General features: G+C 36.8%; 3 pseudogenes; all 3 read right to left on the reverse strand.

The window, feature by feature from the left end:
• Positions 1–11085: 11085 nt before the first annotated feature.
• LOC149151487 (polyadenylate-binding protein-interacting protein 7-like) lies at positions 11086–38708 on the reverse strand (annotated as a pseudogene).
• A 20080-nt stretch (positions 38709–58788) lies between these two features.
• LOC149151488 (tobamovirus multiplication protein 3 pseudogene) lies at positions 58789–59413 on the reverse strand (annotated as a pseudogene).
• Positions 59414–63415: 4002 nt separating this feature from the next.
• LOC149151489 (uncharacterized protein At4g18257 pseudogene) lies at positions 63416–64017 on the reverse strand (annotated as a pseudogene).
• Between the last annotated feature and the right edge of the window lie 8072 nt (positions 64018–72089).

Here is a 72089-nt window from a genome sequence, read left to right on the forward strand (position 1 = left end):
AACAAAGAAAGATTTTAACATCTACATTGTTTGACTAACTAATATGGGGAAGAAACAATGAAGGAAACTTCAACCTCAAAGAAGCCAAAAATTTTTCCATTGGGCTTGACTTTCCAAACCCTGATAAGATATGGAAGAACTTATGGCAGAACTCACACTGGATGAAAATCAAACTGTTCATGTGGTTGGTGCAACATAAAAAGATTCTGACTTGGGATAATCTTCGGAAAAGAGGTTTTGTTGTTCCATCTAGATGCCAGTTATGTGGCCTACAAGAAGAAACGATGGATCACCTACTCAACCTCTGCCCATTCACCTCTAACTTGTGGAATTGGGTAGCCTCAATCTTCAGGCAAACTGACAGGGACGCATCCAACATTACTGGCACTTTAAAGAATTGGCGGAAGATTTCTCAGAAAATGAAATAGTCAACAAAGCCTGAACTATGATTCCAGGTTTTTTGATCTGGGATGTCTGGAAAGAACGCAACAACAAGATTTTCAAGAACATAATTGGCTCAACGCAGAGCATCATAGCTCAAATTATAAGACAACTCAAAGAAACTGTAAGTACCTGTCTAAAGAAACCCCCCGAAAACCCTCCTCTAAACCAGGATGCACATATACTTCTACATTTGGGTCTCCAGCTGCTGATCCCCCAAGGCATAAGCAAGATCGCAAGCCATACAACAGCGGGTAAGGAATTCTGGCAACCTCCTCCACATGGTTTTTTGAAATTTAATATAGATGGAGCCTCTAAAGGAAACCCTGGAGTGGCTGGTTATGGCGGAGTCATAAGAGATGAGAAGGGAGACATACAAGTCATCTTTCATAGTCATTTGGGGAATGCCACTAATAATATGGCAGAACTCATGGCCTTAGAGCAATGCCTAGAAATCTTGATTAAGTTAGATTTACACAATGCTATTGTAGAAGCAGACTCTGAATTGATAATTAATTCGGTTAAGAAGATATGCAATGGTACAACGCCAGAAAAAGTGTCAAAACAATGGTAGTTATTGCAAGTCTATCAACGTATACAATCCCACCTGAGAACCCTGAGAACACTCCAATTTGTTCACATATGCAGAACAACCAACAAGTTAGCGGATCGCTTGGCGAATGAAGGAGTGCTTTGTTCAAGAAGTAATAGAAGATATACTTGGGCGTCGACACCCTTAGGGAAACTGCACGAGGATTGTCACAGATAGGCAATCATAGACAGGGAGTATTCTTAAAGTAAGTAAATTCAACAGTCAGGAGACTGATGGAAACAGTAGAAAATGGACCAAGCGCAAGGGGTAAACAACGGCTGGTTGGCAGGCTGTTGACCATAGATTGCCTTAAACTCCACCATCTTATGGATTTTGGGCGGAAAACCACATGGAGGTTAAAATTTCAATTGGACCCGAAAAACAATAGTGTGGTGATCAATGATACTCATGGGTCTGAAAGATAAAATAAAGCGTGGGCAAGTTACCGACCCGAAATTAGCTTTGGATTGTCGGATCTCCGAGGGTGGGATCGCACAATGATCGGAGTAAAAATATGATCGAAGGTAAATCCACAACCCGACCCGAAAAAATTATAAAGCAGCAGTCTTGTTTCTCTTCGGGTCCATAAGATAAATTAATGAGTGGGAGAGTTTATGGCCCGAAATTAGCTATTGATTGTCGGATCATCAAGGGTAGGATCGCACGGTGATCGGGGTGATAAAATGATCGATGGTTAATCCCCAAGCGGACCCGAAAAATATATAGAGCGATGGTTTAGTTTCTTATTAGGTTCGTAAGTTAAATTAAAGAGTGGGCAAGTTGATGATCCGAAATTAACTTTTGACTGTCGGATCTCCGAGGGTAGGATCGCATGGTTTTCGGGTGGTGAAGAAAACCAAAGGTTAAGGTTTGTTTTTAAGACACAGGGCCTTCGGTTATGTGGGTCCTCGACATCAAGAGCTTACAGGTTCCTTGATGAGCGAGACTTATTACTTTTAGAGGACCCAAGAGAACCTCTGAACCTTCTAATCTCTATTTCGAGTTCAGATAGACGGGGCAGATTCTATGTACTCCCTTTTGGATGGAATGTTTTGACAACAGTCTTGTTGTAGTTTTGTTGAGTCAACCCAGCTATCTGTCGAGTGTTCATAGAGCTGGTGTTGCTGTTGTACAATATGTATTTTTTCTTGACTAATGGAAGGCTCCACTCTTACTTGATTAAAAAAAAGAAAAGTGAAAATATAAAGAATATTTTACTTTTAATTAATTTATCTTTCCTTACATTGAGATATTTTATTTATTAAAATACTTTTTTGTTATTAATATTCTTTTAGATACATATGTCAATTCCATATCAAGTTCTAAAAAAATTATACTTCTCCCTTATACTAAGTTGTAATATTAATAATATGTTGAAATTTATCAAATATCTATGAAATAACAAAGTCACACTTATATTTCACAGAGGTATGTATACGTTAAACACACACACACACAAATTACATTCAACCATTACTCTATAATATAGAACTTTTGAGATCTAACTTATTCCTAATTTACGAGGAGAGGTTGAAAGAATTTCTCAACCCTGACCAACAACTCACAAACCAACTTATTAGATATAGTATCACACAAATTACATTCAACCATTACGCTATAATATAGAATTTTTGAGATCTAACTTATTCCTAATTTACGAGGAGAGGTTGAGAGAATTTCTCAACCCTCACTAACAACTCACAAACCAACTTCTTAGATATAGTATGTAAGCATTAACTCTAAATCCCCCCCTTAATGCTTACATTACATAAACTTATTGAAACCACCCATAAACAACAAAATACATAATCATTATTTAAATTGTTTACAACTTCCAGATCAGTATGGGCTCCATCAAGTTGCCTCATAACCCTCAGAAAGTTGTAGTCAAAAAGCTGGATTCCCAAGTTCCATTCTCAAACTCCCGAATCACGGATCTCCCAAAATAAATTACTGAACAACGTCCCAAGCTGTCCAAAGCTGTTGCATAACCTCATGAGAATACCACTCCCACGTCTTCAACAAATGAGGGATCCTTCCCTATATCCACAACTGCCAAACTATTTGGACAACCATCCATATTGAGCCTTTTTCACCGAACTGTAGCTACTCTAAAAGAGTTTGAGGGATTCAATTTCTTCATTGAATTCATCACCTGAACTCAATGAATAGTCACTTGTGGCTATGTTTGTTGATTCTTTTACCTTCCCTTTTAACATATCGTTGGCACGGTCTTTACAATTCCACGTTGTATGCCCAATTTTCATGTGGCAGTAGCATTTAAGTTGAGTTTTATTTGCATTTTTCTTTCTCATCCTTTTCTTTGAAAATAATAAGTTTTCTATTAGAGAATTTCCTTATGTATCCTCTAGTTTTAGCCTATTTTCCTCTGCCAAAAGTGTTGCAATTGTCTCATCTAATGTATGTGAAGACATTTGACTTAAGGTGAAGACAACATTGCTAAAACTTGAAGGTAAACTATTTAATAAGATGGATTTTGCGTCTTCATCTTCTACCTTGGCACCAACTTCAACTAACTTTCTTATAAGAGACATTAAATTATTTACATGACTGGACATAAATGTCTCTTCATTCATTTTTAGTTTAAATAACTACAATTTTATGGAAAATTTTGCATTTGTAGCTTTTGCACCGAACAATTGAATCAAGTGTTCCCATATTTCTTTAGATGGTTTAGTGAGATCTACATGATGTAATTGTGAATCTAAAAGAGCAAGTCCGATAATGGACTTAGCTTTGTCATCTCTACTTTTCCATTCAAGTAACTGTTTGGCATCTATAGGTGCCACTTTTGTACCCTTCACTATGCCCCACAAATTTTTCTTCATTAATTGCATCTATACTTTTACTTTCCATGAGGGGAAGTTTAGGCCACTAATTTTTTCTAACTCCATGAATTCCATAAACACAAGAGAGATTCAAAACAAGAAATTCCTTTTTAAAAATTGAAGTTTCCTATCTAAGAATAAAAATATTGTATTTCCTTTATGTAGACAAAGTAGCTTAAGTAACCATAACTTTAATTTGTGTAGGCAACAAACAAAACTATAGGTTTCACACACTCAATCCACAATCGGCATAAAAAATTTTGGGCTTAAGTTCTTCACACAACAAAAATACCAAACAAAATTACAACTTACCACACCTCCCAAGGTACAATAAATTTGCACTTTAACACAAAGCATGAAAGCCTCCTTCTTCTTGTCTGTGACTAATTGATTACAACTTGGAGCCCTCTCACATGCCCAAACCAATAACACCAGAACGAAGGCGAAAGCTACCTTTAACAATAAAAAAAAATGCAAAGTCACAATCCTCCGTGCAATTTTAGGAGTACAAGGATGGGCCGTCACTTGATTTCCGTCGACATTAGATCCCTCTATTCCTTCGCATGATTCTGAAGTAAAATTCCCAATCGACAAAGGATTATTTCCAGATTGAGATGCAAGTTATAAAATGAGGAATTTTCATCGTCTATAATTTCATAAATGTCTGAATCCAAGTCCTAACCATAAGCTTCTAGGATTTGGATACTTAATGCCCGATCATAGAAACCAATAACTAGCATTTGCACCAGATGCTGCAAAGGAAACACCGTAAGTCGGTAGTACATATGGAAGATGAGCATCAATGAAAAAAAAATGTGATATGTTATGTGATCTAACTATAGCCAAATTTGAAAGAAATAAATCTTAATGTTAAATGCAATATAATCAAACAATCTACTGATAATAGAGGCATGTGCAACTTTCTTCCCAATTTCTCAATCCAAGAGCTTATTTTCATTAAAAATTGCATCCCAGATTGGACCGTTGTCTTTTGTTGCCTCAGCTAGACTGAACTCTTCACCCTCATATGGTAATGTTTCCAAATATTTCTTTTGTGCGAGACTTGGTGGAGTCTGTACACTGAACCCTTCAGCCTCATATGGTAATGATTCCAATTAAAAATTGTGTGAGAGACTTGGTGGAGTCCACCCTCATATGGTAATGGTTCCAAATATTTTTTTTGTGCGAGACTTGGTGGAGTCTGTACACTGAACCCTTCAGCCTCATATGGTAATAGTTCCAAATAAAAATTTTGTGTGAGAGACTTGGTGGAGTCTGTGGACCCCTTGCAACAGGGTAACCCATGCAATTGGCCCTGGCATTCAACCCCTCTCGTGAGATTTGAACCTAAGACCTTATGGAAACTAAGCCCCACAAATCAACTAGTCTACACCTTATGGGCGAGGTTACGACAATCTGCATTACAAAAATTGGTAATTTGTATGTCATGAATGGAAGTTTAAATAAATCCCAACAACATAGTTTTTAAAATTTTAATTAAAATAAAGTAATGGACTACCCTATATATGCTAGCTACAGGAAAATTATTTGCATATGGTAAGAAATATATATACCTTTTTATGTCAACAAACATTCTGAACAACTCAAGAGTTCCAAGACTAGCCATCAATTACATGCCTCTATTCCTCATAAATCTAGTTTGGTATACCAAATCACAAGGGGAAAGATATTCTCTAAATTTCTTCCCGTTTGATTGTACTTTAAAATCCCCAATTTGCATCAAGTATTTGGAATGGGTGTTTTCATTTATATCATGCGGTGGCTCTTTATGAATTTGGTTTTCTGGTTTGGATGGCTACGTAATATTGTTTATTCATAGGGTGAAATAAGTGAATTGGTAACGGGTTCTGCTAGTTTTCCTGATTTAGGAATAACCTACATAGGCAATGCATCAATTTTTATCACAAACTTCTTAAGAGGAAGGCTTGATCTGGAGTTAGGTGCCAGAGATGTTCTGGCCACTATGACAGGTCCCAAGCTCAACGATATAGAGGGGTTTGGGCTCACCACATGTAGGGAAGGAGAAATTAAAAAAACTTATGTTGTGATGCTATCAACCCATACACCCAATTCTTCTATTAAGCAATTTATGAAGTAAATGTTCAATGCCTATCATGTGGAATCTGTCCTGCTAAAATGCATCCCTTTCAGATTAGTCCTTGCAAAGAAATGTGGATGCCTGGACCTCTGCAGGTGCATTGTATTCTTCACAACGATAGAGGTCACAAACGTTCTTGCTCTTAGGATGCCCAAAACCCTAAAATGACTGCCTAATTCTGAGTGCCTACTGCCATGTTTGAACGGCATGGAAAAATGCTACTATGACTACAACCAGGAAGTGGACCTGTTGCTTGTGGAGGAGCCAGAGGAGAGATTGCCTGAGGACATGATACATGTGGAATTCCATGTTGCTGTAGTTTGTGAAACTCTGAATCATATTCTTTGGAGATCCATGTAGGACCGAATTTGCATCTGCATTCCAATGCATTGTTTTGATGACTGGACAAAGGTACTCACTAGATCTTTGAAACCTAAAGATAAAGAAGAGAGAGGAGTCACAGTGATGGCGGTCGATGCCCTAGAAAATTACATGGCTCAGAGTGGAGGAGCAATCTTCGTCTCCGATTCTCTTCCTGCCCACACACTGGGCACTGGCAAATATGCTGGAAATTGACCTCGGATCCAAGACCACAAAAAATTGATAAAATAAAGAAAATATCATGAAAGTGTTGAAAATGGAAATCCAAGATTAGTAAGGTTGAGAATCCCAAAGATAAATTTCATCTAGATGTACCACATGTGTGGCATCATCTACCACAACACAAAACACCCCGGCCTTAAAAGAAGAATTCATCTTCGTCACTTTGTTCGTGGTCTCATTCAGTGGCAACCATTTTCACTCTCCCAATAACATACAAAGCCTTTATCACATTCAGTGGTTTCGCAACCCATGGCGGCGATGTAAGACTAGTTTAAGGCCTTGCTCCTGTACAAAGATTCTAAAGTCCCATTGCTCCTATAAGACTAGTTTAAGACCTTTCATGCTCACTCGCCTCTATTTGATTGGCTTTAAAAAAGGAAGAACTGCTGAAGTTTGTGAAAAGGAAGACACTACATACAAATAAAAATAAAAATTATACGACATTCCTTTATATTATCGAATATTTGTTTCAAATTCCTTGACAGAGATTACATAAATAGAAAGAAAATCATGCCATTTGCTTTATAAGAAAAGCATTCTGGTTTTTCCTATTTTCTTTGGAATGCACAAAGGACACCTAATTATAGCAAAATATAATAGGATCTCATTCTAAATTCTAGTTTAAGCACTATAATTTGTTTTCCACCCCCCTTTGAGGTATATTCCACTTAGGCTTATGTATTAATTTGCCAACTATTCTTTCTACTTGTTCCCGTACTAAGATTCTAAAGTCCCATTGCTCCTATAAGACTAGTTTAAGACCTTTCATGCTCACTCGCCTCTCTTTGATTGGCTTTAGAAAGGGAACAACTGCTGAAGTTTGTGAAAAGGAAGACATTACATACAAATAAAAATAAAAATTATACGACATTCCTTTATATTATCGAATATTTCCCTAACAAAGATTACATAAATAGAAAGAAAATCATGCCATTTGCTTTATAAGAAAAGCATTCTGGTTTTTCCTATTTTCTTTGGAATGCACAAAGGACACCTAATTATAGCAGAATATAATAGGATCTCATTCTAACTTCTAGTTTAAGCACTATAATTTGTTTTCCACCCCCTTTGAGGTATATTCCACTTAGGCTTATGTATTAATTTTCCAACTATTCTTTCTACTTGGTTATTGCCAAGCTGCAAATGTGCAATAGAAATAGTATGAGAACAAGACAAAATCTTTGTTATTGTGTTTTATATTTAGAGAATCAGTCCTTTAATTTTTAACATGTTTAGTAAGTTTTGCAGTTTAAAAGCACATCACCTTCAAGGAGCGAGTAAATGGGCACCAACAAATGTGCAATAGAAATAGTATGAGAACAAGACGAAATTATTGTGTTCTATATTTAGAGAATCAGTCCTTTAATTTTTAACATGTTCAGTAAGTATTGCAGTTTAAAAGCACATCACCTTAAAGGAGCGAGTAAATGCGCACCATTTCCCACTTGTTAATACCATCTACAGGAAAAATATCCATCTTCACCACTAGTTACTGTTTAAAAAAAAATTAACTAAGTCGAGTGACATGCAAGGGCATCGTTTGATCCACTCATTATTCCCTCGACACCTTTCACATTAAATATCACCATTTTCAAAATGGATGTGTTCTTGTGGGATATAATAAGGGGCATACAATTATGGCCCAAAATACTCAAAAGCATTATTGTAATTCATTAGTCTCTCAGAAATTACCATTGGAGCCTTAACTCCATTCATGCAAATATTTCCTCTTCTAGATGTTTCTTCTTTGGGTAAAAAGGAATAGTAAAACATGTTTGTAACTACCTTCCCCGCAACTGATTGCAATTTATTATAATGCTAAAAATATCATCATGATTCATAGGAGATGGTTCACACAACTTAAATCCTTATTAAAAATTAAGAATATCAAACATATTAAGTAATAATGTGGATCGAGAAGAGCAGATAGCAACAACTGCTGAAGTTTGTGAAAAGGAAGACATTACATACAAATAAAAATTTATACAACATTCCTTTATTATAATGCTAAAAAGATCATCATGATTCATAGGAGATGGTTCGCACAACTTAAATCCTTATTAAAGATTAAGAATATCAAACATATTAAGTAATAATGTGGATCCAGAAGAGCAGATAGCAACAACTGCTGAAGTTTGTGAAAAGGAAGACATTACATACAAATAAAAATTTATACAACATTCCTTTATATTATCGAATATTTGTTTCAAATTTCCTGAGAGATTACATAAATAAAAAGAAAATCATGCCATTTGCTTTATAAGAAAAGCATTCTGGTTTTTCCTATTTTCTTTGGAATGCGCAAAGGACACCTAATTATAGCAAAATATAATAGGATCTCATTCTAACTTCTAGTTTAAGCACTATAATTTGTTTTCCACCCCACTTTGAGGTATATTCCACTTAGGCTTATGTATTAATTTGCCAACTATTCTTTCTACTTGGTTGTTGCCAAGCTACAAATGTGCAATAGAAATAGTGTGAGAACAAGAAGAAATCTTTGTTATTGTGTTTCATATTTAGAGAATCAGTCCTTTAATTTAATTTTTAACATGTTCAGTAAGTATTGCAGTTTATAAGCACATCACCTTCGAGGAGCGAGTAAATGGGCACCATATCCCACTGTTCATGTTGGCTTTTGCTTGTTAATACCAGTTCATCTACCGGAAAAATATCCATCTACACCACTAGTTATTGTTTACAAAAAAATTAACTAAGTCGAGTGACATGCAAGGGCATAGTTTGATCAACTCATTATTCCCTCGACACCTTTCACATTAAATATCACCATTTTCAAAATCGATGTGTTCTTATGGGATATAATAAGGGGCATACAATTATGGCCCAAATACTCAAAAGCATTATTGTAATTCATTAGTCTCTTAGAAATTACCATTGGACCCTTAACTTCATTCATGCAAATATTTCCTCTTCTAGATGTTTCTTCTTTGGGTAAAAAGGAATGGTAAAACATGTTTGTAACTACCTTCCCCACAACTGATTGCAATTTATTAAAATGCTAAAAAGATCATCATGATTCATAGGAGATGGTTTGCATAGCTTAAATCCTTATTAAAGATTAAGAATATCAAACTAAAAATTTCCCAAAAAAAATGCTAGTGTTTCAGAATCCCGTGTTTCAGAATCTCATACAACAAATGTGAGCCGTAATAATGTGGATCCAGAAGAGCAAATAGCTTGAGTTGAATTGCTTAAATTAGACAATCCAGCGGCTGCGCCCACTACCGCTTGATTTGGTGAAAAATAAAAAACCCTTGACAATTTTTGTACCTTCCGTCTGCACTTTCACATGTATTGGTGAACAATGTACTGAGCGGGAGGATGATTCCTGTATAGAAATTCATCCAGATGAGCAAAATCCATCAATTTTGAATGGAACTTTGAATTTATGAGATCAGTATGTACAATACTATTGACAAATCATGGTGGGAGAGGCAGAGCAGGGAATCATTGGTGACTCTCATGGGAGTCAGCCGGCAACACTTTGAACTTAGAATTTATGAGATCAGTATTGTACATACCATTGACAAATCATGGCTAGAGACAGCGCAGGGAATCGCTGGTGACTCCCACTGGAGGCAGCGGGCAGCCAAGAACGCCGAGCAAAAGCCACACAAGCAGACCACTTGTGGTGTTCAACCTCTTTGGGCCAATTGTTATGCTTCCTTTCAATTAAGCACTTTCAAGACAAAACAAAATTGACCTCACATTCAGCTCCCCGGCAACCATGCGATAAATTTTCCAATATAGCCCTGGAATAACTAACATAAAAGAATCCTCTCTCCTACCTTACTTCTGGACATATTACACCATATCTATTTGCAAATGCAAAATGCACTAGACTTCTGCACATAAAGAATACATTTGTCTTTTTTGTCTAAGAACAATGCAAATCAAATTCTCTGTTTTCTAAAAATGCAGGTAATAGGGACGATTTTAGCTCAGATCATTCACATCACCCATTTGACAATCTCAATGTGTTAAATAAAACAAATCTAATGAAATCCCATTCGACAATCCCAATGTGTAAAATAAAAAGAATCTAATGAAATAGTGCGCCTGTGTCTTACCTCTAGTCCAAGAGTTTGAAGCAAGCTCCCAATTGATATACGAAAGCAGACCCGATCTTCCCCAACGTGGAACAAAATTAAGAAGATACCAGACACCTTAAAACTACGCAAATGCCAACAAGTAAATTGGGCATATTATCGAATCAACCCTAAAACAATTCCAGCTTAGAAAGGATCAGTCCGAGTGAAATTCTAGAGCCAAAATCAAGCCCAGGCAACCCTAAGGGTTTATAAATACATAAATGTTCCGCTAACGGTCCCCTGTTTCCTTTTCCTGTCGAAATCTTACCATCAAAATAATAGTGTTCCGCAAAATCACTCAAATTTACGCGAGCTACAGAGAAATAAGAACATTTGACGAGACCAGGTCTCGCACAGCTTAAATCCTTACTAAAGGTGGAGTCCGTAATTCATGTCAAGAGCTCCGTATATTGGCTGGAAAATCTGTATAAAGATCCTGTGAAAGGTTGGAGCAATATAGCCAGCAATAACCTATTGTACGTTGCACACCGTCAAAGTAATTTTAATCAGTTTTGTGTTGGCCTGGATTTTAACTAGTTTTTTACATTGAGAATGAGTTTGACAACTAATTTTAAATTTAGAAAGCAGAAAAAGATTACGAATTCACGCCAGAAAAAAGAAAAATCACTACTCAATAAATAAGAGGTGAGTCTAAATAACCCATCAAAATCAATAAAAATAAATTTAAAATAAATAACAACCAGAGAGAATATCAGGCTCGTAGTCACAGTAACTGTGAAGGATGTTGTTGTTATTTTAAAACTCCCACATTGTTTTTGAAAGCCTGGAATGGGCCGATCTCCTGGTATATGGTTCAGTAAGCCATGCCTGTACCTGTCTTTGAGCAGAATTTATGCCAGAACCATCAAACACATAGGTCGGCACATCTTGAAGCAATGCCTTTTGCGGCGCTGATTTGGCAATATGCTGACATTAATAATTACTGACAAATCGTCTCTAAGGTGTTGATAGAGGTTATCGAAACTTACCTTCCATTCTTGTATTTTCTTTGAGAGTCTCACCGGCTTGCACACCAGACATTCGAGATACCGTTGCCGTCCCACGGATGGATGAAGTAGGCTCTGCGCTTCTGTAAGGGATCTTTGCAGCTCTTCCAAAACATCCTTCACAGTCTGCGGGCGAACTCTCTGTTGGTCCTGGAAGATGGTGCTGATATCCTGTACAAGTCTATCCATATGCTTCAAATCAGCTTGTAGAATCTCACGGTTTTCCTCTTTCTGAATAACATCTTTCATAAGTTGAATCACTGGATCGAAGACGACATTGCTGATTGTGGTGCTTGTCAGGCGGAAAGAGTCGATTGTGCGGACACAACCAACCTCCCTAGGAGCCTAAGACTCTCTAGTGACAAACAAGACAAACAAGAGCAATCCTTCTCTAAACATGCATTTACTATATGGGAAATCAAGTGTTTAGATCCTACCTGTAATCCAACGCTGTTGTAGCAGTCCAGCTCCGCTGATCCGGATGAGCTCCTCCTTCACTTTGAAACCTGCATACACTAACAATCAAACGATTAAATAGCACTTGATAATCTCATAGAATAAAACATATTTAACACATAGACCAAGGAGTACATGAAACAACTCATAAATAACAAGTTATTGAGAAGAATGGACTCATTTGCATTAATAGGTAACAAAAGGAAAAAATACAACCTGAGCCTTGGTGTTGTGCAAGTCCCTCCCAGGGTCCATCAAGAGTTTTCCTTTACTTTGACAAAGCTCACCCACTTCCAAATAGAACAAGCAAAGATGGCAATCTCTCCTCACAAGCTTCTAAATGGGAGTCCTAATTCCTGCAACATTTACCCTTAGAAATGTATAGCTTCCAACCTCCTCTCCTTCTGGCCCAATGCCTGTATTTATAGTGCTCAAGAGGAAGTTAATCAGGTCCACCATCAATGGGATAATCCCCTCTTTGGATGGGATAGCTCCCTTATTGATGGGATAAGTTCCTCTTTGGTAGGAGTGCATGAACCATCTGGAGGCGCTCAATACACGTCGAACAACCTTCTAGAATGCTCTAGAAATGACCGCAAGTAACTTTTTAAAGATGAAACTTGCGCATTTTAACCTTTCCAGGGGGACGCACCTGCCCCTTTACATACAGAGCGTCCAAAGACGCAAATTTGGTGAACATTGGGTGCGTCCTCGCAGGTAAGGTTGAGAGAACCTGCGTCCCCAGAGATAAATACATTTATAAAGACTTTCTCTCTTTTTTGGAGTTTGACATGGAGAGCAGAGGCATAAGACTTGCCTAAGAGGGTAGCATGACTGTTGATTGAGCCATACTAACGGTAAATAGTCATGGTGACATTTTTTAGTGTAACAGATTGCCCCCTAAAGTGCGAAGCCTGTAATAGATTAGGGTTTTGTATTATCTAGGAAGGGTGAAGCGCTTTATCATTTCAAGGATTATCTCGTGGAGAGCCTGGTCAGAACCTGCAATTTTCAACACAAAATACATGTATAAGATTATATCATCACTGAGGTAGGCATTCCCATACTCAGATCAAAACTTTAACTAACAGACTAACTACTCTGATACAGGAATGATCTTGCAGTACATCATAATCATAGACTTTTGTAGACACAGTATTGGCGCAGCCATCTGTTTATGATTAGTCTACTTAGATAATGAATACAAAACTCCTCGTAGCCTGGATGGTGGAAACTAGATCCAGGGTCTTCGTTTCTACTTCCCGAATTGGTACGATTCTAGCCATGCGAATAAATGAGTTGATGTCGAACATGGTAGAAACCACTTGATTACCAGTCGATGATGAAAACTGTTAACAAGCGTGAGAGAGACCACTAGTAATGTCAATGGTTCTCAAAGTACCCAGTACAATCCATGAGATGTGAACGAATGAGTTGATGTCGAACATTTCACGGAATCCTTCGATCGAAAGTCAATGATGTAAACTGACGTCAAAGGCGAGAAACCTGCCATTGATGCATGCAGACTTCAAGGCACTGACGATTTCTAAGTCATCTCTCTAGATAATGTGCTGATGTCGATAGAAAGCGACCCGTTGCAGGCAAGCCCACAACACGAAATCATTGTTCAAGTTGAAGAAATGTTGCTGTAAGGACTGACTCAGGGATGGTCAAATGGATGACAAGTATTTTGCAGATGAAAGTTTTGCTTGCAGACCTCTTGAACACATAACGACACAACAGATGGCTTGGTGATAAATGACTCAAAGTTAATCCCTGGAACCCGGTTGAAGACTTTCAAAGTGGTTTGATCAACTGTGAGGTAAAAGATTTCCCAACCCAGGTGAATGAAAAGTGTCGTGTTCAAGAGTGGTAATAAAGTTTCTTCTGAGACAAAAGGTAACAAATAGGCTCATTCTTCTCTCTTTTCCCCCACCATTTCTGGCAAGTACCTCTTTATTTTTAACAAGCTTGAGGAGAATAACATATGCTTGATTATAAGCTCATCCTTCGGATGAGTCCAACCTAGTTTTGATTCGAACCCTAGGAAGGAGTGGTTCGTTCCTGTTTGTAATTGAACAGGTCCTTTACTGTAAAATGTTTTAACGAGCCCAGTATAGGAGAAACTCGGCGTTTTTCAATTTTAGAGAGTCTGAAAAACTTAAGAAGACTCCAAGTTGAACTTTTTCGTAGATTTGTGTCCCTCAAGTCCGAAAAAGTATAAAATAATACCTGGGGGAACCGCTTGATCTTGCGATCAAGGAGTACTTTCATAATTAGTGCCACTGACCTGAAAAGTAAAAAGCGATCAAGGACACGTCGTTTTATTTCCGTATCGAGTTTGAAACAACAAAAACCCGGCAATATTTTCCTGATTTTACGGTCAGAAAAGAGCTATAAGGGGACCGTCTTTTAATTCCGTTTTAACGAGTGTAAAAGAAACGCTCGGCAATCTTTTCATTTTTTAGGAGTCAGAAAAGGGCTTAAAAGATGATTATGATATTTTGGTTCATGAAAAATGACAATTTTCCCTCTAAATCCCTTTGTCCTGCACAAAAACGACACATTACTCATACCTGTTTAAGATAGGCAAAAATACATCGAAAAACATCCTTCCATGGTGAAAAATGAACAAATTCATCCAAAAAACCTATAAAAAGACTTTTTACCATGTCATTTTTACCATTTTACTGTTGAGGTTGAAAAAAGGGTTTTTGGCAAGAAACTTCCCGTGGTCGCTGCGGAAAATCCGACCGTCAGAATCGAACGCCGTCTCTTCCAGGTATTTTTCAACATCCTCCTCTTCAATTTCATCCGATTAAAATTGTTTTTTAGGTTTTAGTTTTGATTTTTGGGGGGTTTTAGGTTTCAAAGTGCGCTCTGCGGTGGACGCAGGTGCCCTTCAGGTGACCTGCGTCCCCCGACTTTTTCCTGTACAGAAAAAAGGTCGGGGGACGCAGCCCACCTTTAGGCCAGCTGCGTCCCGACGCCCTGTGTTCTAAACGCGGGGTGCGTCCCCCGTGAAAGGCGGAATTTGAAACCCCAAACTCCACCATCAACCATTTAAATTTCCCCAAATCAATTCTAATCATTGTTTCTTGGTGTGTAGGGCACTCACCATGTTGGATTGGAGAGAAAGAGAGCACGAAGACGTTGATTTAGCTGCAATTGAACATCAACCTTCCATTGATGCCCTAAAAGCATGCGGGTTATATAAATACTGGGCCATACCTGGCATGAGGGCTCAGGTGAGATTCTTGGAATGGCTGGTTGAGAGATGGAACGTTCAAGAGCAATGCTTTTACATAGGAGGGCACCAGCTCGAGATAGAGCCCTCTGATGTATACTTTCTCACTGGCTTGCCAAATAGAGGCGAGCAACTCAATCTAGCCGGGACTAGGCCGGGTGGCCAATCCCTTGCTAGTCTCCGGGCAGATTGGTGCACACCCAATGCACACCATGCGAAAGGCATAGAAATCAAACACATCTCTCTGCGTGAACTCAAAGTTATAGCTTTCACGGTTACCAGAATTTGCGGCGCAGCCGCTTTACATATTGCCTCTGGGTCCCAAATGCGAATGGCGATTGACTGTTACCAAGGCACCATTTTCAACTGGTGTGATGCTGTGTCGGCTAACATGAAGAGCCAACTGACTAGGGCAAAGAACGGACGACTGAAGACCTTTGGATATGGGCCTCTAGTCGTGAGCTTTGCCTTAGAGAGAGTTCCGATGCTGATCCCTCAGCAACTCACTGTTGATATCTTGGGTCCTCGGGAGCCAAAGCTAGTACGATGGGTTACGGTGATGGCCCGGCATCCTGACGAGGGCGCGACGATTGTTCGATTCCCTGATAGTTATTTTCATTGGTTAGAGGACCAGGTTTTTTCGATCTAGGACTTTCCGTATGCCGGAGTAGATTTTCGAGGTGATCCGGACATGGTTCTTCCACAGGGAGAACAATGAGATGACAGAGGTACTCTGTTTTTCACAAGTTTTCAAATTATGTATTTTTTTTTTTTTTTTTTTATATATATCGTCTCAAAACTGACAGTAAAAATTTTCAAAATGCAGATGTTGGACCACAGCGCCCAGCCAACCTCCGGCCTTTTGAGAGGAGACATCCAGTTGCACCGGTACCGGCCCCACAGGACGCGGCTGCAGAGTCACTAGCTGAGTTGGAGCAGGATCTAGAGCATCTGACGGCGGATATGCCTGAGACTACCATAGATGATATTCCTATCAGACTTCAGCGCTATGTAGTCGCAGTCCCTGGACCGTTTAGGAGATTTTTGTGTAAGGTAGCCCGTGCAGTGGTGTCGTATAGGGAGCACCACCAGTGATTGGCTAGTCACTTTGTAGACACATGTGACATTTTTGACTTTTTTGTACTTTATCATTTTGCCGATCATAAGGTGTTTTTCAACCTATGATCGAAGACGATGTATATTTTTTGACACACTCCTATCTATATATATATCACTATTACCGGCTTATCTTGTTTAACATATGTGATGAAATGTTTTTAAATTTACTTGCATGATTATCGTAAATGTCTGTCCAACATTCGAGAAGCAATTGCATCTGCTAATGTATTTAAAGACCTTGGAATATGCTGATAATCAATGTAATCAAATTCACGTTCCAAGAGACGCACTCTCAAAAACAACCTTAATAACACAGGATTTCTAATGGCATAAACTCTATTAAGCTGTAATACAACAAGTTCAGAATCTAACCTCACTATCAAACGTCGAATTCCAAATGAAATAGATTCGGATAATAATTCAACCACTGCACTGTATTCTGCAATGTTGTTCGTTGTTTGACCAAGGCTTACCCCATGCATAGAAACTAACTCGTCAGAGGGTGAATAGATAACCCACGCTGCGGAAGAGATATTCCGTGTACTACGACAAGCACCATCAGCAAATCCAATGTATGTTTGGAGAGGCGTCGACATCTGCAATATCAAGAGTAAAACCAAGATAAGCCAGAATAACGACGAAAAAGACACTCTCTAAGCTAAGCACACTAACTAACTAACAAACATACTAGCTAGAAAGAAAACCTAAGCTAACTAAAAATTCTCCATACCCACCATTTAAGCATAATACCTCTTTAGGTAAAGTCCATTTTTGGGTTTACCCAAAGAGTCCCCATCAAAATCTACCAGCTCATAAGCCCCTTTTGCTAGCTTTCGCTTTACAATGTAGGGTCCATGCCACATAGGAACGAATTTTCCAGCACCTAGCTTATCGTTAGCTTGATCATATAATAGCACTAGGTCTCCCTCCGAAAAACTTCGAGGGGTCACATTTCTATCATACTGAGCTTTCATTCGCTTCGCGTGAGTCTCGATTGCCAATGCAGCATCACGTCGAGTCTCATCTAATTTAGCTAAGTACAATAAACGTTTCTCCTCTTCGGAAGTAGCTGGAAGTAATTCGACAGCCATTTGAAGTGATGGGATTTCGCATTCAATGGGTAACACAGCTTCCAAGCCATAAACTAGCTGGAAAGGAGTGAACCCAGTTGAAGTTTTCACTGAGGTTCGGTATGCCCATAGCGCTGAAAATAACATGTTGTGCCAATTCGACCGATGAATACCAATGGTTCGTCGGATCATGATAACTAGAACTTTGTTGATAGACTCAACCAAACCGTTGGCTTGCGGATAATAAGGAGTAGAGCTATCGTGGCGCAAACCAAGCTGGCTTGTAAGCTCAGTCATCATGATGTTTCGAAAATGGCTCCCATGGTCAGTAATGATTGCTTGTGGGACACCAAACCTAGTTATAATATGATTGAATACGAAAATTGCAGCTGTTTTGCCGCTTGCGTCGAATGTAGGCATCGCCTCGGCCCATTTAGTGAAATAATCAACCGCGAGGATGATATACGCATGCCCCCCGGCCGAGTGAGGGTTACAAGTAATAAAGTCGATACCCCATTTGGCGAATGGACCAACGACAATTATAGGGTGGAGAGGAGCAGGTGGTGCGCGCATCTTGCGATCAAACACTTGACAGTTGTGGCACTTCCGGACTGCAATGATACAATCTTTAAACATAGACGGCCAGAAATAGCCAGCGCGCAACACCTTCTGAGCTGTGGCATACCCAGACATATGACCGCCACATGCTCCAGAGTGACAATCATTCAAAACCCTCTCAGCCTCTTCGTGAGTTAAACAACGTCGAAAAACTAAGTCTGCCCCCCGGCGATAAAGTGTATCTCCAATAATTTTGTATTGCTGGGATTGAAACCGAATTTTTCGACGTTCAGCCTTTGAAGCTTCAGACCGAAAGCTTTGGGTTTGGAGATAGATGATTATATCTCCGTACCACGGATCTAAAGTACTGATAAGAAACAAATATTTGTCCGCAATGGACTCCTCTGCCACAGTCTCTGTGTCAGCACGAGGGAAATCACACATCAATTCCGCAAAAACCAAAGATTTCTTAGACTTGGACTTCTTGAATTCCAAGTCGAACTCTTGCAGGATAACGATCCATTTAGAGTACTTGCCCCCTAGCAATTGTTTTGTCAAAATATAAATCATAGGGTTGCAATCCGAAATAACTGTAGTTTTACGGAGAAGAATGTAGTGACGAAAACGCTGGACAGCTTGAACGGCTGCCAGGGCCAATTTCTCCACATGCGAATATTTTAGCTCAGTGGGATTTAAGGTCCTACTAAGATAATATATTACATGTTCCGCTCCGAATTCATCTTCTTGAACTAACACCATTCCAATGGTGGAATGCGAAGCTGCGAGGTATAAGAAGTAGTCCTGGTTGTAGTTGGGAGGATGCAACAACGGTGCATGGGTCAACGCGTGTTTAAGTGCATCAAAAGATTGTTGGGCAATCTCGTCCCAAAAGAATTGAGCGTTCTGTTTCAACAACCGTGTAAAACCTTTAGTGACCTCGGCGTAGTTTGGGATGAATCGGCGCAAAAAGTTCGCTTTCCCTTGCAAACTTTGGAGTTGGCGCAAACTCGAAGGAGGAGGCAATTTGATGATAGCTTCGACCTTCGAGGGATCGACGCGAATGCCGGCTTTTGAAACAACAAATCCCAGCAATCGACCTGTTTCTATACAGAAAACACACTTGTGGGGATTTAACCGAATTCGATAATGCCTACACCTCATAAAGATTGCTCGTAAGTGGACAAGGTGATCAGCTCGACGTAAAGAATGAGCAGGCAAATCATCGAGATACGGTTGCACAATGTGCTTGATGTCATGAAATGCGTAAGACATCGCCCGTTGAAAAGTGGCCCCGGCATTCTTAAGCCCAAAAGGTAATTTGCAATAAGCAAATGTCCCCCATGGACAAATGAATGCCATTTTTGGTTGGTCGGCAGGTAGAATATTGATTTGATTATAGCCCGAAAAACCATCCATAAAGGAAAACATTTCACTTCCGGCACAATCATCAATAATTTGATCGATATAAGGCGTAGGATAGTTGTCTTTTGGACAAGCTCGATTTATATCCCTATAGTCGATACAGATTCTTATTGTTCCTTGTTTCTTGTTGACCGGAACAATATTCGATACCCAATCCGTTAACGGGATCGGATAAATGAAACCTGCTTTCAACAGCTTTTTGACTTCTGCTTTAATCGCAGCCGCTTTTCGAGGGTGAATCTGACGCAACCGTTGCCGGACGGGTTTAGCATCCGGGTAGGTTTTTATTTCATGAACAACAATGGCAGGATCGATTCCCGGCATTTCCTCGTAAGACCAGGCAAACACATCGCGGAATTCTCGGAATAGGGCCTTGTAAGTTTGGATTTCATCTTCTGTACATGCGGCACCTATATGAATGTTCTCCTCAATTCCGGGCTTCACTGAAATATCAATGGGAATAGTACGAGAAATATTCCCTAAATTCAACTCTGAATCAGAATGTTTCGTTGGATCCTGAGCGTCTTTGACATATTCAGCGGTAAAGATGGATGAAAAATCATTTTCAAAAGCATCATCCTTAGGTAAAAACGAAGATCTATGATGGAGATCTTCCCATGGTAGATCGTCTACACTTAGGATTTCGCGAAGTTGCTCGTCAGATGACACGACTTCGGGAAACTCTATCCGTTCTAAGGTTGAGGTGAAAAGTGATTCTTCACTGACCACATTCATTTGGTCGCTTTCGGTTGAACGCGAGTCGGTAAAAGACATGACGGCTTCATAAGCAATTTCATATGGACTCAAAGGCATAGCATCACTGAATGAGTCTATCTCAGATTCAGATGGGACAATCCAAGGATCATCATAAATAATGTTTTCTGATGTAATCATATGAATTGTTGCAAATGAAGGATCTACGCTGAGTGGAGGGAGAGGAAAAGTTCCCAGTAAACCGGAATCTTTAACTAAACCTACACCAACGTCCCTATAAGGGATTGTCGTCTTACCGACATGCTGGATACTCTCTGAAGAGGCTGGGTCGGATGAAAAGTATGTCAGCTGATCAATAGTCATGATCTTACCATTATGTGGAAACTTAATTACTCTGAAGACCGATGAAACGACCGCTGTCATAGCATATGACCAACTTCGACCCAAAAGAAGGTTGTAGTCTAGAGGGGCATCAACCACTTCCACATCCAGACTAACGGTTTTACCTTCTACCCCTATAGGCAATTCCTGTAGAATACCAAACGGATGGAACCCACGGCCATCAAAGGCCTTAAGGATGGTGGGGGATTGGTTCAACGAAGGAGAACCAAGAGATCTCCAACATTGAATCGACATAATACACGTAGAAGCTCCCTCATCAATCACAGTCCGATGAATAGGCCTGTTTTTGACTATCACTGGAATTTGGAAAGCCATTTGATGGGGGAGACGCAGTGTACTATTTTCTAGATCGAAGATTATTAGATTCGGGTCCTGAACATCAACAGCTCCGATAGCCGACAAAAGTAATTTTCGTTGTGCTGGGCATGATTGCAGCACTTCTAACGCCGACATTGCTGAGGGTGAAACAGCTAAATCCTCAACAATGTTGTAATTCTAGGCTGCTCTCGCATGTGGATTGAAAGCAGACCTTCGAAGTACACCCTTGGCGGGCGGTTTAATTACTAAGTCTGGGTTAGGTTTTTCGATCTGTAGTGGATCAGAACCAGGAGCTGAGGTTGATGGGTTAGAGTGAGAAGATTCTGCTTCCTTACCATCAACAGGATTCTTACTACCATAATCTTGCGATCGAGTCGCAATCCTCACATGAGACATCATCAAAATGGGTTCTTCACTGGCATTCGAGGAAGAACCTATCATCTTATTCTCCTGCTCCGGAAATGGATTTTTTAACACAGCAGGAGTGGGAGAACCTTTGACTATTTTCACAACCTCGGCCCGATGAGGGCAATCTCTCGTAAAATGATCCTCTTCACAAATAAGACAAGGATATCGAGGTTTGCGCTTTTCGTCATTGGTTTCCGACTTTTCCATTTTCTCCTTTGGAGCCTTGTCTGCTTTAGCCTTCTTCTTTCCTTTCTTCTTTCCACCGTTTTTTGATTTGGCCGTAGATGTCTCTACAGTGTGAATATCGGCGGTAAGTTCAGGAGAAGACTCTCCTGTCGGGGAATCAGGCAAAGTGATAATAGGAGTAGTTGAAGCCTTGGAAGACTTCTTCTTGCTCTTTGTATTCACGATACCAATCATACCATCAGCGGCATGAGATCCCGAAGGAGCAGCAGCGATTTGATTCGACTTTGGAAGATCCGAAATATTCTCGTGTAACGTACCCGACTGAGTGTAAATTAAGTCAAGGTATTGCGCCTGAGCAATGACTTGCTCCTCAGTAACTACTCCGGCCTTAGCTACATCTTCAGTAATCTTCGGTAATAATGATTTAACAAACCATTCAGCTAAGATTTGGTCCGGGATAAAAACTTTCACTAGTCTTCTTCGACGTCTCCACTCATGAATGTGATCAGAAATATACGTGGACGTTGATTGTTTTAGTGAAGTTAATAACTCCGTGCCGTTATCGTATCTGACCGGCAACTGAAAGTGAGTTAAGAACGAGGTAGCTAACTGGCTAAAATTGTAAAAAGAGGCCCGTGGTAACTCAATGTACCACTTGGCCGCGAGACCAATGAGCGTACGCTGAAAAAGACGTAAGCGGATCGAATCATCCGAGATAGAATTTGAAGCACACCAGAGGTGGTAAGTCATCACGTGATTGGACGGATCCTCTCCAGACTTACCTTCGAACTTGGGTATATCACTGGGCAACTTATTTGGCATTGGCGGCCAGAACTGAAGATATTGAATTGGATTGTTCGTTAGGCGCGTCAAGTCTGGTAAATCCAAAGTTGCGATAAACGGTAACTGCCGGTTAGGATCTCTAAAACTTTGGGTCACAATACCAGCCCCAGGAGGAGGATATCTAGGATAACTAGGAACAGGAGTCGCATTTGGGATATTATATCCTCCTGGAAAACCAGGATTAACTGGACCGTACTGGGGTTGTTGAGGTTGTTGATAAGTGTACCCAGGATACGGTTGATACTGGTAAACCGGTTGTTGGACAGCTTGCCCAGGTTGGTACTGTCCCTGGTACGGTGGTTGAACAAATTGAGGTTGAGTAGTGACAACCGTGCTTATACCAGGCTGACCTGCAGGCATCTAGACCGTGGTTTGAATCGTAGATCCAGACAACGGTAAAGATGTCTGAGGAGTGGTTACAGAGAGAGTAGAAACCGGAGCCGTCGATACTCCAGAAGTAAGTATGGTAGATGTGGCGGTAGTTGCAGCAGCCGTTTGAGATGGAGTACTAGGTGCGATTGGCGGCTGAGTAACTACCGAAGTTACAGAAGTTTGCACATTTGACTGGACAGGTTGCGGTTGCTGGGGTGGACCAGAAACTACGGGTTGTCCAGCTTGAGGTACCAACTGCATAATTGGCGACTCCACTGGGGATTCCATTGATGTGAAAAGTCTTTTCCTTTGTATGAACTTTGCTCTGAGAAAATTGGTTTATTTTTCTGGTTTTTGGCTCTGTGACTTTGTCTTTGGGTGGGTTAGCTTAGGGTTAGATTTATTTTGGTTTTTCTTGAGTTTTCCAGTAGGACGCACCCTCTGAGTATTGCACAGTGCGTCCCTGGACGCACTGTCGCTGTGTGCACAGAGCGGGCCCGCACCTGTTCTAACGGGTTGCCTGCGTCCCCTGCTAAAATTTGAGAAAATTCCATTTTTTGCATTTGTTCTCTTAGTTTTTGCTTTTTCTTAGTTTTTACTGCCCAGATTCATTAGTCTCTTGTCAAAGGTCTTCACCTGAACTTGTTTCGATAGCATTGAGTGTTTTAGTGGATTTCATAGAAGTTTAAGCCCTAGGGTTTGATTTTTGAGTAGGTCTTGTAGTGACTTTGGCGGTAGAAGTTGTCAAGCCTTAGATCTCTCTGGTTTTGTCAGCATTCTTAGAAGTCAGACCTGTCATAAAGTCTACCTGTGAGAGCAACTTACCATTGAGTCGTCTCTTTGGCCAAATTTCGAAGTACTTGTTGATTGAGTCTTGAATTCCATTTTACAAAAAGAACAAAAAGATTTGAGTTTTGTTTTGACTAGGCTTTTGATTCTGCATTAGCTGGTCCTTGATTTGATTTTGGTCAAGTAAAACAACCTAGAATCATCTTTGTGAGCTTTCGCCTTGTTAGGTTTGCTTAGAGTAATTTCTCTTTTGATTTGCTTGTGAGTCAAGTTTTCATATATTTTATAGCTTTTGAGATTGATTTTCGTTAAGATAGGTTTATATGCTTTATTAAAGAGAGAAAATACAAAAACATCTCCTTTGAAAAGTTTTGTTTCAAGTAGCTTTGAAAAGTTTTGAAAGAAAAAGAGTTTTTTTTCGTGCACGTAAGGAGTGGTCATGTTTGTATGCTCGAAAAGATAAAGAGAATTGTTTCTTTGATTTTCTTTACTAAGAAAGTTGTTTTCTATAAAATTTGCATCTCTCAACTCTCTTAGTTAAGAATTTCATTGAAAAAGGAAAGTAGCGTAAATCATCTTAGGTGCATCTTTGTAGTGGTTTGAGTCGAGTCTACACACCATTGGTTTCACTTCCGCTACCTTTTGTCTTTAAGAAAAACCATAAAATTAACGCTTAAAGTAAAATCGACGTAGTGCGGAAAGAGTCGATTGTGCGGACACAACCAACCTCCCTAGGAGCCTAAGACTCTCTAGTGACAAACAAGACAAACAAGAGCAATCCTTCTCTAAACATGCATTTACTATATGGGAAATCAAGTGTTTAGATCCTACCTGTAATCCAACGCTGTTGTAGCAGTCTAGCTCCGCTGATCCGGATGAGCTCCTCCTTCACTTTGAAACCTGCATACACTAACAATCAAACGATTAAATAGCACTTGATAATCTCATAGAATAAAACATATTTAACACATAGACCAAGGAGTACATGAAACAACTCATAAATAACAAGTTATTGAGAAGAATGGACTCATTTGCATTAATAGGTAACAAAAGGAACAAATACAACCTGAGCCTTGGTGTTGTGCAAGTCCCTCCCAGGGTCCATCAAGAGTTCTCCTTTACTTTGACAAAGCTCACCCACTTCCAAATAGAACAAGCAAAGATGGCAATCTCTCGTCACAAGCTTCTAAATGGGAGTCCTAATTCCTGCAGCATTTACCCTTAGAAATGTATAGCTTCCAACCTCCTCTCCTTCTGGCCCAATGCCTGTATTTATAGTGCTCAAGAGGAAGTTAATCAGGTCCACCATCAATGGGATAATCCCCTCTTTGGATGGGATAGCTCCCTTATTGATGGGATAAGTTACTCTTTGGTAGGAGTGCATGAACCATCTGGAGGCGCTCAATACACGTCGAACAACCTTCTAGAATGCTCTAGAAATGACCACAAGTAACTTTTTAAAGATGAAACTTGCGCATTTTAACCTTTCCAGGGGGACGCACCTGCCCCTTTACATACAGAGCGTCCAAAGACGCAGATTTGGTGAACATTGGGTGCGTCCCCACAGGTAAGGTTGAGAGAACCTGCGTCCCCAGAGATAAATACATTTATAAAGACTTTCTCTCTTTTTTGGAGTTTGACATGGAGAGCAGAGGCATAAGACTTGCCTAAGAGGGTAGCATGACTGTTGATTGAGCCATACTAACTGTAAATAGTCATGGTGACATTTTTTAGTGTAACAGTGCTCGCAACTTCGGTTAAAATTTCCATGGCTTTATAGCTTCCTTGATGTTCTTGCGGCAGGAGAATAGACTTTCTTGATGTTATTGCCGCATGAGCAGCGCAGAGTCGGAACAAAGCTACCAGAGGTGGGAGATGGATTTAGCTTTAAGTATGCAATACCACTCCGCAACCAATTTGTAACGGTTGCCAACGCATTTGTAACTATTTTGATCGAATGGTTGAAGTTGATGTAATCGTCTAACATTTAATCGTAAGGTTACAAAGATGACACGTAAGTAAAAAGGAGAGTCGATCTCAGAGGGAACGCCTTACGGCGTAATAACTTGAAAATATGCCACTTCAATACACGAGATCTGCGCTCTTTAACACCACAAAACATTACATCTCTCCAACTCAACGACTCTGATACCAAAATAACAATGATTAAAGACACACCTATATTTCACACATGTATGTATGCGTTAACATACACACACACACAAATTACATTCAACCATTACTCTATACTATAGAATTTATGAGATCTAATTTATTCCTAATTTAGTAGGAGAGGTTGAGAGAATTTCTCAACCCGCATCACCAACTCACAACCAACTTCTCAAATATATTATGTAAGCATTAACTCTAACTTTTGTTTTTTAATATAGTCAACATTATTTTATATTTAGTGATTATTTTATTTTTATTTAAAAGAACACATGTCAACTCTCAGTTGAGCAGGAAAGGACTTATATGTCATCCTCCTGGGATAGTCTAGAATGACATAATAATACCAGTATAGATCCATCTTAAGCATGAATCTAACAGGAGCTGAGAGGGATCAAATTTCTTTAGGTGCAAAATACAATGTATAATTTTTCATTTTTTAAATTGTTTTTTTGAATTTTATATAGAGGACATAAACTTGTAAGTCAAAAAAATATTTTTTGGATTTTAACATAAAAACATATACTGAAAAAAAGACCAAACTGTAAAATAATGAAACCTAACGAATATATATATATATATATATATATATATATATATATATATATATATATATATATATATATATGACATTCAAATATTTTACATAACATGTGCATCCAGATAGTTTATAGCGCACATTAAAATGCTTTTCTTGTTATTAATTTATTTTTAAGTATAAGTCAATATTAATTTGTTTTAAAATATTTTATTAATAACCCACGTTGAATATTTTATTATATACAACATTAAAACATCTTCTTTTAACATTATATATATATATATATATATAAAGTTGATATCGACCTAAATTAGTTAACATAGATCTTCAAATAGTTTAATTAAATCCTGTGTTGAAACATTTTTGAAAAGTATATGGTTTAAACGTCTTAATCACACTTTTTTTTTTTTTACTTCTAATAACTTTATATGAAATTCTATCAAGTCATATGGACAACTAACTAAACATGCATAACATATTCATTTTTGTTTTTTGATGTCATTGTTTTTCTATTTAAAGAATATTTATTTTTATTTTAAGAGGGACATGTGTCAACTCCACATCGAGCATGAGTGAAGTTACACATCACCCTCATACTAGATTGTAGAATAAGCCTCTCAGCTCAATTACATTAAAAAATAGACTATTGACATAATAATATTACATTAAAAAATAGAAATTTCAACTCATCGTTGAGCATACAAGGAATTACACATCATCGATATAGAATAACCTCTCAACCTAATATTATTACATTAAAAGATAGAAAAGAAGAAAAAGATGGAAATTGGCTTTAAGATATAATATTGACATAACATAAAAAAATAAAAATTACTCACAAAAAAAAAGAAAATACAAATAGAATTTAGAGCATAGTATTCAATTGAGTATTTCATAACATAATTTCTATTTAATATTTCGTTCCAATACAATAGAGTGATATTCTCACATCACATGAGAATGGAACTTTTAGTCCTTTGAGTAAGTTGCCACAAAGAGCAGTATACCATTATCGTATTTTTATTTTTATTTTATTTTATTTATTTGGGAAACATATGTATGTGTGTGTATTAAAAAGTTGTTGCAAATGTAAGTAGGAGATGATGGAAACACTGAAAGGGGCACTGAATCAATATTTCGTTACTTTTGATAAATTTTCAATTAGCTAATTTTGAAACTGTATTCACATCATATAATCAATCTCCACAATGTATAAACAAAAAAATTAAAGTGTAAATTAAAATTCGAAGAAGAAATACTTGAAAACAATCTTTAATTTATTACATTCTCTTGTGAGGACATGAATCCTCTGTAAGCACCAAATTACAAAAATTGCAGGCTCCAACCTATCAAGAAGATGAGGACACCAATCCTCAATAAGCACCAATTTACACTAGTTGCAAGCTCCAACCTAAACTTTGCCTTCAATACACCAAAACTTGGACATCAAATGAGGCATGAACTTGGCCTTCAAGAAACTAGGACTTGGCCTTCAAACTAGGCTCGAACTAGACTTTCGAATAGAAGAATTTGACCCTCATTAGGGGAATTTTGAGATAAAAAATGGGCCTCAAAACAAAAAATGTACTAACAAAATTAACTTTAAAAGAACCAATAGGAATCAAAATGGTGTTGTTATCCCCAAGGGAAAATAGTTTGGATGGAAAAGAAGAAAACTACTTTTTAAATTGTATATATTGCTTATATCCTTGTAGGTTCATTCAAATTTCAAGAGAAGACACACATTGGATGTATAATTAACTTCCACATCCAACGAGTACCTACTTTGCATACTTTTTGAGTAGATCCACATAAAAAAAAATTTGAAAATACATGAAAATTCATGTATTTTCAATTTTTTTGGATGTGGATCTACTCAGAAGTATACAAAGTGGGTGCTCGTTGGATGTGTAATTTAATTCCACATCCAATGGGTGTCTACTTTTGAAATTTGAGTGAAACTACAAGGAGATAAGCCAAAAATACAATTAAAAAAAGTACTTTCCTTTCTTTTTCTTTAAAAGTTCACAAGCCTTATTTTATTGTTTTAATATTATTTTAGTATTTTGCTTATGAGGCCCATTTTAGACCTCAAAAGTCCCCTAATGGAAATTCAACTTTTAAACAATAAAATTCATCCATCAAAACTCAACCTTCAAACAACAGTACTCAAATCTAAAACTCAGCTTTCAAACAACAGATCTGATCCCCTGAAACTCTACCTTCAAATAATAGTGTTCATCCCTGAAACTTGTCCTTAACAGGGATAGAACTTGACCCTCAAATAAAAATTGAAAATTGACCTTAGGATAGGCCTGAAACACAACCTCTACACAAACAAAATTCGGCCCTTAAGATAGGCATGAAGCCCGACCTTCTCATCACCAAAAATTTGCCTACTTGTCCTCCAAAGATACCTATAATCAAACCTCAAAAATAGACCTCAAAAAAACTAGAAACACTTCCCTAGAAAAATTTCAAAAACCCTTTAAAAGATGTGGCAAAAACCTTACACAAAAAGCTGCTTAAAATCGACTTCACTTAACTTCTTCTTGGTTCATGAGGTATTAACTTCCAATCCACTCCTTTGCTCTCCTAAACATAGAACCAAATTATTGTGTCCAGTGGTTAAAAATGCTCCATTTCACACCTATTGATAGTGCATTTGGACACTAGTTAGGGCTAACTTGAAACCACTGACTAGGCCAACTGGTGTAACTGGTAGAATGTATAGTGAATCTTCAAAATATGATTTCTCCTCAACCATGGGGAGCTAGGTGGTGTGCCATATACCGTTGGAAGGTCGTGGAATAAGATTTCCAACCATATATTCTATGCTCCCATTTGAGCTAGGTAATTTGAGTAAAAATGCCTTCAAAGATAGGGTACACAAATGGGGCTTGTTTGTACTTTGGTTGGATCATCTTGACAGAGTAAATTCCATATCTTCTCATTCGTATGGAACTAAATGGAACGCCATATACCATTTGAAAGGTATTGGAATATGCTATTTGACTATGTAATTTCCTCTTTCATTTGGACATCATTTGACATCAATAACAACCATTTCAACAATATGCCCCTTTGTTATTGATGGCAATACTTTGATATCTTCTTCTTCTAATGGTTTCTCCCCATGTTTACATTCTCTTCATACTTCTTTTCAGTTGCACCCACTGTCTGCATTATCTCCCTCTTGTTGGGTTGTGTTATATTCTTTCCATGACTAGCCCACGTAGTTAACTGGGGGGTGGAGCCCCCCTTCATTGTGCCGATTGTGTAGCTAGGGGGCATCACAGGGGGTTTGAGGCGTACCTGTAACCCCACTTTATGGGGTCTAGGGCAACGTCCCAGAAAATTTTGGTTTTGGACTCTATGTTAGTTTGGGTGGACCCACCTATGGTTTTGTGCATGATTTTCGCACATGTTTTTTGGACGCGATAGTTTTCAGTCCATGGTATTGGACGCGATGGTTTTTCGGTCCATGGTATTGGATGCTTCAACATGTATAAATATGTATTATAATATTGAAAGGAACATAATGAAAAATTAAGCTAGTAGTCTCGATTTTGGGATCCAGGGGAAAATCTCTGTGTATATGTTATGCTCTCGCATTTTTTTATTTTATGTGTTTTAGAATTCGTATGTAGGTAATTTCTGTACGGGGTTAAAACCTACACCTCTTTGACATCAATAAAAAAGGGAATGCTTCCTTTATTGAGATAAAGGAGAGATCACTCTCCACTCCTTCTTGAGATATTCAAAAGTTTACTTGGGTAGAGTTTTGGTAAATATGTCAACAATATGTTCTTTCGTGCCAATATATTCCATCTTGACATTCTGCTCAACTACTTTTTCTTTGAGGAAATGATACTTGATTGGAATATGATTTTTTTTTTTTGTGTGTGTGTGTCTATGACATGATTTTTTGAGATATTGATTGCACTAGTGTTATCGCAAAAGGGTTGATCATATTCCACTTTGATGTTTTGAAATGTTTGTTTCATATAGAGAACTTGGGTATAACAAAATGTTGTTATTATGTGTTCAAATTTAGCTATAGAAAGAGAAATTGATGATCGCTTTCTACTTGACCAATATACAAAGAAATCTCCAAAGAAAAATGCACTCCCACTAATGTTTTTTCTATCATCAATGCTATAGGCCCAAACAAAAATCCATGTATGGTGTTAATGTGAAATATGTACTCTTGGGATACCAAAGCCCAAAATCGAGTGTACCATTTAAGCATCGAAATATCCTTTTTATTGCTTGTATATGTGATTCCTTTAGTGCTGATTGAAATTTGCAACCATTCCAACTGCCTATATAACGTCTAGACTTGAAATTGTCAAGTATAGTAGACTGCCAATCATATATTTGTAAAGTGTTGAATTGACTTAAGGAGATTCATTATCCTTCCTTAACTTGCATCCGATAATTATATAAGGGTACCATCTAGTGCACATTCTTCCATTTCAAATTTCTTAAGCATCTCCTTAAGATATTTGGTTTGGCTAATGAATATTCCTTTGTTGGTTTGAGAAACTTGTAGTCTAAGGAAGAAGGATAAATCTCCAATCACTGACATTTCAAATTCGTTTGAAATTTCCTAAGAAAATCCATGACTCATATGATCGTTATTTCTTTCAAAAATGAGAGCATCCACCTACACAAGTGCAATTAGTAAGTTGTCCTAATCTTGATGTAGATATTGTTGTTAGCTACCCCTCTCTTGAAGCCTTGTTGTTGAAGATAGTGGTCCATTCTAGCATACCAAGCTCTTGGAGCTTGTTTTAACACATAAACAACTTTCTTCAATTTTCACACAGTCTTTATTTTCAAACAAGTCAAAGCCTTATTGTTGTTTGATATATACCTCTTCCTTTGAATCTCAATTTAGAAAGGTTGATTTAATATCCATATGGTAAACTTTGAAGCCTTTCGAACATGCAAATGGAAAGAACATTCTTATTTAACCTAGCAATTAGAGAAAAAATTTCTTTGAAATCAATTCCTTCAATTTGTGCATATTGTTTACAAACAAATATTTCGTTATTTATGATAATTTGTCCTTATTCAATCATATTTCTCTAAAATACCCACTTAGTCTCAATCACATTTTTATCTTTTGGTTGCGGCACAAGTTACCAGGTTCCATTTTTCTCAATTTGATTCAATTCATCTTCAATAGCATTCACCCAAAGTTGGTCCTTACTGAATTGTGAAAAATCTTTTGGCTCTATTTTGGATAGAAAAGTAAAATTTCCTTTTCCTTGTGTAATTGGTCATTCTTCTTCTAATTTGTATCCCCGCATTAACATCTCCAATGATTTGGTTCTCTAAGTGATGTTTTTTCACAAACTTGAAAGCTGTTTTGGACGGAGATTGTGCTTCTTCTTCTTGTTCCTCCATTGTAGCAATCTCTTCTTGGTCCATGTAGATGTTATCTTCTAAATTCTCACTTGTTTGTTCTACTTCTTTATCTGGTTATGATTTATCTATTATTACCTCAATACTTTCCACAATTTTGCGTAGTATTTTATTGTAGCATTTGTAAGATTTACTTCTTGTTGATTATCCAATGAATATTACATCGTCTACTCTAGAATCAAAATTTCCCAGTTTATCATCAACTATCTTCATGTAACAATGGATTCCAAACTTTTTGAAATATTTAGCTGAACTTGGCTTGTCTTTTCACAGCTCATATGGTTTCTTGTCATTGTTAACTTGGGGTTCCATTCTATTCATGATGTACACTATTGCAAAAAAATGTTTCTTTCCAAAAATTATCTAGTAATTTGGCCTCTAATAACATGGCTCTTGTTGTTTCTTGCACTGATCCATTCTCTGTTTCTACAACTCCATTCTATTGTGGATTTCTTGCAATGGAAATTTATCTCTTGATTCCAAACTTTTCACAAACTTCATTAAAATTGTGATATCCCCTAACTTGGATTTTATATTGTAAAATTTTATATGTTAAGTGTGTTTATTGTTCTAAATTTAAGGACCTATTTGGAACTAGTTTATCATTATTGTATCACTGATAAATATTAAATGTAGATTTGTGTTATTATGTTGTTAATAAAAATAAAAGAATTTGGAAATTAATGTTGAATCTACACTTGGATGAAAGAGATACAATTGCAAGTTAATGATGGAAAGTAATTACCCCTATCGATTAAGACATATGCATCTAATACGAGATTAGATTATTAATGGTGATGGAAATTGTTGATAAACAACTTCCCATAAAAGACAATACATTGTCTTTGAGAGTGGGGAAGAAGAGTTGATTAATGAGATAGTAACCACCTTCCACTTTGTGGATGAGGTGGAGGTAGTTAACAACTACCAACTACTTTGGAAAAGAGGGATGTTTTTATCCTTTGTTGGAGGGATTCACACAATGCAAAAATGGGTGAGAGGCAGAGGAACAAAAAATGAAAAGAAAAAGAAAAAGAAAAAAGTAAATTAACTTGCAGACCTTGGAGCTCGAGGTGACTTTTGTAATAAAGAGAAGTCATGGTTGGGTGGAGCTTGGTAGCTCTCGACTTAATTTCCATAGTAAAAGAAACGAAAAATTAGTATTCTAAATTTCCAATGTTTTTATTTATGTTTTTTAACTATGAAATTCTTTTATTATTTGTAAGACTTGTATTTCAAATTATTTTGTATGTATATGAAATTGTAAAAGAAAAGAGAAAGCATGGAAATTTTTTTATTGAGTGTTAGATATGATTAAGAGAATTGGATGTTTATAATAATGATTGTTATAACTATTTCTCTACATTTGAATTATGTATCATAGAATTATTCCCTATTATAGTTTGGAACAAAGTGCTCTAGTAATAGGCTATTATTATTGATCGAATATATTCTACTTAAATCTGAAAGAGTTTAAGATATGCTACATCAGGTCTATATTAAATACTTGTGCAATGAAGACAAAGTCACTAGTACGAAATGGCTAATTAGTTACTAAAAAATGACTAAGATTTGCATATAAACGACTATTTTTTAGTTGGTGACCAATAGTGACTAATTTACAGTATCTTATAATGTGATCAACTTTTATTCGTATCTAGCTTAGTCATTAATTAATTGTCTCAATTTTATCATCTAGTAGTATATTTAGTCATTAATTGTCACTATTAATGATCAAATATACTACTATATGATCACTTGAGATGACCAAAGAAATATTACCAAAATGTTGGTTGCGTTATAAGATACTGTAAATTAGCTACTAGTCATATATATGAAAATTTTATTCATTGTTTGAAACCAATTAATGACCAAAAAAATATGACTTAGCTACTAATAGTCATATATATGCATATTTTAGTCATTGCTTGAATCCAATTAATGACCAAAGAAATATGGCTAAATTTCAGTCGTGTTATAAGATACAGTAAATTATCTATTAGTAGTCATATATATGCAACATTTATTCATGATTTGTAATCACAAATTTATCATTTACAATAGCCATTTATCTTTTTTGGTAGTTTCACATTCATTATACAAATGAGTGATTTAGTAGTTTATATTAATTTCATTTACTTTCATTAATAATCATTATAAACGTCTAATTTAGTCGTATATTCATTTTATTTGTTTTCATCATTAATCAATATAAACTACTAATTTAGTACATTTAGATTGATTGTGTTCATTATTAATCAACATAAATTAATTAATATGATTTTGCGACTAAATTAAAAAAATGTCATACGATGTGCATGTTCATCTAATATGAAAAGACAAAGTTACATATGTTAATTACAATACTAAATAATGTCCAGTACAACTATAAATAATTTCAATCACATAAATTATATTATATGAAATTTCAAGTATTACAATATGAGTTTCCACCTTAATATTGGGTGGACTACAATTTACACATGAAATATTGTTTCGTCACTTTAAAACATTATCATTGTGTTGCCAAAGCATTGCAGGTGAATTCAACAACTCTAAATACTTGACCATCGATCTGTATGTGTGTCTCTCATGTAGGATATTGGCTTCACTAAAATAGTTCTCTTCTCTCTCTTTATGCATTTGTCACTTAAGTGCTATTGTTCTCCTCTTTCTGTATTTGTCACTCAAGTGTTATTATTCTCCTCTTTCTTTAATTCCTGCTTCTTATCATCAATATTGAGTTCCTCTTCTGCAAATGAAACAAGATACGTCCATGTTGAGTATAAGACATGAAAGATGATGAGCACTAGAATATAAACTAAAGTTGACTATAAAGGATTTATAGACATATACTTCAACATCAACAATGCCAATGCCATTTTTCCCTAGCAAAGAAAGAAACTCGAACACGTTTTCTTCAGTTGGGAGACAGTGGCCACTATGTGGCTAGGTGATCTGTATAAACAAAGCAAATAAAACTTCACCATAGAAAAGAACACCTTCAGAACTTAGTATTCAACCTTTAGGAAAATCTTAGGAACAATTATGCCAACTAAGTTACATGCTAAAAAGTTCATGCTATAGATAACTTGTGAAAACAAATGGAAAAAAAATACAACATATAATAAATAATGTATGACAACTTGCTGGCAAATTGCATCAGAGAAGAAAATTTTTCTCATATGGTTACCCATACATGTGGGTGGGTAACATGCCCCAATATGCCATGATCTTTAGGGTCCATAGTAAGTAAACCTCCTACTAACATAATGATTGATTAGTTGCATCTTGGCTTTGCCTCTCCTTTGTGAGTCCAAAAAATAAAAAGAAGTTTATCCTTAACTAGTACTCCATAGTATCCTTTTTGCATGTTATCTCCACATAGCCACCAAAAATGTCAGATATGAGAAACAAATGGAATTTTGGAATTGTTTCTAAAACTATGTCTTTTACACCCCCCTTCTAATGTATTTGACCAAATATACTCGCTTGATTTTCTTCTTTCATATTCATTTACATCCTGAAAAATATCTGTTTCAAAAACCAAAACAAGGGCCAATATTTATAGATGCTAACACTCATCCATATTTTCCACAAACGATAGGAATTAATAATCTCTTAATATCAACTTACTAGTCTTAATATATATACTCTCCTAAGTGGGCCGGGAAGAGTCAAGGAATCTGCAAGCCTTATAATTAAGTCACAAGTACTAACCTATAGGGTGGTTGGTTCTTCATAAATTTTAGCAAATAAAGAGTCAAGGATCACTTTCATTTTACTGGTTTCACTGATGGATGTTGTCGGATCTACCACAAACCTGAAACAATAATCTATGTATCCTGGACTTGTTAAGTTGTTAGGTCATTTTGGGACTAGATTGTGCAAGTATAATTTTCTTTTTGTTTGTCCCATAGGGTTGTCTTTGGACTCTTGGAGACAAGTGGATGGTATGACGAGCTGGCAGGAGCATGTAATATGTGATCCAATTGACAATCTTATTTACCCTATGGAAAGACCATTGTTGCACAACCTTTCACGAGATGACAATTTCAACCAGCCTGCAAGAATTTCTAAATTTTAATTAGATTTGGCTCTCCAGATTTATGCTAGAATTGAATGTTTAAGAAAGATAGATTATCTTCCACATGCATCCAAAGTAGATATGCTAGCATTCCTTGCTTAAGTGGGATGGAGGTTCCAATGTGCTCCATCTTTGGCTCTTAGATATATTGATCTTAATGTGAATGTATATTGGTTTTTGATGAAATATAAGTAGTAAGAGAATAGATCTTGATGAACATACAAAATATTCTTACCTTCACTTCTCTAAGATTCATACATTCCTGCCAAGAATAAAATTTCCTCTTCATTTTCTTAATGGAAACCTGGAAGAACATAGATTCAGTTTTTACAATCCATATAATTACCAAACTTAAAAATATATCATAACCAACAACAGTAATCTAGATTCCTTACTGACAGAATATCATCAAAGCCTCATCAATTTCATTAGAAAGTCCCATATAGCATAAAATGCTTACTATTTCATTGGTCTACCTATTAATATCCTTCCAAATAGTTCCATATGTTCCACCCCCCCAGTTTCTTGATGATCTTATACCTAGAACAAAATAAATTGCAAAAGATGGTGATGTTTAAAAAATTACACATCATATAATTTGCCATCTTATATCTTTATAAGCAAAGAAAATACCCTAAACCATGAAATCGACTAGAATGTCCTTCAAGTAATAAATGCACAAAACATAGCCAAGAAGTATGCAGTTGATGTAAGTAGCAACCATTTCCCAAGAAACATGAATGCTCTTGCATTAAAATTCAATGCATTGCCAAGGTAATGCTAATATTATCAAACTACTCATTCCCTTGAATGATTACTTACCACTCCATTTGTTCTTAGAAAAGGGTAATGTAATGGACTTTAGAAATAAAAACTCAGATATTTTTTATTCTGTTTAATATTGTCCATGTAACAAAGAGGAAGATCCAAACAACACCATTATTTATCTCTCCATTCTTGGATTGTGCACAAATTTGAAAAATCTAATTCTAAAGAGGCAACAGGATATTCGCCAAGTCCTTGGAGAATAGAAACCATGAACGTCCAACCATAAAAACACATTTAGCTCTAAAACCAATCACAATGAAGGTATTCTGTCAACCACTACAAACTTTTTATTGCCTTGTTAGACATCAAAACAATTTCGTAAGTCTTTGCATTAGCCTAGGAAACAAAGCACATCAAGTTGCATTCTGAAAACTACTTACAAAATCCTCAAACCACCTTCATTTCCACTATCCTTTTATTGCAAGCACAAGAGCCCACTAGAACTGCAACATAGCGGAACTCATTACTACACCTTGTCCAACCATGCTTCATGATATCAATTGATCAACACCTTTCCCAACAGGAACCTGATGAAACTTGAGAATTTCTACTAGACCCAAGATTGATATCCATAGCACCATTTTTCTTGTATTTCCACTGACCAAAATCAGATGCACTTTTCCTGACAACAGTAGCAAAGTCAATGGCAGATCTAGAACCACCCAAATTATTGCATCCACCAAAGAATAGTTTATCTGCCTCCTCCCTCCTAAATGTGTTCACTGCTTGTTGGACTTCACTGTCTGTATATTGTGACAGACCATTTAACATTTCTGAACTCAATGAAGGAAAATCCATGCTAGTAAGGTTTGGAGCAGACGATGTCCTTGTATGAAAGGATTGTTGTGAACCAGCATCATCTTCAAGCTGCAATCACAAAGGGGTTAACAATATCATGCCAATTAATATTGATCTTATCAAATCAATGTGTGAGCTAATTACGACACTCAAAATTGTTTATGATACATAAAAATCCTCTCAAAAATAGAAAAATTATAAAAAAATAAAAATAAAAGAAAAAGAAAGTGTCAATGCTTAATAATATCATCCATGATACAACAACAATAGAGGCAAGATGTGAGATAATTTTATTCATAGTAAAAGGGCATCAGACAATCCATCCGCACAACGATCTTGAAAACAAAATCATTGGAAATTTAATTGATATGAAAGAATTCAATGGAAGACACACTTTAATAATTGACAATATCATGTATGTCATTACCTCAAGTTGAGAGCATCTCCATTGTCAAGCTTAAATCACCTCCATTTGCATAGTATATGTCTGCCAGACTCTTAGCTACAAAACTTGGGAATTCTATAGCAAGAAGCTCCATGGGATTGATATCCCTATTGTCTGAAAGTGCTTTTTCTCCTACCAATTCATTCAAAAACCCAACATCACATTCATTAACATTGAAATATCCATCTCTATTTCTCACCAGCTACTGATCATGACCCATAATATGCTACTCCCATCCACTAGAAGCAGATAGATGTGCCATTACACTACTGAATCTTCCTTCCACATGCTGATGAAATGCAAATTTAGACTTGCTATTGGGAAAACTTACATCAACACTTTGACACATCTTGTCAAAATCTAGTTGCCCACTTTCCATTACACCCTCAGACTTGGAAGCATGCAGATAATCATGACCAGTCAAACTTCTTGATAAAAAACCCTCAGACTCTTGCAAAACATCTTGTCCAAAATCTGGTGTAATGTCATCACGAAGGCTGTAACACCAATATTGCCTAATCTCACCATCAAAGTTTCTAGAGGTTGTTTACTCAGTTCTATTTAAGATAGCTTACCACAACTCTCTACAGATTTTAACTTTAATACATATATGTTTTTTGCACTACCAAGTGCAACTCTAAGTGTTGAGGGAACAAATTTTGTTACATTTGGATTTAAAGAGGACTTCTTAGTAGTTCACACTCCTTTTATGGATGAGTTCATATTTTGTTGTAAGATAGAGATCAGTGAGAATGGAGCACATGGAGAGCCCCCTTGCATGAAAATTATTATGACCCAGTCTTAGCTTGGAAAATAAGTGATGAGAATTCAGTCTAGTTCTGAAAGACAACTGAGAGATATCAATAGTAGGTACTAGGTAGTAAAAGCTAGCTCAGAAGCAACCAAAAATTTAATCAGATAAATGTTTTGATCAACATTTCATCTAAAACTCTGAATAGATGCTAAGTGTAATACAAGTCAGAAAAGGAAAATATTTCCAACAAGTTGGCTCACATTCAAAACTCAGAAGGGGACAAAACAAATAGCTCCTTGAGTACAAATTACAGTTCACTTCAAGATGAAAAAGGTCCTAAGTGTAGCTCACAACCAAACTCAAAGAAAATAAGCACTCATAGAAAATTGATAACATAGATTCGTACCAGACAAGACACCCACGATTACATATCCTATCTTTATATCAATTTCCAACTTATCAAGAATGCCTAAGTTAAATATATTCTTAGTTCTGGACATACCAGAATTGCACTCCCACTAACAATAAGGTGAGCATCATATATAGAGAATACATTTGATTGCAACATGTATAGTCATGGAAAAATAATACAACTAGAGTGTATCTTCATAAAATTACCACATCTGTAGTATGACCTCGCAAAGTCATCACAACTTTCCAATTCACATCTAGAGGTTCTCTACTACCAAATTCATTAGTGCCAGATCGAGGTTTTTTCTCATGGATAAGAAGCACTTTATCATTAGAGACTAAAGCTACATAGTGACCATGTTTAGCCCAACTAACACAATTAACAGAGCCAGAGTAGTTGCAAATAGTGGCCAACAATGTATGAGCTATTTGATCAGCATCCATTTTTTTTCCCATTGGTGTTTTATTCCAAATTTGTACCTTCATGGATAAAAATCAAACGTGTTAGTTTAGTCACAAAAATAATTCCCTTTAATAAGATATTTGTGATAGCTAAAACTAGGGTTGCATATGTTCAGAAGCCTATGTTATATTATGACAGATTAGAAATATCCACCTTTTTTGTGTGCAACTATGAGGCAAATAAATCCAATCAATGCACCTTTATTATCAGGAAATATTTCAAAGGGATCATCTTGGACGAAGATATCAAGAATTTTGTTGGTTGCTGGTAGCTGTACCAAGATTTCAGAGACAATACGATACTTAAAGAAGGTAGGACAACCTTGCCAAAATGTTTCAATATTATATTTGGTATTGCATAAAAATCATTTCCTTGATCTCATAACTATAATCTCACTCTTGCAAAGATGTTGCATGGCATTGAACACATGGTCTAAAAGAACTGAAGAGGGGGGATGTGCACTAGTCTAGCTGAAATAACAAAGGATGTGCAAAAGAAGTTATACACAGGATTCGTAAAATATTAAAAATAGTTACACAGATGAAGTAGAATGACTAGAGGAATACCACTAACCAAGTTGAATCTCACCAGCCATATATTCAATGACTCTCTGTAAGATGGATATTTTTCTTCCCACTCTTGTCAACATCAATGTTTAATATTTAATCTTTATGCAAAACCTGAAAAGAAAAGAGGTGTACCAATGTACTGATCTGACTAGTAGGATCCTTTCAAAGTATTTTTGTTAATTACAAAAGGATTTCATTGATCTAACTAGCAGGACCCTTGAAAGTATTCTTGTTAATGACATGAGGATATAAACATACTTCCATGCTAGATTTCAAAAAATATTTGTAATCCTTGACAACAAAGAAATGGTTATTGTAAACTAATCAATTTTCCATTTCTTGAGCCAAAAAAGAAAAGAAAAATAACCCAGAGTTGAGAAAACGTGGTAGAGAGAGGTCTAAAACATTGAAAATGACACATTTCCTATTAAAAATATGTTCAAATTTGTTTGTATTTCTTTTTCCATGTGGTAGGCACTAACACAAGATCCAAAAATGAGCTATTCTAGACATATAGTCCTCTATTATAGTAATTGTTATAAGAAAACTAATTTCAAAATAGACCCATTGAAAAGCACTTTAATAAAAGAAAGAATGATAAAGCAAACTAAAATACATGTATGATATCTAAAACTAAGTACAAGATTCCATACAAGAGTACAAAAAACATTTTTTAGAATGGAGAAAACACCTTTCTATAAAAAAGACATGGATGTAGACATCAAGGGATTTTCTAGCATGCAATTAACAAAATAAAATAAAATAGGCAAACAACAAAGATTCACTGTGAATTGACAAGTATCCTAAATTTCTCTCCCTCGATCAAATCATTGCAGTCCAAATAAGTATCTCCATAGATGGAAACAAAAGAAGTAGATATGATGGATAAGGCAGTTGAAAAATGAGTCTTCACTTACAGAGCAAACTGTGCCAAGGACAAACATACTGGTCAAGCAATTCTACCTCATCCCACATTGCATAGCTCACCTATAATGCACTTTATAGAATCAAATAACAAGGACACAAGTAATTATTTCAAATTTCATGTCAGCACATCTATAGATCCTCTAACAACACTCAATGATTCCTTACTATAGGACTCATAAAGCAACCCCATCTTCATTTTTGTTGATTTTCCTTAGGTATAAACATAAGGGCATGAGATTATTTTGAAATTAGCTTATACAATGTCTTCAATAAGTAGTTTAAAAAATAGATTATAGAATATTATAAATTCAAGATGAACAATAATACATGCATGAAAGAAAAGGGAGTGTACAACTAGATGTATGGATTCATTTCTTGGACTTCTCTTTCTTTAAACATAGAAAATAATTAAATCTTTTGGTGCGTACATGCCATCCTTTTTCTAGCTCACTTAATTTATTTCAAACTAAAATCGAAAACACGTATTTTATGCATGAAGTCATAAATTTAAAAGCATCAGGACAAGACTACAAATATGAACTTTCCACAAAATATTCTCAAGGAAACCTAGACATGAAAACCACCCCGAAGGAATTTGTTACAATAAAAATCAAGAATGCAAATTGATCCAACGAAACTTCTGCTAGTCCTGAACAGACCTCCACTTGGGAAGTAATTATTTCAAGCATCCCATTTCCATATGTTATAAAAAGAACAATGTATTGCACGAGAAAAACCTAAAAATGCAGCATAACTGGCATGTAAAAATTGTAATTTGAATTGCACCAAAGGTATGAGGCATCAATTAATGCACATTAACAACGGGCGAAAAAATTATTGCAGCAATTTACATGCACCAACATTCCTCAAAAGTGAAAGGACTCTTCACTGATTAGAAGAATCTATGGATGTAGTTGTAGGAAAGTATCGACGTATATCTTGAAATTTTCCCCATATCAAAGTTAGGAAATTGGTATATTATGAGTTAATGACTTTTATTATCCCTAAAGTCTAAATATCTCCCTGATGAAGAGGGAACTAACCGGAGCATAGATTGAGAGCTCTGAAGTGAAGCTATATGTGGATCATCATAGGGTTGTTGGGTGGTTGGTTGATCAATGGGGATTGGAATTTTCTCTAATGGGTTACGTGCTTCTAGTGGGTAGCATGACCAATCTCGACTTGTGCCAAATATAGGAGGTTCCTTATGGGCTTTGTTACCCCTCTTCAGGCAAGGGTATCTATATCAAATTTTCTTAGATTTCAAGGCTGGATATTAAAGAATGGAAGATATCAACACCTTTAGGGTAGCATATTGACACATTTTTAGGAGAATTTTGCTACAACAGAGTAGGTACATGGTATATCCCCTATTGAGTTTGTTTTCCATGGTTTTCCTCACTATTGCAGCACCCTTAGGTGCTTTTGAAGTTATTCCAAATTTCCAGGAAGCCAAGGATCTCTTCAAACAGAGAACCTATACAACAGTAAGATTCAAGGATCGCGTTTTTGCTTTGTTTCAATACAGTTTCAAATATGTACTCCTAATGAGACCTATGGCAACAATTGTGAGAAACTTTTAATGATATCGTGTTAGTTAAGAACAACAGTACATGATGCACTATAAGTATTTTCAGTCATTTCTAAAAAGCAAAGATATGAATGATATCATCACCCCTATTACACATTCTTGGGGAAGCATGTAGCAGCCTGAAATTCACTACTTCAAGCATATGGCATGCCTGTTGATGTTCTTGTGGTTGATATCTGCAATTTTAATCCTCTTCTTGGAGACGAATGGGGTATATTGAGACATTTGACAAAGAAAATGGTTTAAATCACCCGGGTTCGATTAGAACAACACTAGGTCCAAGGGTCATAGATGTGTAACATTTGTTTACCCTTTCAGGAAAGTTGGGCTATTCCGTGGAATTCTCCAAAAAATTTTATAATGGAGAAGACATTATTAGTAGGGACAATTTTTACTTTGGAGGAGACTACTACCCATCAGAAAAATCTAACTAACACACATTAGGGTCTAAACTGCATTATCAACTCACTTTGAAGGTGGCATCAAAAGTACATGGTGGTTGTGCAAAGGCCCCAACAGATGGGAATATTCTTGGCATAATGATTGGCCATTTAAATATGTCTATAGATAAAAATTAAGGATCAATTTTGCTACTAGTGCTAAGAATTTTTATGGTAGTAGTATATCTAGAAGCAACTATTTCGGAAAACAATTTATTATCAATAATTTTTTATAAGAAATTTTGGATATGAGTATTGTACAATGCACTAGAGGGAGACATTAGATCAGGTTCATGCATTATGAGTTCAGTGTATCAATCTCAAACATATTCCCATCACATTAAGTGCTAATTTTTTTGAGTTTATTCGATATGTTCCAACTTAAGCTTATAGGGCATGCTACATAATTGTATAATAACATGCAGCGAAATTTGATCTTGGAGTCTTGAATGCAGATGGTCAAATCTCATGAAGAAAGAAAAATTTCTCATTTTAATTACATGCTACATCTAGTTGTGATGTAAGTTATTCAGCATGTTGCAAGATATCTTAAGGACAGGAATGATTAGCGGTTCGCCAATGTGAATCCCTTAAGACCATAGAGAATACTTCAATACCAATTATCATTCCTGTAGTGAAAGTTACATCATAATGTTGTAACAAATATGAATATTGCATACATTAGAAAAGATTGGTTACCAGAGAGTCCAAAGATTCCTCGGTTTCTGTTAGATCTGGTCCCCCCTGCTATTGAAAATAGGGAAATATCACTAGATAATCATGGTATCAATCGTCATCACATATTGGAATTCAGACTTCTAATCCAGTTAGAGAACAGATGGCGAACTTTCCCACAATTTTATCGTTGGCCATAATACTAGGACAATTGTTGATGGATCAGTGTTTGGATCATCCCTACTCTGGTGACCTGAGTTTATATTGTTTGTTTTTTCTCTTCACAGGGTTCTTGAACATCAACACCATACTAGCCAATCAATAAAATAGAACCATAAGGAAGCTCAAAGAATTCAAGTACATGGTTCAAGTTTTATTTGGGGTATGAAGTTGGCATCAATAAAATTTCCTAGGTAGTAACCTAGTATCTCATGGTGCGCTTGTGTCCTTTGTTCGAGGGGTTGCAATATTTGGAATTGGAGGAAAACCTGATGAATAATGTTACAAGTGTGGATGTGGATTTTTAATTTAATAGGTGTTGATCAGGCGTGGACTTTCCTTGTATGGCATGTTCGGTCTTGGCATGTTTTCCTCTTAATTGATGTTCCTAGTATAAATATTTCCTCTTTGATATTGAGTAGGATGCATTGCATGCTAACTTGCATTGCCTTTTTTATATATGAATTTGAGGTTGCAGGGTGTAGGGAGATTGACCTGTAACATGAGGCTTCAATGGGATGTTGTCTTCCTGAGGTCTTGATCCATATTCTTAGGTCAATTGGTAACTCATTTTTGAGTTCTTTTAGAATTCTGTAACATCTAGGTTTCCTTGCATGTTAGCACCAATATCAAAGTTTATGATGACATGTCATAGATAACCAATAACATTATTTGACTTAGTCACCTGAAACAAAATAAAAATTACATTTGTCCATGCTATGTGTTGTCATTTTCAGGAGACAGTTCCTAGCTGTGGGGAACCCGTGCCCGAGACATCTTCAGATTAATTAAAAATAATTTGAAACCACTAGAAGGAAGGACAAGGCATGTGGGCTTGCAAGCAAAGCTTCTAGTTCCGAAACCATAGCTTTCGAAAGTAGAATGGCCAGAAAGTCTATGAGAATTGCAGGGTGGAGGTGTAAAGTAGAAAATAGAAGAGATAGAGTTTTGGCATTGGCAATTAAGAATATGTGCTTTAACTATGTAGAAAAAATAATGTAAGACTGAGAAAATATAAAAGAGATAGAGTTTTGGCATTGGAAATTAAGAATATGTTCTTTAACTATGTAGAAAGAATAATGTAAGACTGAGAAAATATAAATGAAATTCTTGGCATTGGCAATTAAGAATATGTGCTTTAACTATGTAGAAAGAATAATGTAAGACTGAGAAAATATAAATGAAATTCCTCGATGTGGAGCGCTTCATTAAGGGCTTCAAGAATAATTTTAATGAGTACAATTAAGTAAATTCATCAAAAAATAAACCAAAGCACTAGCTTCATCTTACACTATTCAAGAGCGGAAAATACATAAATTTGAGTGCTGAAATTCAAGAGAAGAACAACATCCTTCAAAGTCTTCAATTCCCTTCACACTTGCCTACGCCACACTTCTGCAATTCGCACAGCATGTTCTAGTTTTCCTCTATCCTTTAAAGTATTTCATATCAGTCCAGACAAAAGAAACCAAATGAATACTCAGATCAAATGCAAACTTGAATTTCTAAACGAGAAACTACATTCTCAACATTTTTCCTTATCAATTGCCCTTCACCAACAATACCTTGACCAACATCACCATTTTCGCAGAGTTCCTTGTTTTGTAAAAGTCGTTCCCCAAATCACTTTTGTAAACAAAGAGAATGGAGTGCTTCTAATGAAGCTTCACACTACTAGACAAAAGTTACAGATTCAGGAGAAACACAAGCTATTGAAAGATAAAGGGTACATGCAACCAATGTTGCATGGTAAAGCATCAAGAAGGTCCCAATGCAACTATCCCGCTCTGAATGTGCAAGTACCACAAGCATAAAGAAAACCAAATCAATAATCTGCTCCATAAGTCTCAACTCGTCCAACAATATCTGCTCAAGTGTGACATGTTGGGGCGCTAAATCGCTAAGAATATGAAAAAGTCGAACAACACATAACAAGTACTAGAGGTGTAACTCAACACCATTTAAATATACAAGAATAGCTAAAAGATACAAAGGCACCTGCCAAGATACCCTTTCCATATCAACCTTTATCAAAGAGACTTTCTGAGTAATCAAACACATTGTCATATTATGAGAATCTTCCAACAATTTCTTTATTTCCTGTGAACTGTAGCCATGCAACTCTTCCATTGCAGCATAAAGGTCAAGTATATTATCAGAATGTTGAATTGAATTTTCCATACTAAATCACACCTTATTGTTCATGGTCCAAATCCAAAAGGAAAAAATAAGCTACAACATCTGGCTCTAGCTGGGGACAGTGCTTTGATAGAAAAGTGTTGAGATATTGTAGATCAGTGGCCTTAGTTGGGCATGGAGTCAGACCAAAATGGAAATTGATCCCAATCCAAAATCTCTGAAAATTTCAAACTCCCTAAAACCTCTATCTTCCAGGATCTTTATTCTTGAACTGAAAATGTTAAACTAAAAATATTGCAGCTTCAAAATAAAATGCTCATTGGTTGAGCTTATTTATGTACAGGTTGTATTATATACACAGCTGGAGTCCTTCAGGTGAAATCCACCTTCCAGTGGCACCAGGCCAACATTTGAGTATTGGACCTTGTGCCTCCATATTGTTGAGCTTGAGAAATTAAAATTAGCATGCACCAAAAAATATTTTCAGATAAAAAACTTGATACATACCCCATAAAATATATTTGTTTCTGACCAAAGAATGTTTCCATATATTTAGCTATTTGATCATAAAGTTGATGAGAGAGTGTTTCAGCTGCCTCCTTCTCCTGAGCAATCTACTGACATATTTTCTTGAACAAGGAAACTATACTCCCTTTTTAACCCTAAACTTGGGGTTGTACAACAATCCGCTTCTTTGCATAATTAGACGAAAGAACTTTTGCTTCAGATTTATTCAAGTAAAAAATTGTGTTCAATATTTCACACATTTCCATGGAACCACAATTGATCTGAATATAAAAAATTGAAGATGGTTCCATGTGTTCTGGTTTGAAAAATTGTTGATGCGACATTTTTTTGCTAGAAACCAAGATTTTTTCATTATTGTGAGCAAAGTGCTCTGTATAATGTGTGTATTCACTTTCAATTTTCACGACATTTCATTCAAGAAACACCATGTCAGATCCATTCATTAATTCAAGAAATGGGAAATCATCTGCTATAGAAGTAATATTATTTTGCTGAGGCAAATTGTTTAACTCATGAGAATTTGACGTACAACTTGTAAAATCTGAGGAAGAAAATTTTAGATCAAATGATTTTCCTTTTGTCTCCTTTTGTTGATTTATTCCCAGATTTGCAAAAATATTTTGATAGGGAAGCTTCCCACAAGCTCATAGATTATCCTCAATTTCTTGTGAATAAAGAAACATTTTCTCCATAGTGCAAGGCTTCCCTTTCCTAAGAAAAAATGCCAAGTCAAGAGGATGAGCTGCTAAATAATACACCATGACAACAACTTTAGGAGGTTGAATTACTTTTGGCATGCTAAAATATTTTTCTTGAAACCTCTTAATAAACTTAGTGACTAATTCACTACTCTGCCTCCAGATAGTATATAATTCCAAAATGTGTTTTTCATATGACTTATTCTCACCCCAACATCTAAGAAAGATATCCTGAAAACCATGCCATAAACTAATTGAACTTTCCTCCAAACACTAGAACCATAGATGCACAACATTTGTTTACCCTCTCAGGAAATTTGGGCTATTCGGTGGTCTTCTCCAAAATTTTTTATAATGGAGAAGACATTATCAGTAGGCACAGTTGTTCCTTTGGAGGAGACTACTACCCATCAGAAAAATCTAACTAACACACACTAGGGTCCAAATTGCATTATCAACTCACTTTGAAGGTGGCATCAAAAGTACATGGTGGTTGTGCAAAGGCCCCAACAGATGGGAATATTCTTGGCATAATGATTGGCCATTTCAATATGTCTATAGATAAAAATTAAGGATCAATTTTGCTACTAGTGCTAAGAATTTTTATGGTAGTAATATATCTAGAAGCAACTATTTCGGAAAACAATTTATTATCAATAATTTTTTATAAGCAATTTTGGATATGAGTATTGTACAATGCACTAGAGGGAGACATTAGATCAGGTTCATGCATTATGAGTTCAGTGTATCAATCTCAAACATATTCCCATCACATTAAGTGCTATTATTTTTGAGTTTATTCGAAATGTTCCAGCTTCAGCTTATAGGGCATGCTACATAATTGTATAATAACATGCAGCGAAATTTGATCTTGGAGTCTTGAATGCAGATGGTTGAATCTCATGAAGAATGAAAAATTTCTCATTTTAATTACATGCTACATCCAGTTGTGATGTAAGTTATTTAGCATGTTGCAAGATATCTTGCAGGTCAGGAATGATTAGCGGTTCACCAGTGTGAATCCCTTGAGACCATAGAGAATACATCAATACCAATTATCATTCCTGTAGTGAAAGTTACATCATAATGTTGTAGCATATATGAATATTGCATACATTAGAAAAGATTGGTTACCAGAGAGTCCAAAGATTCCTCGGTTTCTGTTAGATCTGGTCCCCCCTGCTATTGAAAATAGGGAAATATCACTAGATAATCATGGTATCAATCGTCATCACATATTGGAGTTCAGACTTCTAATCCGGTTAGAGAACAGATGGCGAACTTTCCCACAATTTTATTGTTGGCCATAATACTAGGACAATTGTTGATGGATCAGTGTTTGGATCATCCCTACTTTGGTGACCTGAGTTTATATTGTTTGTTTTTTCTCTTCACAGGGTTTCTTCAACATCAACACCATACTAGCCAATCAATAAAATAGAACCATAAGGAAGCTCAAAGAATTCAAGGACATGCTTCAGGTTTTATTTGGGGTATGAAGTTGGCATCAATAAAATTTCCTAGGTAGTAACCTAGTATCTCATGGTGCGCTTATGTCCTTTGTTCGAGGGGTTGCAATATTTGGAATTGGAGGAAAACCTGACAAATAATGGTACAAGTGTGGATGTGGATTTTTAATTTAATAGGTGTTGATCAGGTGTGGACTTTCCTTGTATGGGAGGTTCGGTCTTGGCATGTTTTCCTCTTAATTGATGTTTCTAGTATAAATATTTCCTCTTTGATATTGAGTAGGATGCATTGCATGCTAACTTGCATTGCCTTTTTTATATATGAATTTGAGGTTGCAGGGTGTAGGGAGATTGAACTGTAACATGAGGCTTCAATGGGATGTTGTCTTCCTGAGGTCTTGATCCATATTCTTAGGTCAGTTGGTAACTCATTTTTGAGTTCTTTTAGAATTATGTAACTTCTAGGTTTCCTTGCATGTTAGCACCAATATCAAAGTTTATGATGACATGTCATAGATGACCAATAACATTATTTGACTTAGTCACCTGAAACAAAATAAAAATTACATTTGTCCATGCTATGTGTTGTCATTTTCAGGAGACAGTTCCTAGCTGTGGGGAACCCGTGCCCGAGACATCTTCAGATTAATTAAAAATAATTTGAAACCAATGGAAGGAAGGATAAGGCATGTGGGCTTGCAAGCAAAGCTTCTAGTTCCAAAACCATAGCTTGCGAAAGTAGAATGGCCAGAAAGGCTATGAGAATTGCAGGGTGGAGGTGTAAAGTAGAAAATAGAAGAGATAGAGTTTCGGCATTGGCAATTAAGAATATGTGCTTTAACTATGTAGAAAAAAATAATGTAAGACTGAGAAAATATAAAAGAGATAGAGTTTTGGCACTGGCAATTAAGAATATGTTCTTTAACTATGTAGAAAGAATCATGTAAGACTAAGAAAATATAAATGAAATTCTTGGCATTGGCAATTAAGAATATGTGCTTTAACTATGTAGAAAGAATAATGTAAGACTGAGAAAATATAAATGAAATTCCTCGATGTGGAGCGCTTCATTAAGGGCTTCAAGAATAATTTTAATGAGTACAATTAAGTAAATTCATCAAAAAATAAACCAAAGCACTAGCTTCATCTTACACTATTCAAGAGCGGAAAATACATAAATTTGAGTGCTGAAATTCAAGAGAAGAACACCATCCTTCAAAGTCTTCAATTCCCTTCACACTTGCCTACGCCACACTTCTGCAATTCACACAACATGTTCTAGTTTTCCTCTATCTGTTAAAGTATTTCATATCAGTCCAGACAAAAGAAACCAAATGAATACTCAGATCAAATGCAAACTTGAATTTCTAAACGAGAAACTACATTCTCAACATTTTTCCTTATCAATTGCCCTTCACCAACAATACCTTGACCAACATCACCATTTTCGCAGAGTTCCTTGTTTTGTAAAAGTCTTTCCCCAAATCACTTTTGTAAACAAAGAGAATGGAGTCCTTCTAATGAAGCTTCGCACTACTAGACAAAAGTTATAGATTTAGGAGAAACACAAGCTATTAAAAGATAAAGGGTACATACAACCAATGTTGCATGGTAAAGCATCAAGAAGGTCCCAATGCAACTATTCCGCTCTGAATGTGCAAGTACCACAAGCATAAAGAAAACCAAATCAATAATATGCTCCATAAGTCTCAACTCATCCAACAATATCTGCTCAAGTGTGACATGTTGGGGCGCTAAATCGCTGATAATATGAAAAAGTTGAACAACACATAAAAAGTACTAGAGGTGTAACTCAACACCATTTAAATATACAAGAATAGCTTAAAGATACAAATGCACCTGCCAAGATACCCTTTCCATATCAACCTTTATCAAAGAGACTTTATGAGTAATCAAACACATTGTCATATTATGAGAATCTTCCAACAATTTCTTTATTTCCTGTGAACTGTAGCCATGCAACTCTTCCATTGCAGCATAAAGGTCAAGTATATTATCAGAATGTTGAATTGAATCTTCCATACTAAATCACACCTTATTGTTCATGGTCCAAATCCAAAAGGAAAAATAAGCTACAACATCTGGCTCTAGCTGGGGACAGTGCTTTGATAGAAAAGTGTTGAGATATTGTAGATTAGTGGCCTTAGTTGGGAATGGAGTCAGACCAAAATGGAAATAGATCCCAATCCAAAATCTCTGAAAATTTCAAACTCCCTAAAACCTTTATCTTCTAGGATCTTTATTCTTGAACTCAAAATGTTAAACTAAAAATATTGCAGCTTCAAAATAAAATGCCCATTGGTTGAGCTTATTTATGTAGAGGTTGTATTATATACACAGCTGGAGTCCTTCAGGTGAAATCCACCTTCCAGTGGCACCAGGCCAACATTTGAGTATTGGACCTTGTGCCTCCATATTGTTGAGCTTGAGAAATTAAAATTAGCATGCACCAAAAAATATTTTCAGATAAAAAACTTGATACATACCCCATAAAATATATTTGTTTCTGACCAAAGAATGTTTCCATATATTTAGCTATTGGATAATAAAGTTGATGAGAGAGTGTTTAAGCTGCCCCCTTCTCCTGAGCAATCTACTAACATATTTTCTTGAACAAGGAAACTATACTCCCTTTTTAACCCTGAACTTGGGGTTGTACAACAACCCGCTTGTTTGCATAATTAGACGAAAGAACTATTGCTTCAGATTTATTCAAGTACAAAATTGTGTTCAATCTTTCACACATTTCCATGGAACCACAATTGATCTGAATATAAAAAATTGAAGATGGTTCCATGTGTTCTGGTTTGAAAAATTATTGATGCGACATTTTTTTGCTAGAAACCAAGATTTTTTCATTATTGTGAGCAAAGTGCTCTGTATAATGTGAGTATTCACTTTCAATTTTCACAACATTTCCTTCAAGAAACACCATGTCAGATTCATTCATTAATTCAAGAAATGGGAAATCATCTGCTACAGAAGTAAAATTATTTTGCTGAGGCAAATTGTTTAACTCATAAGAATTTGACTTACAACTTGTAAAATCTGAGGAAGAAAATTTTAGATCAAATGATTTTCCTTTTGACTCCTTTTTCTGATTTATTCCCAGATTTGCAGAAATAATTTGATAGGGAAGCTTCCCACAAGCTCATAGATTATCCTCAATTTCTTGTGAATAAAGAAACATTTTCTCCATAGTGCAAGGCTTCCCTTTCCTAAGAAAAAATGCCAAGTCAAGAGGATGAGCTGCTAAATAATACACCATGACAACAACTTTAGGAGGTTGAATTACTTTTGGCATGCTAAAATATTTTTCTTGAAACCTCTTAATAAACTTAATGAGTGATTCACTACTCTGCCTCTAGATAGTATATAATTCCAAAATGTGTTTTTCATATGACTTATGCTCGCCCAAACATCTAAGAAAGATATCCTGAAAACCATGCCATGAACTAATTGAACTTGCCTCCAAACACTAGAACCATTGCCGAGATTCCCACTTTAATGTATGCAAAAACAACCTAAAAACCCCATCTTCATAAATAATTTCAAATTTATCGAGGAAGTACTCAAATTCTAAGACATGTTGTTCAACTATAACATCATCATTCTCTCTAGAGAAACTTGGCAAAAATTTGAAGCTTTTTGAATGATACTGATGAAGAATTGTAGGCAACACCAAGGGTTTAAAGATTGCCTTGGCTCCAAGCTGAAAAGAAGTGGATTGTTTATGAGGCAGAGCTATATCTCCCAAAGATTATTAATCATCATCTTTATGCCTAGACTATGACTGATTATCTTTAGGAATTGTAATGCAATAATCATTTCTCCTCTTTCATTTAGGAGATAAAGTTGTGTCAAGATCAATAATACAAGAAGAAGAAAGGTCTTCTTTTTCCAATAAAGAATGTACTTTTTGGGATTTACAATATTATGAGAATATAAAGCAGGAAATAATATTTTTAATGTGAAGGGGAAAGTATACCATAGAGCTGATAATAAAAAATAAAATTTCCTTAAAAAACTTGAAAGCCTGATACTTGAACTTTTCATGTTGCTTCTTTATTTTCTTGTCAGCGAAATTTTAATTCAATGAAACCTTCGTTAGTGGAGTCATTAGATGAATAATAAAAAACCAATTTTATATCTAATTTTTTTTCACCATCAAGAATATATCTTAATACCCAAGGAAAATAACTTCGTTTCTTCGTTCCTTGACAACAGCGCCAAAAGATGTTGTCATTCTCAGGAGACAATTCCTGACTGTTGGTGTTGGACACCTAATCCTCAATGGGTTAGTGTGGAAGCCCAATAGACAAAAGGAGTCCAATAGACATTGGGATGTGAAACCCAACGGTCACAATATGTACTATAAATGTATATCTGTTGTTAATAAAAATTGATTCTCATGTTTTATCTTTCATATTTGTTGTTGCCATGTGTGTGTTTAACATGGTATCAGAGCAGGTGTATTCCTGCCCTGCATAATTTCTTTGAGCCATTTGTTTTATGGTCTTTATGAGCAGGTCCTATTTTTAGTATTCCTGCCTTTGTAACTCCATTTTCTGCCTATTTTCCTGTTCTGCCCATATTTCAAAACTGACACCCCTGACCTGGTATTTTCTCTGGGCTCTCTGCCTTGAACGCTAAACACTGTATGGTGCCTCCACGCAGGAATACACATTGAATGTGTTACTCATTTGAATGCTGCTCCAGAGCATTTGTCAGAACAGAGCATTGTATGCATAACGGTTCATCCAAACCCGCGTGAACCAGCAATTCGTCTGTCCTCGCTACCAATGAGATACAATGCTAAATGATGAAGGACCCAATGGGCTGTGACAACTGGTGCTCTTAACCATCAAGGGAAGTTTCGTAGTCATCCCTTGCTATCTCTCATTCCGCCAACTGTCTGGATATGTGTCGTGCCTATGTTTATCTCAGCTTAAATGCTATTGTGTATAACTCAAGGCTTTTTGTTGGGTCATAGTTTCTTTCTCTGAACCTGAATCGGTTTTGTGTGCATGTTGTTTACTGGTAGTTGTAGTAAGCGTTTTTTTACCTGTCTATTTGGTTTCTCAACCTCTGTTTAATTGGGTCTGCCCATTTTCCTACCGGAGCTATCTTGAGAACAAGTATCATTCTGCGGATGATTCTCGTCCTAAGAAGTGTATGCCGACGGCGGTCGCTTGGGTTCGTTTCAACTTTAACTGCGGATTCTCGAGTTTTTCAGAGAAAAGCATTTGAACAATGGTGTTGTTGGCGTAAGATACACTTTTATGCTTTCTGATATATATAAAAATAAACCTCCATACTTTCCAATATATATATCACCACATGTCAGACCAGAGTTCGAAGGGTTCCAAAATCCGTCAATAGGCATGCAATATTGTGACAAAGTAGTTATTAAACTTGTGGTTTTATAATTTTTGCTCAATATCTCACTAGAAAAGGATTATCTATGTTTTGGTGGATGCTGGATCGTTTCCATACGACAGAGACGAGGGAGATCTTATTTCTGTCAAAGATTTATTCTCATGTCGTATGCCAATCATCCACTAGTTATCATTCTGTTTGATGGCTTCAAAGTTCAAAGTGCACTGGAAGAGGTGTTATTATATTGGACATATTCATAAGGACTTGATTTATTTAATGTGATTCGTGAACTCTCTTCTGACTATCGCCGATCCTTGAAATGCTGACAAAATTCTCTCTTAGAATTTGGTAGAAGTTTGATCAAGGAGTCAAATGGTATGAAAGTGTTGTTCGGTAAAATTTTATGACAATGTTGGCTTTCTGCTTTCTTGGAACAAGTGGAACGCAACGTTTGCTGCTTTCTTGAAACACGAGCCACCGATTTTTCCTCAACAGGCTGCAATCTTCTCTGTCTGCGAGAGAGATTCGATGCTGTGAAGATCTGTCTGAGATAACCAAGTTCTAGTACTTTTTTACCGTTGTGCCTGTATTTGTCGTGAGACTCTCTGCTTGTATTATTTTGACTTGATTTTGACCAGATTATGTTCGACGTTTCAGTTGACCAGAAGACAGAGATGGAGCGATTATCATAATACAAGCCTGTAAATTCCTGCTATCAGTGTTGGCATAAGCTATGTTTTCACCCCATGTTTACCTCAAAACAACTGTTGAAAATGCAACAAGATGATGGAGCTTGGTGGAAAGGAGTCGCCTTCACTAAGTGGGCCCGCAGGGTATTTTTGGCGCAAGGTCTATTTTTAGACATATGGATCATGGTCTATGAGTTGCAGGATCCTGTTTATGGATGATTGGTCATGTTGGGAAAAATAGATGGACTTCTATTTTTGGTTCACAACGGAGTGATCAGAGTCTATTTTTAGACTACCAAGCTAAAAATAGAAACAGTCAAATATTATTAGCCCTTAGAAATATTTGGACTCTAAACATTATCTTATTCTCTTGGAGCACTTCAGTTCGAGCTACGGATGTGGCGCATGCAGCTGAAAAAAGGAATCACGTGGTTTCTTATGTGTTAGTTGAGCTATTGCATGGAGGACTTCAGTTAGAACTCATGCATGTGAGTTTTGTTTAGTTGGATGTGGAGTTGATGGAGTTGTGTTCAATTTGACTTAGTTGAACTAGTTGTATCTAGTCTAACTAAAGAATACACTAGTGATGAGTTGTTTGAATTGATTGTTAATTAATTCACTAATTATTAACTCATAAATAAACTAAATAATACATCAGTGAACTCAGTGCATGGACAGTTCAACAGAGACAGGTGTTAGAGGTAAGTGAAAGGGTGAGTTGTGACTATCAGTTGTGCATGAGATTTTGCACATGCATGGATTGAGTAATGCCATTGAGGATTGCGCAGTGTGGGCCAATATCAAGGCAATTGTAGCTTGTGCTCACGTGATTCTCTTGCAGGATTGTGCAGTGGAGGCAGGAAAAGCAGCGGAGAAGATTTGAACCTGTGACTTGTTTGGATCTGAGCTAGTTTTGTGTGTAACAGGTGGAGATAGTACTGAGTACTTGCGAGGAGTATTGTACTATGTATTGTTACATGTTCTCAATCATTAATATACAGATAGTGTGGGGTTTTCAGCTATAAGCTTTCCCCGGGTTACATATTGTGTTGATTTGTGCACGCAATTGATGTTTCATTGTTTTTGATGCTGCTAAATTGATGATCAACGTAGAGGAGATTATGTATTGTGCATGTATTCTACAATAGTGTATAATCAGGATAATCTCTGTGAATAAGTGTTTATTATTCAAAATTTCTACATGTTATTGGAGCTGGTTGATTTGTAGAAAAAGTTATACATGGTATCAAAGTTGTTGATCATCAGATCTATTATTCAGAAAGTGTTTACATTTTATTTCTTCAGGCAGAGTCTGTAATCGGGCCAGGCAGCTTTTGCATTCATTCTTCTTTTGGAAGGTGAGATATCCAGTGAATGCCCATACAGTCGATCTCTGTACAAGAAATACTTTGTTCTCACGAATTTTAGATCAGAAGCGGTTGAGTTTTGAGCTGGTGGAATGGCGCTCAAGGATAAACTCAGAAACATCAAAGTTGAGAATGGAGATGCCACAGATTGTCCGCAGAAGAAGAAAAATAAGCAAGTTGTTGGATCTGTAGCGGGAGAGGCCTTAGCCTCGCAGTTTGAGCTGGATTTTTCACTGATCGCATGCTTGGTATCAAGTGTGATGGGATCGGTATGGTTCTTGGACAGTGGTGCGTCTTCTCACATGACAGGAGATCGAGATTTGTTTTCTGATCTGGATGAGAAAGATCTTGGAGTGCACATCGAGATGAGCGATGATGGTAGATACAGTGCGACCGGTATCGGTACCATTTCCTTTGAGAGGGAGTCTGGTAAACCCTTCAGATTGAAGGAAGTGATGCATGTTCCAGGATTGAAGAAGAATATTATCTCTGTGGCGATGTTAGAAGACAAAGGACATGATGTTGTCTTCAGCGAGGGAAAGGCTTTCCTGCGCAGCAAGACAACTGGAGAAACTCGGAAGATAGGGGTTCGAGTCAGGAACCTTTATCAGTTGCATGTAGATGCATGCAAGCCTTGAGCAGTGAGGCAACTGATGGAGACTTGGTGGTTGAGAGGGAGCGTATATTACCTCTCAACATGCAGAGCCAGAAGAAGTCTAGGAGCCACGATTGGTGCAGCAGCTTCAGGAGGTTGTGGAGCAGCCACAACTGGAGAAGTTGAGAGGAGATCGAGTAGAGACATCTACTCATGCAGAGACCTCCAGTAGGGGGAAACTTCGAGCCAGGTGAGCAGAGGGATCCCATGCAGCCATACCTCCAGGTAGGAGGTGGGGTGATGTGGATTGATCGTCCCAAGGAGGAGGGGCAGGATCCTTGAGGTACCCAACCTCTTGGATGAGACCTTGGTACAAGAGCCCCGATGTGGAGTAGCAGGAACTGATTGATTGGGTAGAGACAAATGCGGATGGAGCGGCAGAGAGAGTGACAGTGCAGGGAATCCCAGGACAGCGCATAGCTAGCAGGCTGCAACAATGCAAGAGGCACAAGTGTTTTGCACAGTGCTAGGTGGCACAGAGAGGTGTGCAATGGTGCGAGATGCATGGAGATGTTGCAGTAGCGCAGATGTCAGAGAGGGAGCACCTGTCAGCAACAGGTAGAGCTTCAACATCAGAGTATGTTCCTAGCCCAACAGAGTGGTCAGTTGGGAGTGTTTTTGTTCCAAGTGTTGTTGGAGCAAGTGGACCGGGCAAATGTGTTGCATGCAGAACATTCCAGAGTTGCAAGATAGGGGTTGCATATAATCCATATCTTGTTGAGAGGGAGTGTTGAAAATGCAACAAGATGATGGAGCTTAGTGGAAAGGAGTCGTCTTCACTAAGTGGGCCCGCAGGGTATTTTTGGCGCAAGGTCTATTTTTAGACTATGTCTTTTTTTAGACATATGGATCATGGTCTATGAGTTGCAGGATGTTGTTTATGGATGATTGGTCATGTTGGGAAAAATAGATGGACTTCTATTTTTGGTTCACAGCGGAGTGATCAGAGTCTATTTTTAGACTGCCAGGCTAAAAATAGAAACAGTCAAATATTATTAGCCCTTAGTAATATTTGGATTCTAAACAATATCTTATTCTCTTGGAGCACTTCAGTTCGAGCTACGGATGTGGCACATGCAGCTGACAAAAGGAATCACGTGGTTTCTTATGTGTTAGTTGAGCTATTGCATGGAGGACTTCAGTTAGAACTCATGCATGTGAGTTTTGTGGAGTTGGATGTGGAGTTGATGGAGTTGTGTTCAGTTTGACTTAGTTGAACTAGTTGTATTTAGTCTAACTAAAGAATACACTAGTGATGAGTTGTGTGAATTGATTGTTAATTAATTCAATAATTATTAACTCATAAAGAAACTAAAGAATACATCAGTTAACTCAGTGCATGGACAGTTCAACAGAGACAGGTGTTAGAGGTAAGTGAAAGGGTGAGTTGTGACTATCAGTTGTGCATGAGATTTTGCACATGCATGGATTGAGTAATGCCAATGAGGATTGCGCAGTGTGGGCCAATATCAAGGCAATTGTAGCTTGTGCTCATGTGATTCTTTTGCAGGATTGTGCAGTGGAGGTAGGAAAATCAGCGAAGAAGATTTGAACCTGTGACTTGTTCGGATCTGAGCTAGTTTTGTGTGTAATAGGTGGAGATAGTACTGAGTACTTGCGAGGAGTATTGTACTATGTATTGTTACATGTTCTCAATCATTAAGATACAGATAGTGTGGGGTTTTCAGCTGTAAGATTTCCCCGGGTTACATATTGTGTTAATGTGTGCATGCGATTGATGTTTCATTGTTTTTGATGCTGCTAAATTGATGATCAACGTAGAGGAGATTATGTATTGTGCATGTATTCCGCAATAGTGTATAATCGGGATAATCTCTGTGAATAAGTGTTTGTTATTCAAAATTTCTACAATAACCTCGCACTTGGTGACACTAATGAGGGCACATACGCAGGTTCCTCTCTGAAACGGGGTAGCAGTTTTATTATGAGAACAAGTGAAGATGGAACTATTTCCACTATCAAGTAATACATGAAGTTCAAGATCAGATGATCCAAAACATCAAGGTTTGCACCTTTGTCAAATGCAGAGAAAAACATCATGACGCATCTTATGAAAAAACAAGTAAAGCAGATTGTAGTAACATAGCCGACCTCTTGCAACTTCTTTATGCGTCCTGATTGATTCAACTGGAAAACGTCGAAGCATGAAGAACAGTCTGCCACCATAAAGTAAAAACCCCAACGCTGCAAAGAAGGAGACACCTGCAAAGAATAACTTGGAGAGGATCTCAACAACTGGACTAGGGCTCCACCAAGAGTAAATCCATATGCATATCTGAATGAGATAGATGATACCATTGATTGTGATAAAAGCAGGTCTATAACCGTCTACTGATATTGCCCGTGCCTGATAGTATATTTCTGCCCAAAATAGGACCAACAGAGTATACGTGGTAAAAAATAGCAGGCCAGGCATATCAAGCAAAACATGTAGCAAAATCGTAGGTTCCTCTCTGAAACATGGTAGCATGTATGGTCCTTCTGATGGGTAGCAGTTTTATTCTTGTGGCTAGCATCATACCAGTGGCGTCCAGTGTTTGAGATTGTCCCCACTCTTCCAACAATGATTCCATAGTGCATCTCAGTTCGATCTTTTCAAGTTTCCACAGGATAGTAGTTCACATCAATGATTTTATTCGGGTTTTGAGTAATAATTGATGTAACCTCTCCTAGCTTATCAAAATCAAAGTATCGGTTCTTAGAACCCAGGCTTCCAGCAAGCTTTGAAGGATGAGACTCGATAACCTGCACTTTCTGTTGGGCTAGTGTACTCGATAATTTTTGTGCAAAGATTTGAAGACTTGATTGTTCCCAAATTCTGCTAATTGCTCTTCCTGTTGCACGAGTCCTTGTACAACATATAAGAATTGCCAGTTTCTATCTGAGATTCTAAAATTGCAAACTAGAGATTTTGCGCTTGTACAACCTTCCTGGCCTTGCCCTGCTGCTCATTTTTAAGGTGTAAATTAGACATTGAAGAAAAAAAATGGCCAGAATCAGTGAAGTATTAGAGTTCCTTAAAACTCTGATATTGTCTACTGATCATGATACATTAAAAGTCAGCAAAGTTTCTCTCACAGACATTCAGGTCTGTCTACAAAATGCACAAGAGAAAATTGATTTTTTGCAGCTTGAAACTCAGCTATAGCAAGAAGAATTAAAACAGAGGAATCATCATTATGAACCTGTTTCTGTTCAGAACAATGAAATAGACTCCCATAAATAGCAAGTCAATATTGTTGAAGTTCATTCAGATCCAGTGCCCAATAAAGCAGTGGTTGTACACGCAGATGCAGAAACTCAGTCTACACTTCCCAAGCCCATCATCAGACCTTGGGAACAACTTCTCCACAACAAGCACAGGACTGGTCTTGGATATGACAAGGACTTGTCCTTTCATATTCCAGACTACTCAAAGCCCATTTAGTTTCAGAGTGCTGGATTCATTCATGACAGTTCACTTGCTCTTCATTCTGCTCCTCTTCCACAATAACAACAACAGATTGTGAAATGCCAACACTGTGACCGAGTTGGCCATTTGAAAGATCATTGTTTTGATCTTCATCCATGTAAGCACTGTCATAAAACCAGTCATTCTTCACACAGATGCTTCAGAAATAAACGTCCTGCAAGAACAAAGATTCATCTTGGATGGATCGCTTCTTGGCAATGGGCATCAACAACCAAGAAGATATTCCAAACACATGTCAGAACTTGTTCCAGAGTATTGAACAATCTTGCAGTTGAGTTTTCTCCATCATCTCACCTTGTATTTGACAGGGGGGGAAATGATGGTCATCTACAAGCTTCAAAGCCACATCAAGCAAGCCTGAGCCACAACCTGCCACACCAGTTTTAAAGTTGTAGCCAGAGACAAAGATGCCCGTGAACATGCCTTCAGTTGGTAATATGGGATACTTCCCCTCGCAGAAGACTCTAGCTTCTTGCCAGTTCGGAAGAATTCCAGGAACAAAATTGAGAACACTTCCTCTAGCAGAAGACTCCAGCTTCTTGCCAGTTTTGGAAGAGTTCCAGGAATTGCATTAAGCATTCCAGAGTTGTTGGTCATCCTTAAACCATCACAGGTTGAGACTTCCCTTTTCAGGTTGAAGTTCTCCCTTTTATGTGGGGTGAGACCTCCCTTTCATGGTTGAAGGTTTCCCTCTTCAAAACAATAGGAGCACTTCCTCTAGCAGAAGACTTCAGCTTCTTGCCAGTTTTGGAAGAGTTCCGGGAACTGCACTAAGCGTTCCAGTGTTGATGGTCATCCTTAAACCACCACCTTTTATACCAACATTTCAGAGAGCACATTCAGCCTAGTGTTGCCATGCATTTTTGCACATTTTGTATTACAGCTCTCTTCTTGGACTCATACATAACCCTTCGGATTAAGGGGGGGAATGTTGGACACCTAATCCTCAATGGGTTAGTGTGGAAGCCGAATAGACAAAAGGAGTCCAAGAGACCTTGGGATGTGAAACCCAACGGTCATAATATGTACTATAAATGTATATCTCTTGTTAATAAAAATTGATTCTCATGTTTTATCTTTCATATTTGTTGCTGCCATGTGTGTGTTTAACAGTTGGGAACCCGTTCCCGAGACATCTTCAAATTAATTAAAAACAATTTGAAGCCAATGGAAGGAAGGACAGGCCATGAGGACTTGCAAACAAAGCTCTAGTTCCAAAACCCTAGCTTTCAAAAGCATAATGGCCAAAGAGGCTATGAGAATTGCAGGGTGGAGGTGTAAAGCAGAAAATGGAAGAGAGAGAGTTTTGGCATATGCAATTAAGAATCTGTGCTTTAACACTGTAGAAAGAATAATGTAAGACTGAGAAAATATAAATGAAATTCCTGGATGTGGAGTGCTTCATTAAGGGCTTCAAGATTAATTTTAATGAGTACAATTAAGTAAATTCATCAAAAACTAAATCAAAGCACCAACGACATCTTACACTATCCAAGAGACAAAAATACAAAAATTTAAATGCTGAAACTCAAGAGAAAAATGATCACTGCAACTTCCCAATGCTGGAATCAAACTACAATTTCATCTTTAGATTTCAGAGAGAATGTTTTGTTTACATTGCCACTCATGGATGACTATGCCCTTCCAAACCCATCAAAAATGTCATTTTCCAGATTTTATCTTCCCTTCCCAACCTAACTGACTAAATGTAAAATTAAGTTAGTTTAAAAACTGATGCTTGATTTAGTTACAAAGTTATTTTTTAAACAATTATAAAATTATTTATTAAAAATATAGAAATCTGTTTTTGTTAAATAATGATAAATCTTAAAGTAAAAATACATATATAGTGACCTTCATTAAGAAGCATATCCCGATTCTTTGTCATAAAATCATATATGAGTTTCAAACTTTGGTTTTCGGGACTCATTGAAAGTATGGATGTTGTTGTGGGTCCTGGTGTTGTACCCTTGTATGACTTGGAAAAACCACGTACGACTTTTGGAAACCATAAAACCACTTATGGAAGCACCCTTAGCTGTTTCTAGAATGGACCTTGGCCGTCGATCTCTTCCTGGGTAGTTTTGACAAAATCTGCTTACGGGGGCACGCTTTGGCAAAAAATCTCTGCAAATTTCAGTGCCGAGACTCTGTTAGATCTTGACATGAGTGTTATGAAGTAATGATCTCTTCTGGCACTTAGAAGGATTATAGCACCGTTTGACAACTAGCAATCTCAAAATAAAGACAACGTATATATTTTTGTTTTTTCAGAGTGAAAATCATCATATTATATATTAAGGAAATATAAAGCAGATACATAAGAGCCAATTTGCAGGCGGATGCCATCAGTTTTATACATTTCAGAGAAATTGGCAGACCACATAGTGTCAGAGGAGCCAAAATAAGTTCAAAAGAGAAAACCATATGTCGATACACATGCTGAAAAATCCGAAGATAAGCATAGGCCAGACAATAAATTGCTGAAACTTCTTCCAGACAAAAGAGAGGGGAATCCTGAAGCCGAGAGGAAAAAACCCCATATGACATTGCGCATCCTGATGAATCCAAAGATATAAGCATAGGCCAGGACAAAGCATTAGCCGAAAAACTTCCAACAATTAAGAGAGAAATCCTGAAGCATAAGAGGTGCAAAGACATGAAAACATGAAGAGAGAAAAAGACATGTAAAGAAAACCATCATTAACATGCTGGATTAAGCATCGTCGATATGTAAATGAGAGAAGAGAGAATAGGTTCCTTGGAGTCCTGAAAAATGCATGCATTTCTCCACTTCCAGAGACACCAACAGGTAATGATGATAGTTATTTATATGATGTATTGGTAACATTTGTAAGTAATCGAGCTCCCTCCTTGAATGGATAACTGACATCATTGATATTCCTCTGATCTTTAGTTGGGCTTCCATGTCTAGAATATTTGTATAATTTTTTTATCTTTCCCTCATAGGGGAAATGAAGCCATACTTATTGCCGATTCCTAAAATATTCCGAAATCTAACGGATAAAATTGACCGCGTCGGTCGGATCCAGAAATATTCCAGGAATCTGCAATCCAGTGAAGATGGGGGCATGCTTTTCCATCTGAATATGAGAAGAACATATCACTGTCCATTTTACTATCATTTTCCAGGATTCCAGTTTTATTGTTCTTGAGCTCATCCTCTAAAGTACCCTTCCGAAGGAAATCCACACAGTATTTCTAATTTTCTTCATCATCCGGAAGTTCTCCACACAGTTTTTGCATAGAGCTCTACTTTCTTCTCCAATTCCGCATAGCTAATTGATCCATCATTCTCGTATTTTAGTTGAAGTTTATCCCCGTGAGCTCGATCTTCAATGTCAGATTTCTTTTTGGAGAAGATTTGGCGAGAGGCATTATTCTTCTTCCTTGCGCGATGAAAATCAATGCAGGGCGACATCCTTGTTGCGCTTGGCTTCCTCTTGGGTTTTGTAGAGATGAGCCCTCAATTCTAACAACGAAGACACGCCCACCCCTTCTATGGCCCTCTGTTTCTTGGGAATCACCCCTGATTCTGTCAGCCATCCCAACGACTCATTTATCTTCTTATTCGCATCCATTATAATTCAATTCAATCAGTGATGCTATCGAATTTATGCTCGTCCTTCACAGTCTTCAATGCCCTTCACGCCTACCTACGCCACGCTTCTGCAATTCCCACAGTATGTTCTGACTTTCCTCTATCTGTTAAAGTCTTTCATATCAATCCAAACGAAAGAAACCAAATGAATACTCAGATCAGATGCAAACATAACATAGTGATATGGATAAAACCATTGCCACAAACATACGCCTTGGTAGTAATAACGCATAACCCAACACATTCCTTCAATATATTTCAAAACCATTTAGTTCTTGATGTTAATAAAGCACCAATAATTTCGGTTATTTCATCTTTATCACACAACCCAACCTATGTGTGCCATGGTGTTTCTCCTGTTCATCTTTTTCCTTTCCAAGGCGCCGCTGTGTACACAATTTCTTTTGCTCCTTTTTGGTCAGCTTTAAATGTTTGGGTGGGGGTGGAAGAGGTTCAGCTGGAGGCTCAATTGGCTGAGGGTGCTCCACATAGATAGTAAGATTTTCCATTTTCACTTTTAAATCACCTTCCTTGACATCACTGTAGCTACCAGAGGGTAAAAGGACCATGTCCCGCCACTCAACATCAGATATGGGATCCTTTGGTTTCTCCTTTTTATAGGAACTCTTTTTGACACTTCAATCAAATTCAGATTAATATCAAGCTCAACCTTTTCTTTGGCAAGTTGAGCCTGCTTGATCTTCAGCTCCTTTGCCTGTGCTTCTCCAGCCTTACTGAATACGAAGTCTGTTTGAGTTTCTGCTGATAAATTTTCAACTGAGTTCAATGTATTTTGCACCAATCTATTATCTAAATCCACCTTTGAGTCCAAAGGAGAAATGCCTGCTGTAAGTATTGTACTAGTACCTGTTACCACAAGTCAAGAGAGTATGAAAAGGATTATCTACCCTAAGGTGAAAGGAAGGAAAATCATGACACTGAGAAAAATTGCATTGCTGGCCAAAACCGTAATGGCATTTTCACCAAAATGAAATACCGGCCTTTGCATTCCAACAAATTCATCAAACGACACATCTTCTGCACCATTTGCATCATCAACACCATCAAAAATTTGTTCCACATGTGCTTCAAGTCGTGCATCTTGGATTGCCAAATGAGCAACTACATTCTCAACATTTTCCCTTATTAATTGCCTTGCACCAACAATACCTTGACCAACATCACCATTTTCGCAGATTTCCTTGTTTTATAAAAGCCCTTCCCCAATGAATTTTGTAAACAAAGGGAATGTAGTGATTCTAAATAAACTTCACACTGCGGAACATAAGTTATGGATTCAAGAGACACAAAAGCTGTTAAAAGATAAAGGGTACATGCAACCAAAGTTGCATGGTAAAGCATCAAGAAGGTCCCAATGAAACTATCGTGCTCCGAATGTGCAAGTACCACAAGCATAAATAAAACCAAATCAATAATCTGCTCCATAAGTCTCAACTCGTCCAACAATATCTGCTGAAGTATGACATGTTGGGGTGCTAAATCACTAAGAATATGCAAAATTCGGACAACACATAACAAGTATTGGAGGCGTAACTCAACACAATTGAAAGATACAAGAACAACTAAAAGATGTAAAGGCAACTGCCAAACTACCCTTTCCATATCAACCTTTATCAAAGAGCCTTCATGGGTAATCAACCACAATGTCATATTATGAGAATCTTCCAACAATTTCTTTATTTCTGTAGCCATTCAACTCTTCCACCGCAACATAAAGATCAAGTATATTTCTTTATTTCTGTAGCCATTCAACTCTTCCACCGCAACATAAAGATCAAGTATATTATCAGAATGCTACATTGAATCTTCCATACTAACTCGCACCTTATTGTTCAGGGTCCAAATCCAAGATGAAAAAATAAGCTACAACACTATGAAAGCTACATCACTATGAAAGCTCATATGTGCAAGCAATGTGCAGAAGAAAGAGAAATAGTCTGGGTCCTACTACAAAGCTGCAGCTGCCAATGATTCTAGTTTTCTCCTTGTGAACAACAGATAGTAAACTATACAAAGGCCAACTGCCGTCAGTGAACATTGAAAATGAAAATTGATAATAAACCTCCCAACAAATCGCAAAATTAGCAGGAGTCATTCAAACATCATGAATTATAAAACAAGTAGAATAGAATAAGAAAACAATATTCATTATGTTTACACATAAGTATGACCATACTTAAATAGAACTATGATATAATGAAAACATTAAAAGTTAAGGCTGAAGTCAGTCTAATGCGTTCCCAAAAAAACTTGAGTTTATATAACTCCATTATGGAATTAAAAGTTTTAAAGAACAAATTAGAATTCTGAATTACGTAGGAAGTTCTAATATAATTGAGAAAAAAAACACCTATTATACAATGGGGTAGGATGAACTCAATATATAGTCAAATTATATGGCTCTGATTAGAGGAAGAATTCATTAAAATCTATATTATTCTATAAAGAAAATACCAATAAATTATAGAAGTAGGAAATAAACCAATAGCAACATAATAGTTGAATAGTGAAACTAAAATTTCATTTAAATAGTGTCCATGACTGGGCATTAGTTTAAAGTATAGATTATAAAATAAATATGTTAAATTATGGGATCGAAAAGATCCATAAATATGTTACAAAGAACCTTGTATGACTTAAGGCTTTCAGCCTCATTCCTATAACAAAATGATCAAATGATGATTGTCTAAGACAATACAAATCCCTCTCAGGATAAGTGGTCTTTAGCAGCTTCCATACACAAACATGAGATAATCAACATCTTACAAAAGAGAGGACCAAGAAAGTGAGTCTTCCAACTTGTATAGGAAGGAGGTCAAGTCCATTAAGTCCCAAAAAGATCTTTGAGAACTATCCGAAGGAAAAAGTTTCAAAATTCTCTGCATTGAAGTATACTTGTTGAATTAAAAGAGAAATAATACGTAAAACTTAAAGGGTAAGATGAAAATATAGTGAATAATTATGGCAATGGGAGAATGGAAATTCGGGGTCGAAATAATTACCTGGAGTATAAATTTAGAAGCTAGAGATATTTTGTTGATCCTTCTTGCAAAAAGAGTTACAATTTTTATTAGAATTATTATACTGAGATTGTAATGTTAAAATAAAAATTTGAATTCTATGTTATCAAAGAATTTAAGCCCAAAACTTCTATGGAAGCTAGAGAACATGACAGACCAAGACTTTTGGTCAAAGAATATAAATAACAAATATAAAAACACTTACAAACTAACCCTAAATATCGTCTAAGGTTTTTACAGAAACACACAATGAGAAAAGTAATTATGAAAATTACTAAGGTTGAATACTAACCTAAGGATATATATAGGGTTTGAAGTAGAAAACCTAAATCGTTAAATGACGAGAGGATTATACAAATCATGCACATTATAAACTTACTAAGGAATAAGAAAATTATTTAAATGACATCGCTAAGCCTATTTCTTGGGCAAAATATCTACCAAAGAATGACTTTGGAAGAAGAAGCATTTGAAAAATTGTACGACAGTTTTAATATAAAATTTAGAGAATTTCTTTGTTTACGACAATTTAAATAAAGAAATTCTAATAGAATTCATAAAACACTCTCTAATTCCTTATTTAAATTGTAAATCTGTAATAAGATCAGAGCACAATGTTGGCGAGACCAATGACTTATAGACACCGTAGTCATTGTCTCTCAAGGTACATACCCACCCGAGTGTTCACTGAGTATGAATTTCTAGGACTATTCTTGTCTTGTGTTCCCAACCCTCAAAGAATATCAATCCTCTTGCCTACTCTTGTCTTGGATACCCTACACATCCTGAAAGAGCATCGGATGCCAGATGATTACCCAATCCTCCATTCTTTCTTCCCAAGTGAATACAAGAATGTTGTGTCTATCTCTTCCTATTGATTGAGGAAGACATGCCCAAGTTTCCTCTGACAAGGAACTTGCCCAAGCTCCTTTGTAGTTGGGAACTTTTTAGAACTCCCTCTTTGCTAGGGGCTTGTCCATTCATCATCAACTTCTTCTTCATGGGTCCTTCAACTACTTGATCTCCTTCTTTCCTTCAATGTCATGAAGTCTTTGTTTGAACTTCTTCTTGGTAAGGCACCGACCATCGATCACTTTCCTTCCTGATTTGTCATGTCATTGCTCCCTTTGTGGAAATTGGCCTTCTTGATATATATCAGGTCCTTTTATCATCTTGTCTATGCTTTATAATACTTATCACATGAATTCTTAGTTGTATTTTCGTGTTCCCATACTTTGATTTAGTAGCCCTTCATGACTTCATCCTAATATTGCTTCAACATCAAATGGTTCTTTTGCTGGATGGTTTCTTCATCATGACATATTTGTAGAGTTGAATCAGTTATCTGCACCTCACTATCTCCAAGGCCTTCATAGGTGTCAAGGGTCCTTTGATATGTTTCTTCCTTTGTCAAAGTTGTCATTCCTTCTTTTAGGAGATGTTAATGAATCTTGTCAGATAGTGGTTCTTTGTGACCACGGTGTTCTTCACATGTTTGATCTATTTCTTCATTTTCTCCTTCATGATATTTTTCTTCATTTTCTTCTTCTTGGATTGATTAGTCAACCACCTTATACTCCTTATGAGAGAACTTATTCATGTTGACCTTTATTGCATTGTAGTACATGCCTTCGAGCATATCATTAGTGAAAGAGATCCTTTTATTCTTGATCATGCTTCTAGAAATTTTCCCACGACCCAATATATATGATGACATGACTTAAACTTTGATGTATACATACCTCATCATGATTCTGCTTTGATCATATTGGCTTCATTTGATGGTTCTTCTTGATTGGTGTAGCCTTTCTTGCTTCATCTTTTCTTGCTTGCATATCATCCTTTCTTGAATCCCATGAATGGGACTCCCAATGAGACATATGCTCTTATTTATCAACCTTCTTTTGAAGATTCTATTAGAGGATCTTGAAGACCTTATCCTGCAAAGGTTTCTTCCTTTTGATGATAGAGGCCTTCTAAGATTCTCAATCATAATCAATTATTCTTTAATTGTGGATGAGGTACTATAATAGGTATGCTCCTTCTATATGAATATCTTGAGCTATATCTATCATGATCCTATATTCTAGAAGATATCTTTAACCATGTATTCTATTCTATTTCTACATGCTCCTATACTACTCAAAATGTTGAAAGAAGACTTTAAGTAAAGAGGTTGACTTAGTCATAATAGAGATCTAGAGGATCTTCCTTCTTCTGCGTCTTGTCTTATTCTTTCACTTCTTGAGTTACATGAGCTTCTTCCCTTTTTAATTTTTTGTTGTTGTCCTTCTTAAGTTTAGGAAAATCCCTTTTGTAGTGTCCATATTCTTGGCACCCAAAGCATTGGACTTTGGACATATCTTTATTGCTTGTTCTTCATGGACAAAATTTGCCAAATTTTCCCTTTTTCTTAGCCATGGTAGAAAATGATTGCTCCTTTGATCCCACATCATCCTTTGCTTTGAGTCTAGTTTCCTCTATCTTGCATAGAGACCATAGTTCACTTAGTGGGGTAGCTTCCTTCTTGGCATATATGCTTGATGTGAAGTTTCCCCAATCCTCAAGTAGAGCATTGAGTACTACAATTGTCATTTCTCTCTTAGACATGACTTATCCTAGCTCTTGAAGTTGATACCTCATATCAGAGATCTTCATGAAGTAGGGAGCTATTCATCTTGTAAAAATAATTTTGTAGAAATATCACTTCTCCTATTGTGCTTACCAAGAATAGCTCTATTAGTTTATCATAGATTTCTTTTGATGTTTCAAATTTGGAGACATAAGGAATTATAGAGTGTTTTATGGATTCTATTAGAATAATTTGAGCTCTTGTCTCATGGTTATTGTACTTGTCTAAGGCTTGAGTTTGTTCCCTAGCAAGGATAGTAATATTCCCTTTTATGTGGTCTAGAAGTTCATTCTCTTTGAGAAGTAAATTAGTCCTCTTCTTCCATGCAAGGAAGTTAGTGGTCGCAACCAATTTGTTTCTTTCCTTGCTAAAATAAATTGAGTTATATTTAGGAGGGGACATATACATACTTGATAGAGTTTGAGATGTAGTGGACTTGCTTTATTCTTGAAGACTTGATGGCTTGCCTTCATAGATGCTCTTCAAGTTTCTTTCTTCAAATGGACTTGTTTGGTGATGAGATTTGCTTAATGAATTGACTTTTAGTGATTTTCGACTTGAAGATGGTGTAGCATGATGCAGGTCCCTCTTTGATTTTCCCTTCTTCTAGATGCCTTTATATAAGGCATTTCTTCTTGTTTTGTAGTCTTCCTTGACGAATAGTAGATAGTAGACCTTCTTGTCCTTGATGTGATTGAGACTTCTTGGCTTGATGCTTCAACCTTGTAGATGTTCTTGATATGTCCTTATTAGATAAGTCACCTTATGAGTGTTCTTGAGATGCCCTTTCCTTGATGTGTCACCTTACCTCTGATACCATGTTGAAGAATCTAGGGCAATGGGGTATAGTAGGATTCTTCTATACTTGATATCAATTTGTGAAGTGCTTTTACAATTTATCTTGTTAGATTAATCTTATTCTCTTATTATTAATGCATGTGTGTTTAATTCATCAATCTGCTACCAAAAACACAAGAAACAAGAACACACGATATTGTCTCTCTGCCAGGGCAAAACCTCTCTCTCTTAGAGAGGAAAACCCTTTTGTAAATTTCTCTTATTGAATATTCTATTGATCAATGCCAAACACTATACCCTTTACAAGAACATCCTCCAAGAAAAAGTCAAGTCCTTCCTCCTTCCTACACTTTGTTTCCCTGGCACTTTGTCCTCCTTCTTTCGGCTCTTCGTTCCTCGACACTTCATCCTTATTTCAACTGTTGATAGTCCTTGGTATACTAGCCATAGAAGAGACTCCAACCTTTGATCCTTACTGAGATCCTTTACCAATGAAGACACCTTCCTTCTCTTGACCAACCGAGCCTTTTCTTGATGTGAGGTTGCAGACTTGATGTGACAGTATTGCAGTCGTAGTTTGTCTCACGTGTGAGACGTTTCCTTGTGTATTTGATCCTTTTCTTCTTTGCTTGAGAAAGAGTCTTGTTCACTTAAGTAGGAGACCTTGTAGGCCTAAGTTTATAGCCCAAAATATGAGAGATGAGAAACTGTGATGTGGATGATGTAGTGACTATAGACAACCCTCCTTTCCTCGCCTGTGTGACTGCAATTCACCCTAAAAACAATCCCTTCCTTTGGTTATGTCTCCTCCTTCTTTGCTGCACTAGAGGATCCTTATCTTGCTTTTCCTTCACTCTTTTTTATCAGCTCTTTTTCTAGCTGATTTCAGAGATGTGATGGCTTGTCGTTGGAGGAGTGGACATCCTCTATATATAGAGGATTGTCCCTCCTTTAGGCCGACTTGAGGCCAACTTGAGTTTTCTTCATCGTTTTTTCTCCTTTTGGTGATGTCGTTGCATGGAGAGAACTTGTCTTTGCTTAGAGGGATATTCTTTGACTCTTATACAAATATATACATGGTGTAACATGCTCTTAAGGGTCTTCAAGATTTATTTTGACTCTGTGACTCACCTATAGCATTTTAACATGTGCTAGAACTATTTCAATGAGAACGAAACTCATTTATAAATATAACAAAAATAATGTTTCTTTTCTTGAATAAATACAAATATCAAAAATACATTTATGAAGACTAAACCTAGTTACACTTTCTTCAACAGTTAAATCCTATGAACTTGTGAGCTTAATGAAGTAGGGTGATATTCCTTCCTTTGATATCTTCATCTTGTACAAATCATTTTGTAGAAATATCACTTCTCCAGTTGTGCTTACCAAGAATAACTCTATTAGTTTATCATAGATTTATTTTAATGTTTCAAATTTGGAGACATAAGGAATTAGAGAGTCTTTTATGGATTCTATTAGAATCCTTTGAGCTCTTGTCTCATCCTTCTTGTACTTTGCTAAGGCTTGAGTTTTTTCCTTAGCAGGGATAGTAATATTCCCTTTGATGTGGTCGAG

This window comes from Pinus tabuliformis, chromosome 9 (assembly GCF_031772625.1).
Source record: "Pinus tabuliformis cultivar Carrire ecotype Pingquan chromosome 9, CPIR1, whole genome shotgun sequence".
Classification (NCBI taxonomy): Eukaryota; Viridiplantae; Streptophyta; class Pinopsida; order Pinales; family Pinaceae; genus Pinus; species Pinus tabuliformis.